The following is a 67,005-nucleotide window of genomic DNA, read 5'->3' on the forward strand; positions in this document are numbered from 1 at the left end:
ATTATTTATATTATGGTCACTTACTTTTTAATTATTTTTCTGTATCATGGTCACTACTGTTGCAATATTACTTATAATATTTTTGTTTTCATTACAATAACACTTACATCATTCCACTTTATCCCCAGCACCTGCTTTTGCACAGTGTCTGTTTTGCAGGTTGTTTGTTATCTGTTTGTTATCTGTACTCTTATTATGTGTAGTCTGAGTTGTGTACATATTGTGATCTTTTTTATTTGTGCTTCGGCACTGTTACTTTAATTCTGTTTTCCTTTATTGCTGTAACAAGTGAATTTCCCCATTGTGTGGATAAATAAAGAAATCTAATCTAATCTAATCTAATCTAAAACCACATACTGTGTGTTAATGAAAATAAGAGGAAACAGATTATCTGAAAAGAGTAATAAATGTCAATATTAACTGTCACTGCTTCCTCAACGGTGTGCATCACCTCTCGGTTCTCTTACTTGTTGAGCGAACTGATGAATGCGCTGGCCTCCTCTGCTGAATCGAACCTCCTCTCCGCACCGTTGTGAGTGACCCGGAGGCGCGCCGGGTATAGCAGACCATAGCGGATCCCCGGTATTTCGCGGAGCCGGCGACGGACATCATTGAATGCGGCTCGGGCACGAGCCGTCTTCGGGGTATGGTCGGGAAAGACAGAGAAACTCAGCTCTCCGATCTTGATCCGTTGCTGGGTCCTGGCTCGGCGCAATATGTCCACACACTCTGTATGATAGTGTAGACGAGCGATTATGGGGCGAGGGCGCTCTCCGGGCTTCGGCTTCGGCTGGAGAGTACGATGTGCGCGGCCCACGAGAGGCTCCTTCTCCAGGTTAAACGCCTCTTTGAGCAGAGAGGAAACATCTACAGCAGCAGAAAAGGTGGAAAAATCTTCAGGAATTCCCACTAATCGTATGTTATTGCGCCGTGATCTCGCCTCCAAATCCTCGCATTTATTGTCCAGTTTTATCAGCTCAGTTGACAGATGCTCCACTTTAGCCTGTATGGTAGTAATGTCATCGGTGCAGGAGGAGAGCGATGTTTCCATTTCACCTACGGTGTTCTTCAGAGTACGCACCTCAGACTGGATGTTTGTAATGCTGCTGGATAACTCCGACTTCACTGCCTGTAGCTCAGTCTTGATGCTTGACAAGGTCTCGGTCAAAGCAGCTTGAAGCTCAGTTTTGAAAATAGCCGCCATCTCAACACGGAGTGACGAGAGGAGTTCGGCCTTGAAATCGTGTGGCGGAGCGTCACCGGCAACTTCGACCAGGCAGGTGGAGGAGTCACTACGAGGCGGGGATGCAGTGTGTGCAGCAGGCCGCGGCAGTTGTACAGGTGGCTTGGCTTTTGGAGGCATTTTGGTCGGCAAAAAGACGGCTGAAATTCAGAATATGAAGGTGGGAAAAATACACACCGAAGAAAGATGCAGCAGGTGTACCTAAAATAGGATTTTTTAAAAGTTGTTGCAGGAGCTCAGAGAAACACGTGCTACTCCATTAGTCGCAACACCGGAAGTCTCCTCTCCAGCAATTTCTTCCGTGTGTTTGACTACCTGCTTTTGGACTCTGCCTGGATTTACGACTTTGGATTTTGCCTTACCCCTGAATGGACTGTTTGGTAATGGACTTACTTTATTTGCTGTCTCCCGTGATTCTTTTCTGCAACTGAGTCCCAGACTTGTAAAGGACTGTCACACCAAGTCTTCAACCTCAAAGTCTTCATCCTCCGAGTCGTCATCTGACACTTCAAACAATTCCTGGTTTTTAACAGCAGAGTTGATATTGATTGGCTACAGCTGTGCTGACCACACCCCTGCTCTTGAGTCAGTCAGGCTCCAGGTGGTAATGGTGTCCTTTCTGCTCACTGCCAGAGACCCTAGAACACCTATTAGTGTCCTGTCCCCGATTAGCTAGCACTTTTAAACAACTGCATGAGTGGGTGGGGGGTTTAGGAGAGGTGTCTCTATGCCACTCTTTGTTTTGGACCCAAATACATAGCATGGAAAAAACACACTATGGTTTTAATGAATTTCTCTTTTCAAATGCGAAGATAGCGACCTGGATTAGTCGAAAGAACAAAATGGCTGGGGGAGGCTGGGCTGATCCACTGCGCTGTCTGAGGGGTGGACTGATCCACTGTGTGTCTGAGGGGTTTGGTGGCAGCTCGGCTGAGGATTGAACGTGCTTATTTTACACTGACGGACAAGTTGGAGGGTTTCAGGGCTGTGTGGGGGGTGGGACAGGTCCTGTCCTCACTGGGGGACAACCAGTCTCTGGTTTTAACATTTCAACAGAACATCCTGTAACTTTAGGGTTGGTGTGTGATGTGTGTGTGCACGGAATAATTTATCCTTTCTTTTCACATAGTTGAATAATTAAGATTTACTTTGACAATGTGTCATGAATAAAGTTATTCAAAAGTCAAAAGTCTTCTTCTTCTTCTTCTGTTTAATTCTGTCTCTACTTCCTGTGATTGGTCCAAAAGTCCAAACTATCCAACAAAGTGTTTTCACTGCAAAGCAACAGAACCAGGATCAGTTTGATCCAGACCCAGAACTCCTCTTCTGCTCTGAGAGTTGGACCAAGAACCAAATTATGAACGAGTCCTCTCTTTGTAACTGGAGAAAAATCCAATGAATCTAATTTACAGTCAAAGGATAATTCAAATACACAAATATCATAAGAGAATGATAGAAATATGTTTATCAAAAGATCAGCTCATTAGAGTGAACATGTATAATATGTTTCTAAGGTTAAATATGATGTCAACCCATCAGCAAATGTTAGAAATGCATTAGGTCCTATATTGTGTTGTGGATGAGGTCACTCTGTGGACGGCCCCTCAGCCAGAGCAGTTAAAAGAAGAGGTTCCAGAGCTTCAGCTCAGTTTGGACGAGCAGCAGCTGAACGTCACCGTTCACTTCACGTCTGTGGTTTGAAATCAGATCCTCTGTTTTCTAGATGATGTTTTTCTTTACTGAGCCGAGCCTGAATATCATGAATGTGTTGGATTCTGCACACGAGTGTGCGTTTTCTTTTGTTTCCACTTCTTCATGAAGCAAAAGAATCGTGATGAACTCCTCACTGGTTTCTTATTTCACTCTGGCTGCTTATGTGGACTCTGGACTGTTGAGATACTTGTTCTTCACGATGGTCCTGTCCTTGTACTTGTTGATCCTTTGTGCCAACGTGCTGCTGATTGTAGTTATCTGTATGAACAGAAGTCTCCATGAACCTATGTACGTGTTCCTGTGCAGCCTGTTTGTAAATGAACTGTATGGTAGCACAGGGCTGTTTCCTCTGCTCCTGCTCCAGATCCTCTCAGACGTTCACACTATTTCTCGTCCTCTTTGCTTCCTGCAGATCTTCTGTGTTTATTCTTATGCTTGTGTGGAATTCTTTAATTTAGCCGTGATGTCTTATGACCGATACCTGGCCATCTGTTGTCCTCTGCAGTACAACACACGTATGACAACTCAAACAGTTACGATGCTAATTGCTGTCACGTGGTTGTTCCCTTTTCTTGCGATTGTTGTTTTGATATCGTTGACTTCCCCTTTACAGCTGTGTGGAAACATCATTCACAAAGTTTACTGTGGAAACTTCTCTGTGGTCAAACTGTCGTGTTCTGACACCACAGTCAACAACGTCTATGGACTCATCTACACATTTATCTCCATCATCCTTCCTCTGGTTTTAATCCTCTACACGTACGTGAGGATTTTAAAGGTTTGTTTCTCTGGTTCCAAGCAGACGAGGCAAAAAGCCGTCAGCACCTGCACCCCCCACCTGGCCTCGCTGCTCAACTTCTCCTTCGGGGCTTGTTTTCAAATATTACAGAGCAGGTTTGATATGAGCAGTGTCCCACACATGTTGGGTATTCTATTGTCTTTATACTTTCTAACGTGTCAGCCGCTCTTTACTCCCGTACTGTACGGACTGAAAATGTCTAAGATCTGGATCATGTGTAAACGTATGTTGTGTGGAAACATGTAGGTCAGCGGGTAAAAACAATACATGAAGTTCTTTTCTCACGTCATCATTAATGTTGCAGTTTAATGTCTGTGTGGTCAATTGTGTTAATACTACAAAAATGTGTTATTTACAAATACTTTGTTTCATAAAGAGTGAGAATGTTTTTTCTTCTTCACTTGATGTTTGTGTCTAAAGTCAACGACAGAACGTTCGACTGGAACCACGTGAAAAACAAGAAGCAAAATCCACCTTGTAGCCGGGGACACGTTTACTTATCAATAACTCATCTGCTAATTATAAAATAAATGCATGAATAAATTATATGTTAATAAACATTTTATAATAACTTATCATAATAAATCAAAATAGTGAAAATTCAAAAGACGTTCAGCTTCAGAATCAGAAGTTTATTGCAACAGTAAACATTTAAACTTTCATGCATATTTTTTAAATATCTTATTTTGTCCAAGAGTCCAGAAAAGGAATGTTATTTAATAAGATAACAGTATACTTCTGAATAAAACAAATCATCACCTTTGAACCTTTTATTAAATTTTTGATTTGTTTTCTGTGTGTTATTTAAAACCTATTTCTAGGACCGTCTTCTCTCTGTAACATCTCAAACATCATGTCTCAAAAAGACGCAGACGAACGAGTTCTTTGTTCAATCCAGACGTGATTATTGTAACTCCTTATTATCCGGCTCCAGCAGGAAGTCGTTAAAGACTCTGCACTTTGTGCAAAATGCTGTAGCACGTGTCCTGAAGACAACCAGGGACAGAGACCACATGTCTCCTGTGTTAGCTTCACTCCACCAACTTCCTGTTTAGAATTTAAAATCCTCCTCCTCACCTACAAGGCCCTAGATCCTGCTGGTGGATCCTGATCCTGGTCAGCTGACACCATCAGGATCTGTGGAGATCTAATGTTGAAACTTGTAGTTTAAAGTGATTTATAGATTCAACCTTTAAGCTCTGGCCTGATATCTATTGGCTCAGAAAACAACTGGCTTATGACGTCACCTTTGACCCCTTCACTTAGGGTTAGGGTCAAATAACTGGCAACAGCAACGAGCCAGTATCCACCTGGATCACATGAAGGGTGGAAGCCAAGTTGTGGACGACAGCGTTTCCAGCAGCTGTTTGTAAAAAGTGTGACAAAGTGTGAGGGTTTGAAAGCTGAGGAAACAGCTGCAGGAACATGTGGAGGAAGAAGAGGCCAGAATCCATCATGGCTGACAGGTCACAGATTACTGGCTCTGTGCTGCTCCTGATGACACTTGGAGATAAGTGTGGGTAACGGCTCAGCTCCAGTGCGAAGCTGTACTGGTGCAGGTTTACAGAAGCGGACCAGTGCCAGACTGGGGTTTGTGCACTCACACATAAAACTAGTGGCAGAAAAACTAGACTATGGGCAGAAAATTGGGAAGAGATCAGACTGGAAGGTCTCTGGTTCGACTCCACGGAGTGACAACAAAACATACCTGGATGGACAACACCTGGATCTGTTCAAAAGTCCAAGTACATAAGAGATAGAATGAAAAACAGGAGCGCTCTCTCGGTCAGTCCTCTCACAGCGACGTCACTCTGCTGCTGTGGGCGTCACTGACTTAAAGAGTTCAGGTCACAGCCTCGTCTCCGTTCACACTCTCGTGCACTGAAGGTTCTTCACCTCTTTAGCATGAGCTTCTTTTACATCATATCAATCTGCTGATTGTGTGATTGATGGTTTTATAATTTTCTGAACAGTGTAGTTGTTTTACAAACTGAAATGTGGAGGAAAATAAACTCCTCACTGGTTTCTTATTTCACTCTGGCTGCTTATGTGGACTCTGGACTGTTGAGATACTTGTTCTTCACGATGGTCCTGTCCTTGTACTTGTTGATCCTTTGTGCCAACGTGCTGCTGATTGTAGTTATCTGTATGAACAGAAGTCTCCATGAACCTATGTACGTGTTCCTGTGCAGCCTGTTTGTAAATGAACTGTATGGTAGCACAGGGCTGTTTCCTCTGCTCCTGCTCCAGATCCTCTCAGACGTTCACACTGTTTCTCGTCCTCTTTGTTTCCTGCAGATCTTCTGTGTTCACTCTTATGTTTGTATTGGATATTTAAATTTAGCCGTGATGTCTTATGACCGATACCTGGCCATCTGTTATCCTCTGCAGTACAACACACGTATGACAACTCAAACAGTTACGATGCTAATTGCTGTCACGTGGTTGTTCCCTTTTCTTGCGATTGTTGTTTTGATATCGTTGACTTCCCCTTTACAGCTGTGTGGAAACATCATTCACAAAGTTTACTGTGACAATTACTCTGTGGTGAAACTGTCGTGTTCTGACACCACAGTCAACAACGTCTATGGACTCATCTACACATTTATCTCCATCATCCTTCCTCTGGTTTTAATCCTCTACACGTACGTGAGGATTTTAAAGGTTTGTTTCTCTGGTTCCAAGCAGACGAGGCAAAAAGCCGTCAGCACCTGCACCCCCCACCTGGCCTCGCTGCTCAACTTCTCCTTCGGGGTTTGTTTTGAAGTATTACAGAGCAGGTTTAATATGAGCAGTGTTCCTATTATGTTGAGAATATTTTTATCTTTATATTTTCTGACATGTCAGCCGCTGTTCAACCCTGTGATGTACGGACTGAAGATGTCTAAAATCCGTAACCTATATGTCCATCGGGTCTCAGGACAGACACCTTGACATCCAGGACATGCAGCAGCTGTGTAGTGTCCCCCTCCTGCAATTCAAACAACACAGATGTTTATTGTTAACAGTTTGAAAAGATATAAGGACTTGAGAGATTTGCACATTATCAAATATAAAAGGATAATGTATATTATTATCTTGTGGTTCTTGTGGTTTTGGGTTTGTATGTGTGTGTGTGTGTGTGTGTCATTTCCAGCCCTTCATGTGATCCAGGTGGATACTGGCTCGTTGCTGTTGCCAGTTATTTGACCCTAACCCTAAGTGAAGGGATCAAAGGTGACGTCATAGACCAGTTGTTTTCTGAGCCAATAGATATCAGGCCAGAGCTTAAAGGTTCAATCTATACAATGAATGCACTCTGCATTTTCTGTGTATATGTTTCTGCAAACTTTTTCCAGATTCATGTAAGGTCACTGTGACCTTGACCTTTGACCTCTGGTTGCCTTCATCTTTTCCTCTTAATGTTTAATGACATCAATGCCTCCTTGTGCTGCTGTTTTTGTCACGACTTCTCTTACTTGGTCTTTTGTCGTGTATGTTCGTTAGAGTAAAACATGTTGGTATGTGTTTAAAACATAATGACAGGCTTACATTTATCAAGCCTGCCCTCTGGACTCTCAGACATTCTCAGAGAGTCCTCTCTACCTTTTTGGGATGACCTTTGACCTAGGGAGTTGTCTCTGACCAGCTGGTGGATGGATGCAGAGGGAATGTTTTTGACCAAAGTGTCTTCATGTTCAGACACAAAAACGTGCCCTTATTTAGTAAGTCATGGGAGGAGCCAACGTCCCTATATAAATGTGTGTAAAAGCCTCGCACGTCCGATTTTCACCATTTGGCTGTGTGACGTCCCGGCCTGTAATTTCTAGTAATAAACTTTGTTATACTGAAAGTACTAGGTCCTCAGAGTCCTTCCTTCATCATCAACAACTTCTACAACATCATCGACCTCTCGGCTGCATAGAATATACAATACTTTACAGCCGTGTGGAAACATCATTAACAAAGTGTGTTGTGATAACCACTACTATGACATCAGAGTCAATAACATCTATGAACTTGTTGCTGTTTTTGCCGCAGTCTGTGTTCCTGTGTCTGCGAGTCTTTATTTCTACGTGAGGATTTTAAAGGCTTGTCTCTCTGGTTGTAAACAGACGAAACAAAAGGCCGTCAGCTCCTGCACCCCCCACCTGGCCTGGCTCCTCCACTACTTCTTCGGGGTTTGTTTTGAAGTATTACAGAGCAGGTTCAATATGAGCACTTTACCTCATGTGTTGAGAATATTTGTAACTTTGTATTTTCTCACATGTCCGCCGCTCTTTAACTCCATCATGTGCGGTGGGAGTACGCCTGCTGTGTAAGAGTCGGCTCTTCAGTCCCTCCAGCAAAGTGTTTGAATAACAGACAGTAAATGACACTTCACCTGTGTCAGTAATATTATTTGAGTTGATGTTGTATCAAAATGTAGGAAAATAAGTTTGAATGTGTTTGACTGTGACAAACAATGATTTTTTTTTTATTTTTCTTTGTTTTGATTCTTTTTCATTTCTAGAGACTTTACTCAGATACTCTACTCAGATACTCTACTCAGATACTTCACTCAGATACTCTACTCAGATACTTTACTCAGATACTCTACTCAGATACTTTACTCAGATACTCTACTCAGATACTCTACTCAGATACTTTACTCAGATACTCTACTCAGATACTTTACTCAGATACTCTACTCAGATACTCTACTCAGATACTTCACTCAGATACTCTACTCAGATACTTTACTCAGATACTCTACTCAGATACTTGAATCAGATACTCTACTCAGACACTTTACTCAGATACTCTACTCAGATACTCTACTCAGATACTTCACTCAAATACTCTACTCAGACACTTTACTCAGATACTCTACTCAGATACTTGAATCAGATACTCTACTCAGATACTCTACTCAGATACTCTACTCAGATACTCTACTCAGATACTTCACTCAGATACTCTACTCAGACACTTTACTCAGATACTCTACTCAGATACTTGAATCAGATACTCTACTCAGATACTTCACTCAGATACTCTACTCAGACACTTCACTCAGATACTTGAATCAGATACTCTACTCAGATACTTTAATCAGCTCCAGGCCCTGCTCCAGTCCCTGTCCCGAGCCGGAGGGTCCCGATAGACGCAACTCTGGTTCCGGCTATGGAGGTCTTCGCGGTGCCAGATCCAGATCCAGTCCCTGCTCCAGTCCCCACTCTAGTCCCTGTCCCGCACCGGAGGGTCCCGGCAGACGCCACTCTGGTTCCGGCTTTGGAGGTCTTTGCAGTGCCAGATCCAGTCTCTGCTCCAGTCCCCGCTCCAGTCCCTGTCCCGCGCAGGAGGGTCCCGGCAGACGCCACTTTGGTTCCGGCTTCGGAGGTCTTCGCGGTGCCAGCTCCAGTCTCTGCTCCAGTCCCTGTCCTGAGCTGGAGGGTCCCGATAGACGCAACTCTGGTTCCGGCTATGGAGGTCTTCGCGGTGCCAGCTCCAGTCCCTGCTCCAGTCCCTGTCCCGAGCCGGAGGGTCCCGATAGACGCAACTCTGGTTCCGGCGTCGGAGGACCTTGCGGTGCCCGCTCCAGTCCGTGTCCCGTGCCAGAGGGTCCCGGCAGACGCCACTTTGGTTGCGGCTTCAGAGGTCCTCGCGGTGCCAGCTCCAGTCCCTGCTCCAGTCCCTGCTCCAGTCCCTGCCCCGCACCGGAGGGTCCCGGCAGACGCCACCCTGGCTCCGGCATCAGAGGTCCTCACGGCGCCAGCTGCAGTCCCTGCCCCGCACCGGAGGGTCCCGGCAGACGCCACCCTGGTTCCGGCGTCGGAGGTCTTCGCGGTGCCAGCTCCAGTCCCTGCTCCTGTCCACGCTCCAGTCCCTGTCCCACGCCGGAGGGTCCCGGCAGACGCCACTCTGGTTCCGGCGTCTCCCCCACGTCCGGGGCTGAGGTCCGAGCTCTTGCCCTCTGCCCCTGACCGGTCTTCGGGCCGCCCTTCTGAGGAGCTCCCTTGCTTGGCTCCTGACCGGCTTCTGGGCCGTCCACCAGAGCCCTTGTTCTCTGCCCTTGAGCGGCCAGGGTGCCATCTTCCTGAGCCTCAGAACATAATAATCAAAAGATACAGATACTTTAATTACAAAAGGATTTATTAAAAAGGGAAATAAAGTTAATGTTATTCAATGATTCTTCATTTAACAAACTCCAATATTTCAAAGATGACAACAGCAGCAGCACTTATCACAATTTAGAACACAGGTCTGTAAAATATTTATTTTTCTTTGTTTTGTTTCTTTTTCATTTCTAGAGACTTTGAGACTTTACTCAGATACTCTACTCACATACTCTACTCAGATATTTTACTCAGATACTTTACTCAGATACTTTACTCCGAGACTTTACTCAGATACTTTAGATGTAAAGATTATTATTAGTGATATTTATTACTAAAATCTGTTGCATATTTCACAGCTACACAGTCAGTGACATTAGAACATTCAGTAGCATCCACTTGTTTTCTGTTGTTGGTCGAACTGATCCAATCATTTGAAGGAACTTTTCCACTGAACAGACTTTGACACAAGGTGCAAATCTTATTCATGTTCAGTCCGTACAGTACGGGAGTAAAGAGCAGCAGACATGTTAGAAAGTACAAGGATAAACAAATTATGAAGGAAATTATGTTGTGTAAGCTGTTCATATTAAATCTGCTCTGCACAATTTCAAATGAACAACCAAAGGAGAAGTTGAGCAGCGAGGCCAGGTGGGGGGTGCAGGTGCTGACGGCTTTTTGCCTCGTCTGCTTGGAACCAGAGAAACAAACCTTTAAAATCCTCACGTACGTGTAGAGGATTAAAACCAGAGGAAGGATGATGGAGATAAATGTGTAGATGAGTCCATAGACGTTGTTGACTGTGGTGTCAGAACACGACAGTTTGACCACAGAGAAGTTTCCACAGTAAACTTTGTGAATGATGTTTCCACACAGCTGTAAAGGGGAAGTCAACGATATCAAAACAACAATCGCAAGAAAAGGGAACAACCACGTGACAGCAATTAGCATCGTAACTGTTTGAGTTGTCATACGTGTGTTGTACTGCAGAGGACAACAGATGGCCAGGTATTGGTCATAAGACATCACGGCTAAATTCAATTGATGCCTTTATTTCTATCGAACTGGATTAATGCACTTTTCACAGGTGCCCATAGAAAACAAGAGAGACTCATTCAGAACTCTGCAGCTCGTTTACCAAAGAGGACCAAACCAAACAGGACAGACTTCCAGGTTCTCCTCCTCACACTCTGAATGGACCCGGTTGCACAGCTGCCTCTCTCAGGACACTGAGAACATCTGCAGCAAATCTATCAGAGATTCCAGCCCAAAGAAAATCTGAGACGCAAACTGTGGATCAGACTCGATATCAGAGAAGTTGGTTCAGTAAACGTCTTTAAAGCATTTATCTTTACTTCACACTTCAACTAGATCTAACACTCCTGTGCTCTTATATTGATATCATTTTCTTCCTTTCCTGTTTATGCATTTTTTTAATCAGATTGACTTTTATTTTAAATATATTTCCTTTAAATGTAATTTTACATGTTCCTATGTTTCTTAATATCTCTTCTCTTGTCATTTGAATTACGTTTTAACATGTTTTGATTTCTTATCTCTACTGTATATAATGCATTTCTTGTATGGAAGGTTCTGTATTAATAAAGTTTATTTATTCACGTGATCTGGTTAGTTTTGGTTTCACATTGTAATTTAGGAACTAAAGAATTGGTATTGTGGTTTTAGCAAATCAAACAATCTGTCACCACAGGTCGATCAAAGAGTGACCAGAAGTATCTTCTTACTTTCAATCCCCCCCCTGGCACATAGTCAGTGTCAATTATCAATTCAATGCATCAGTGAAGGAAACATTTGGACCTTTATTGTGAAGTTAAGAGGTCAGCATGAGGCCCTGAGCCGGGTCACAACGAGCAGCTGATCCACTGTGTGCAGGGACGCTGGTCACTCCCAGGACAAGGGTCCCAAACATAAACTTTAGAAATTATATTTAGGTTCACTGGAAATAACTCCTCTCAAGGTGTAGCTGCTTCCGAGGAAACAACTGTGTGACGTGGTGACACAAAGTGTAACTGTGGCTGGAGCTTGTGATGGATGAGAGCTTCTACACAGAGACTCTGTGACCTTTAAACAGACATTTACACGGGATCCGCAGTTTTGACATTTGCATTCTAAACATGACGGGATTCAACAGAAACTGCAGCACCGAGAAATACAAGGACCAGATGAGCCTGAGCACTTTGGGAAGATGGCTCATATCAAACCTGCTCTGCATTATTTCAAACAAACAGCCGAAAGAGAAGTTGAGCAGCGACACCAGGTGGGGGGTGCAGGTACTGACGGCTTTCTGCCTCGTCTGTTTGGAACCAGAGAAACAAACTTTGAGAATCTTCGTGTAGGAGAACAGGATCGGAAGCAGAGGAACTAAGACGGTCAGAACAACTCCAAACAGTCCGTAGATGTTGTTCACTGTGGTGTCGGAACACGCTAACTTCACCACAAGGAAGTTATGACAATACAAATTATTTAAGATGTTTCCACATAGAGGCAAACGGATGGTTAACGATAAAGTAACTAAGCATTTCACAGATGAATACACCCAGAGCACAGTAATGAAGGTGACTGCTTTGTTCACCGTCATACGTGTGTTGTACTGCAGAGGACAACAGATGGCCAGATATCTGTCGTACGACATCACGGCTAAATTACAAAACTCCAGATTCGCATACGTGAACAAACAGAAGATCTGCAGGAAGCAAAGAGGACGAGAAACAGTGTGAACGTCTGAGAGGATCTGGAGCAGGAGGAGAGGAAACAGCCCTGTGCTACCATACAGTTCATTTACAAACAGGCTGCACAGGAACACGTACATAGGTTCATGGAGACTTCTGTTCATACAGATAACTACAATCAGAGACGTGTTGGAAATCAGGATGAACACGTAAATCACTGCAGTCAACATGAAGAACAAGTATCTCAAAGTTCCCACAGGTAAATAAGCTTCAAGAACAAAGTAAGATGAAGTTGAATTCATCGTGAGGAAATGATGAAACTTTTCATTCTCATCGTTTTGTCCAAAACAAAAACTTGCTCAGAAACATTATGAAGTTACTTTTTTTGTTGTAAATATTCAGACAGAAACTTGTCGTCCTAAGATATAAGATAACAAGTCCTCTGTTCGTCCAGAAGAAGAAGACATCACATGAGTAGCCTGCAGTACTTGTGTGTCTGTGTCTCTTTTCTGAAGACGTCCAACACATTTGTCCATTTTATTACCACACGACTATTGACCGCTGATTGGCACATACATGAACTGAGTCTCCGCCTCCTCCTCCAGCGCCTCCCTGTGGCGAGACTTTTCATATCAAACCATTTTACTGTTGAGTGACAGCTTGAGTTTTTAAATCTGATCTGTTCAAACCTGTGAACTCTCAGGTTCAGTGTACGAGCTGATGGGTTCAGGGGCCCCCCTGAAGTCGGGCCCCTCTGTTAGTGATGGGGCCCATGAAGTCAGGCCCCTCTGTCAGTGATGGAGCCCCTGAAGTCGGGCCCCTCTGTCAGAGACGGGGCCCCTGAAGTCGGGCCCCTCTGTCAGTGATGGAGCCTCTGAAGTCGGGCCCCTCTGTCAGTGACGGATCCCTGAAGTCGGGCCCCTCTGTCAGTGATGGAGCCTCTGAAGTCGGGCCCCTCTGTCAGTGATTGGTCCCTGAAGTCGGGCCCCTCTGTTAGAGAAGGGTCTCTGAAGTCGGCCCTCTCTGTCAGTGACAGGGCCGCCCCTGAAGTCGGGCCCCTCTGTCAGTGATGGGGCCGCCCCTGAAGTCGTGCCCCTCTGTCAGTAACGGGGCCGCCCCTGAAGTCTGGCCTCTCTGTCAGAAAAAGGTCCCTGAAGTCGGGCCCCTCTGTCAGCGAGGGGGCCCCTGAAGTCGGACCCCTCTGTCAGCGAGGGGGCCCCTGAAGTCGGACCCCTCTGTCAGTGACGGGTTCCCTAAAGTCGAGCCCCTCTGTCAGAGAAAGGTCACTGCAGTTTGGCCCCTCTGTCAGTGACGGGTCCCTGAAGTCGGACCCCTCTGTCAGTGAGGGGGCCCCTGAAGTCGGGCCCCTCTGTTAGAGAAGGGTCTCTGAAGTCGGCCCTCTCTGTCAGTGACAGGGCCGCCCCTGAAGTCGGGCCCCTCTGTCAGTGATGGTGCCGCCCCTGAAGTCGTGCCCCTCTGTCAGTAACGGGGCCGCCCCTGAAGTCTGGCCTCTCTGTCAGAAAAAGGTCCCTGAAGTCGGGCCCCTCTGTCAGCGAGGGGGCCCCTGAAGTCGGACCCCTCTGTCAGTGACGGGTTCCCTAAAGTCGAGCCCCTCTGTCAGAGAAAGGTCACTGCAGTCGGGCCCCTCTCTTACTGATGGGGCCCATGATGTCTGGCCCCTCTGTCAGTGACGGGTCCCTGAAGTCGGACCCCTCTGTCAGTGAGGGGGCCCCTGAAGTCGGGCCCCTCTGTCAGTGATTGGTCCCTGAAGTCGGGCCCCTCTGTTAGAGACAGTAACTTTGTGTCTTTGAAGTTGAACAGTTGGTTTCACTTGTTGTCTTTGATCCTAATAAGGATAGTTGTTAGTAAACAGCTTGGTGAAGGACACAGGTCATTATCCGTCCTGTGAGGACTCTGGTTGGTCTCTGTGGGCTCTGTGTCTCGTGTGAAGACACCTCAGGGACAAACATGTTGATGAGCTGCAGTGACCTTTGATCTGAGGGACATTCGCAGCCTCTGTGGGATCAACTTCAGCAGAGTTCACTTTAATAACAATAATCAACAAGTTCCATGAACAGGAGAAGAAGAAGAAGAAGAAGAAGATTCCGACTGTCGACCCCAGGTCTACCTGCTACTGCCATCCGACCTTTGCAGCTCATCCAACATGCTGCAGCTCGACTGGTTTTTAACCAACCGAAATTCACTCATACTACTCCGCTCCTCCGCCCCCTTCACTGGTTACCAGTGGCCGCTCGCATCCGGTTCAAAACACTAGTACTTGCGTACCATGCTGTGAACAGATCAGGTCCAGTCTACATTCAGGACCTGGTCAAACGTTACACCCCAGCTCGTTCACTCCGCTCTGCCTCGGCTAATCGGCTCGTTGCTCCCTCACTGCTAAACACTCATCCAAATCACGACTGTTTGCTGTCCCGGCTCCTAAATGGTGGAATGAGCTCCCCATCGACATCCGGACATATGAAAGATTACACATCTTCCGCCGAAAACTAAAAACACACGTCTTCCGACTCTACCTTGAATGAAGGAAAAAAAAAACAAAAAAAAAACAAAAAACACACTAACAACTCTTTGAAACTAACACTTTTAGTAGCACTTAAATGGCACTTACTTATAGCACTTTGTAGTTTCGTTTTATTTTGAAGAAATTGTACTTTCTTGATTCTTGTTGTCCTGGGTCTGTACCTCCGGGGTTGATGCACTTATTGTAAGTCGCTTTGGATAAAAGCGTCAGCTAAATTAAATGTAATGTAATGTAAATGTAATTTCACAATAAAAGTTTAGTCCAATTATGTTTAGAAGGAGTTATTAACAGTAAATTCCATTTATATTCCTGGTGACATATGATACTTATACATACGACTTCAAAACTTATACATAATGATAAAAGCGTCGGCTAAATGGAAAGTAATGTAATTATAACACCAGGACATGAACTAAGAAAACATTCTGGAGTCCAGAGTCCAGATCCATGACTCGGTCCACAAAAGCAATTCTTTATTATTGATATTATTATCAATTATTTCTTAACCAAAACAGTCCATCTCATCTGAACGTGTTGGGTTCACTTAATGAGCAGCTTCATTATTGATCCAGATTTGATCAGATGAAGATTCATTAGGAACTGAAGCAGTTTAACACAAACAACGTTTAATCAAAGCTGGACTTTGATTTTAAAACTTTTTCTGACACAAGATATAATTTGATTGGTTTCTTTTTTCAGAAAAGTAAAGGAACAGTTTCATTCATGTTTTTTTAACATCTAACTACCTTTAGAGAACATATTTAAGAATTGTTTGAGTATCATAATGTAATATTACAATAATTAAAACTGATAAAATATGTTTTGACACCAGCCGGCTGATCTAAAAACTAAAACTTGTCATTTATCAACTTCCACATTGAGAAACTGCAGGAAAACAAACATTAGGTTTCAACGTCATTTTCCTTCACCTCAAAACACATTTGTTCTTTTCTTTGGACTCTGCTGAGTTTCCATCATACTCTCTGCCGAGTTCCCATCATGCTCTTTGCCTAGTTCCCATCATGCTCTCTGCTGAATTCCCATCATGCTCTCTGCCGAGTTCCCATCATGCTCTCTGCTGAGTTCCCATCATGCGCTCTGCCGAGTTCCCATCATGCTCTCTGCCTAGTTCCCATCATGCTCTTTGCCTAGTTCCCATCGTGCTCTCTGCCTAGTTCCCATCGTGCTATCTGCCGAGATCCCATCATGCTCTCTGCCAAGTTCCCATCATGCTGGTGACTGGTGGCCCGTTATTGAATTATGGCTAAAAGATCGCCCTTGAGTGAGTCATTTTGTCCCGTACCTCGTGGAGGTGCAGCACAGAGTAAATAGATTCGGCAAGCCTCAAGCCCCATCCATGGACCTGTATATGGGGAGCCGTTTGGCTCTGGGTGGACCCCGGAGCCTGCAAAAGATGTCTGCTATGGGGGGCAGATGCAGAAAAACCCTCACCTCTACAGCCTGCTCAGAGGAGCCAGCCTCATCCGCTTACCTGTACCTGCGGGGCTGTTGGGCTCTTGGGGGACCCTGCAGCATCCAAAAGGCTTCTGGTGTGGGTGGTGGACGTTGGAGAGGGGGCATCCACAGCAGAAGCCTCTCTCTTCAGCAGTCTGCTCAGAGGCACCAGGATCCTCCAGTCCCCACTCCAGTCCCTATCCCACGCAGGAGGATCCCGGCAGACGCCACTCTGGTTCCGGCGTCGAAGGTCCTCACGGTGCCAGCTCCAGTCCCTGATCCAGTCCCCGCTCCAGTCCCTGTCCCGCGCCGGAGGGTGCCGGCAGACACCACTCTGGTTCCGGCTTCGGAGGTCTTTGCGGTGCCAGCTCCAATTCCTGCTCCAGTCCCCGCTCCAGTCCCTGTTCCCCGCCGGAGTTTCCCGGCAGACGCCACTCTGGTTCCGGCGTCGGAGGTCCTCATGGTGCCAGCTCCAGTCCCCGCTCCAGTCCCCGCTCCAGTCCCCGCTCCAGTCCCTGTCCCGCGCCGGAGGGTCCCGGCAGACGCCACTCTGGTTCCAGCTTCGGAGGTCCTCGCGGTGCCAGCTCCAGTCCCTGTCCCGCGCCGGAGGGTCCCGGCAGATGCCACCCTGGTTCCGGCGTCGGAGGTCCTCATGGTGCCAGCTCCAGTCCCCGCTCCAGTCCCCGCTCCAGTCCCCGCTCCAGTCCCTGTCCCGCGCCGGAGGGTCCCGGCAGACGCCACTCTGGTTCCAGCTTCGGAGGTCCTCGCGGTGCCAGCTCCAGTCCCTGTCCCGCGCTGGAGGGTCCCGGCAGATGCCACCCTGGTTCCGGCGTCGGAGGTCCTCATGGTGCCAGCTCCAGTCCCCGCTCCAGTCCCCGCTCCAGTCCCCGCTCCAGTCCCTGTCCCGCGCCGGAGGGTCCCGGCAGACGCCACTCTGGTTCCAGCTTCGGAGGTCCTCGCGGTGCCAGCTCTAGTCCCTGTCCCGCGCCGGAGGGTCCCGGCAGACGCCACTCTGGTTCCGGCGTCGGATGTCCTCGCGGTGCCAGCTCCAGTCCCTGTCCCACGCCGGAGGGTCCCGGCAGACGCCACCCTGGTTCCGGCGTCGGAGGTCCTCATGGTCCCCGCTCCAGTCCCCGCTCCAGTCCCCGCTCCAGTCCCCGCTCCAGTCCCCGCTCCAGTCCCTGTCCCGCGCCGGAGGGTCCCGGCAGACGGCACATTGGTTCCGGCTTCGGAGGTCCTCGCGGTGCCAGTTCCTGTTCCTGCCCCACGTCCGGGGCTGAGGTCCGAGCTCTTGCCCTCTGCCCCTGACCGGCCTCCGGGCCGTCCACCGGAGCCCTTGTTCCCTGCCCTTGAGCGGCCACGATGCGGCCCTCCCGAGCCTGGGAACTCTGTTTTTTTTTGGGGCCGTCTAGTATCCGGCCCTTTAGAGGGGGGGTTCTGTAACGATCTGGCACTTTACTCTATGTTTAAGCTTAATTGTAAAAGTGTTTTCTGTTTTAGTAAATCTCTGTTGTGGGTGTTCTAGTTGTTTTCATTTTGCACACTCTGTTTCTGTTTCCTGTTTTATTTTGTAGTCTCTGTTCCTTGTGTGTTGTTTCTGTCTTCACTTCCTGTGTCTGATTGTCAGCCCAGTCAACCCGGGGTGACCAGATTGTGGACAATTGCTACTCCCAATCACTGAACAGCTACAAACCCCTCCCCCGCTCCGCTTTTGGGAAGTCGGATCAGACTTTACTCAGATACTCTACTCAGATACTTTACTCAGATACTTTACTCAGATACTTTACTCAGATACTTTACTCAGATACTCTACTCAGCTACTTTACCCAGATACTTTACTCAGATACTTTACTCAGATACTCTACTCAGATACTTTACTCAGATACTCTACTCAGATACTTTACTCAGATACTTTACTCAGATACTTTACTCAGAGACTTTACTCAGATACTCTACTCAGATACTTTACTTAGATACTTTACTCAGATACTCTACTCAGATACTCTACTAAGAGACTTTACTCAGATACTTTAGATGTAAAGATTATTATTAGTGATATTTTATTACTAAAATCTGTTGCATATTTCACAGCTACACAGTCAGTGACATTAGAACATTCAGTAGCATCCACTTGTTTTCTGTTGTTGGTCAAACTGATCCAATCATTTGAAGGAACTTTTCCACTGAACAGACTTTGACACAAGGTGCAAATCTTAGTCATGTTCAGTCCGTACAGTACGGGAGTAAAGAGCAGCAGACATGTTAGAAAGTACAAGGATAAACAAATTATGAAGGAAATTATGTTGTGTAAGCTGTTCATATTAAATCTGCTCTGCACAATTTCAAATGAACAACCAAAGGAGAAGTTGAGCAGCGAGGCCAGGTGGGGGGTGCAGGTGCTGACGGCTTTTTGCCTCGTCTGCTTGGAACCAGAGAAACAAACCTTTAAAATCCTCACGTACGTGTAGAGGATTAAAACCAGAGGAAGGATGATGGAGATAAATGTGTAGATGAGTCCATAGACGTTGTTGACTGTGGTGTCAGAACACGACAGTTTGACCACAGAGAAGTTTCCACAGTAAACTTTGTGAATGATGTTTCCACACAGCTGTAAAGGGGAAGTCAACGATATCAAAACAACAATCGCAAGAAAAGGGAACAACCACGTGACAGCAATTAGCATCGTAACTGTTTGAGTTGTCATACGTGTGTTTTACTGCAGAGGATAACAGATGGCCAGGTATCGGTCATAAGACATCACGGCTAAATTCAATTGATGCCTTTATTTCTATCGAACTGGATTAATGCACTTTTCACAGGTGCCCATAGAAAACAAGAGAGACTCATCAGAATTGGTATTGTGGTTTTAGCAAATCAAACAATCTGTCACCACAGGTCGATCAAAGAGTGACCAGAAGTATCTTCTTACTTTCAATCCCCCCCCGGCACAAAGTCAGTGTCAATTATCAATTCAATGCATCAGTGAAGGAAACATTTGGACCTTTATTGTGAAGTTAAGAGGTCAGCATGAGGCCCTGAGCCGGGTCACAACGAGCAGCTGATCCACTGTGTGCAGGGACGCTGGTCACTCCCAGGACAAGGGTCCCAAACATAAACTTTAGAAATTATATTTAGGTTCACTGGAAATAACTCCTCTCAAGGTGTAGCTGCTTCCGAGGAAACAACTGTGTGACGTGGTGACACAAAGTGTAACTGTGGCTGGAGCTTGTGATGGATGAGAGCTTCTACACAGAGACTCTGTGACCTTTAAACAGACATTTACACGGGATCCGCAGTTTTGACATTTGCATTCTAAACATGACGGGATTCAACAGAAACTGCAGCACCGAGAAATACAAGGACCAGATGAGCCTGAGCACTTTGGGAAGATGGCTCATATCAAACCTGCTCTGCATTATTTCAAACAAACAGCCGAAAGAGAAGTTGAGCAGCGACACCAGGTGGGGGGTGCAGGTACTGACGGCTTTCTGTCTCGTCTGTTTGGAACCAGAGAAACAAACTTTGAGAATCTTCGTGTAGGAGAACAGGATCGGAAGCAGAGGAACTAGGACGGTTATAAAAACAATGAACAGTCCGTAGATGTTGTTCACTGTGGTGTCGGAACACGCTAACTTCACCACAAGGAAGTTTTGACAATACAAACTGTCCAAGACGTTTCCACATAGAGGCAAACGGATGGTTAACGATAAAGTAACTAAGCATTTCACAGATGAATACACCCAGAGCACAGTAATGAAGGTGACTGCTTTGTTCACCGTCATACGTGTGTTGTACTGCAGAGGACAACAGATGGCCAGATATCTGTCGTACGACATCACGGCTAAATTACAAAACTCCAGATTCGCATACGTGAACAAACAGAAGATCTGCAGGAAGCAAAGAGGACGAGAAACAGTGTGAACGTCTGAGAGGATCTGGAGCAGGAGGAGAGGAAACAGCCCTGTGCTACCATACAGTTCATTTACAAACAGGCTGCACAGGAACACGTACATAGGTTCATGGAGACTTCTGTTCATACAGATAACTACAATCAGAGACGTGTTGGAAATCAGGATGAACACGTAAATCACTGCAGTCAACATGAAGAACAAGTATCTCAAAGTTCCCACAGGTAAATAAGCTTCAAGAACAAAGTAAGATGAAGTTGAATTCATCGTGAGGAAATGATGAAACTTTTCATTCTCATCGTTTTGTCCAAAACAAAAACTTGCTCAGAAACATTATGAAGTTACTTTTTTTGTTGTAAATATTCAGACAGAAACTTGTCGTCCTAAGATATAAGATAACAAGTCCTCTGTTCGTCCAGAAGAAGAAGACATCACATGAGTAGCCTGCAGTACTTGTGTGTCTGTGTCTCTTTTCTGAAGACGTCCAACACATTTGTCCATTTTATTACCACACGACTATTGACCGCTGATTGGCACATACATGAACTGAGTCTCCGCCTCCTCCTCCAGCGCCTCCCTGTGGCGAGACTTTTCATATCAAACCATTTTACTGTTGAGTGACAGCTTGAGTTTTTAAATCTGATCTGTTCAAACCTGTGAACTCTCTCCCTCTGTTAGAGAAGGGTCTCTGAAGTCGGCCCTCTCTGTCAGTGACAGGGCCGCCCCTGAAGTCGGGCCCCTTTGTCAGTGATGGGGCCGCCCCTGAAGTCGTGCCCCTCTGTCAGTAACGGGGCCGCCCCTGAAGTCTGGCCTCTCTGTCAGAAAAAGGTCCCTGAAGTCGGGCCCCTCTGTCAGCGAGGGGGCCCCTGAAGTCGGGCCCCTCTGTTAGTGATGGGGCCCCTGAAGTCGGGCCCCTCTGTTAGAGAAGGGTCTCTGAAGTCGGCCCTCTCTGTCAGTGACGGGTTCCTGAAGTCGGGCACAGCTGTCAGTGACGGGTTCCTGAAGTCGGGCCCCTCTGTTAGAAAATGGTCTCTGAAGTCGGCCCTCTCTGTCAGTGATGGAGCCGCCCCTGAAGTCGGGCCCCTCTGTCAGTGATGGGACCGCCCCTGAAGTCGGGCCCCTCTGTCAGTGAGGGGTTCCTGAAGTCGGGGCCCTCTGTCAGTGACGGAGCCCCTGAAGTCGGGCCCATCTGTCAGTGACGGATCCCTGAAGTCGGGCCCCTCTGTCAGTGATGGAGCCTCTGAAGTCGGGCCCCTCTGTCAGTGATTGGTCCCTGAAGTCGGGCCCCTCTGTTAGAGAAGGGTCTCTGAAGTCGGCCCTCTCTGTCAGTGACAGGGCCGCCCCTGAAGTCGGGCCCCTTTGTCAGTGATGGGGCCGCCCCTGAAGTCTGGCCTCTCTGTCAGAAAAAGGTCCCTGAAGTCGGGCCCCTCTGTCAGCGAGGGGGCCCCTGAATTCGGACCCTTCTGTCAGCGAGGGGGCCCCTGAAGGCAGGCCCCTCTGTCAGTGAGGGGTTCCTGAAGTCGGGCCCCGCTGTCAGTGACGGGGCCGCCCCTGAAGTCGGGCCCCTCTGTTAGTGACGGGGCCCCTGAAGTCGGGCCCCTCTGTTAGTGATGGGGCCCCTGAAGTCGGGCCCCTCTGTCAGTGATGGAGCCTCTGAAGTCGGGCCCCTCTGTCAGTGACCGATCCCTGAAGTCGGGCCCCTCTGTTAGAGAAGGGTCTCTGAAGTCGGCCCTCTCTGTCAGTGACGGGTTCCTGAAGTCGGGCACCGCTGTCAGTGACGGGTTCCTGAAGTCGGCCCTCTTTGTCAGTGACGGATCCCTGAAGTCGGGCCCCTCTGTCAGTGATGGAGCCTCTGAAGTCGGCCCTCTCTGTCAGTGACGGATCCCTGAAGTCGGCCCTCTTTGTCAGTGACGGATCCCTGAAGTCGGGCCCCTCTGTCAGTGATGGAGCCTCTGAAGTCGGGCCCCTCTGTCAGTGACGGAGCCCCTGAAGTCGGGCCCCTCTGTTAGAGAAGGGTCTCTGAAGTCGGCCCTCTCTGTCAGTGATGGGGCCGCCCCTGAAGTCGGGCCCCTCTGTCAGTGATGGGTCCCTGAAGTCGGGCCCCTCTGTTAGAGACAGTAACTTTGTGTCTTTGAAGTTGAACAGTTGGTTTCACTTTGATGTGTCTTTGATCCTAATAAGGATAGTTGTTAGTAAACAGCTTGGTGAAGGACACAGGTCATTATCCGTCCTGTGAGGACTCTGGTTGGTCTCTGTGGGCTCTGTGTCTCGTGTGAAGACACCTCAGGGACAAACATGTTGATGAGCTGCAGTGACCTTTGACCTGAGGGACAGTCGCAGCCTCTGTGGGATCAACTTCAGCAGAGTTCACTTTAATAACAATAATCAACAAGTTCCATGAACAGGAGAAGAAGAAGAAGAAGAAGAAGATTCCGACTGTCGACCTCATTCACAATAAAACTTTAGTCCAATTATGTTTAGAAGGAGTTGTTAACAGTAAATTCCATTTATATTCCTTGTGACATATGATACTTATACTTACAACTTCAAAACTTATACATAACGATAAAAGCGTCGGCTAAATGGAAAGTAATGTAATTATAACACCAGGACATGAACTAAGAAAACATTCTGGAGTCCAGAGTCCAGATCCATGACTCGGTCCACAAAAGCAGTTCTTTATTATTGATATTATTATCAATCATTTCTTAATCTTCAGTTAGATCTGCAGAATAAAACCCAACACTTTGAATAACTGAAAAATACACTTTATTACTTTAATTCATATTTCTAAAGTAAAGTAGTAACGTTGATGACATCATCAGTTTGACAGATGGAATAAAAAAAGTGATGAATCAAACTGTGAAGTTTGATTCATCACTTTGATTCATTCAAAATAAAGATTTTCTCTGTTCATAAATAAAATAACAACACGGAGCTGAACAAGCCTCTATCGTCATGACAACACTGTTCACCTGTCGAGTACAAAAATAAATCAAATCCACAGAAACGTCTTTTAGTTCAAAGAGGTCTTTACCTCCGTGGATCCATCTCCTCTGAACGTGTTGGGTTCACTTAATGAGCAGCTTCATTATTGATCCAGATGAAGATCAGATGAAGATTCATTAGGAACTGAAGCAGTTTAACACAAACAACGTTTAATCAAAGCTGGACTTTGATTTTAAAACTTTTTCTGACACAAGATATAATTTGATTGGTTTCTTTTTTCAGAAAAGTAAAGGAACAGTTTCATTCATGTTTTTTTAACATCTAACTACCTTTAGAGAATGTATTTAAGAATTGTTGGAGTTTCATAATGTAATATTAGAATAATGAAAACTGATGAAATGTGTTTTGACACCAGCCGGCTGATCTAAAAACTAAAACTTGTCATTTATCAACTTCCACATTGAGAAACTGCAGGAAAACAAACATTAGGTTTCAACGTCATTTTCCTTCACCTCAAAACACATTTGTTCTTTTCTTTGGACTCTGCTGAGTTCCCATCATGCTCTCTGCCGAGTTCCCATCATGCTCTCTGCCTAGTTCCCATCGTGCTCTCTGCCGTGTTCCCATCGTGCTCTCTGCCTAGTTCCCATTGTGCTCTCTGCCGAGTTCCCATCGTGCTCTCTGCCGAGTTCCCATCGTGCTCTCTGCCTAGTTCCCATCGTGCTCTCTGCCGTGTTCCCATCGTGCTCTCTGCCTAGTTCCCATCGTGCTCTCTGCCGAGTTCCCATCGTGCTCTCTGCCTAGTTCCCATCCTGCTCTCTGCCGTGTTCCCATCGTGCTCTCTGCCGAGTTCCCATCATGCTCTCTGCCTAGTTCCCATCATGCTCTCTGCCGAGTTCCCATCGTGCTCTCTGCCGAGTTCCCATCGTGCTCTCTGCCGAGTTCCCATCATGCTCTCTGCCGAGTTCCCATCATGCTCTCTGCCGAGTTCCCATCATGCTCTCTGCCTAGTTCCCATCATGCTCTCTGCCGTGTTCCCATCATGCTCTCTGCCGAGTTCCCATCATGCTTTCTGCTTAGTTCCCATCGTGCTCTCTTCCAAGTTCCCATCATGCTCTCTTGCATGATGTTCTCAATCTTCGGTCACATTCTTCTTCCTCAGTCCGACATGAACTTCATTGACACCACAGAGAAGATCTAACACAACAGGAAGTGACACCACAGAGAAGATCTAACACAACAGGAAGTGACACCACAGAGCCGGACCAGGTACGTGGAGGTGGGGTTAGACAAAACGACGAATCAGGTTGTTCCTCTCTGGTTCCAGGAACTCGTCGAGCAGAGCGTCCGTCACCTTTGTAAGCTCCTCCTCCAGACTGGACCGGTCACTGCAACAGACACACACACAACAACACACCTCACACACTGATTTATCATTGATCTGTTTGTCAGGTCAAATACTAAAACAACATGTTCTCTTGATGAATGCGAGATGTGGGATGAAACAGGCTGTGATGTCACAGTCAGCTGACCTTTTCCCTGGCGGGGCACAGAACTCGGTGTAGTATTTGATCTTGGGTTCTGTGCCGCTGCTTCTCAGCGTGGCCACCACGCCGTTCTGAAGCGTGAAGGTGATCATCTGACTGCTCCTGGACACAGGAAGAACCTCCACAGGAAACACAGAGTCACAGGAAGTCACAAAAAACAGCATCAGCTTGCACAGCTGCTTCCTGTTCATGTCTTACAGATCTGAGGTCTGCCTGGCTGCTGTCGTATCCCGTGGTCACGTCTCTGACGTGGACGATACTGACGCCACCGCACGACTTCGGGTACGATCCCTCGCCGTCAAAGTTTCTGATCCGGCCAAAGATCTTCTGGATGGTGGGCGGGTGGTGACAGACGACGTAGGAGGTCTTAGACACATGAAATCCATACCTGCAGACAGGAAGCAGCAACAGAGACCACTGTCAAAATAAAAGAGAGGTAACTCTGCTATACGTGTTTATCCCCTTAACAAACATCTCCACTGAACATTAACTACCTCTTCACTCTGAAGCATCTGCTCCACCTGGTGGTGGAAGCTGGGTTATAATCTCTCTTCATAAACTGAGGTTCAATTCTATATTAAATCTTTAAATCAGATTAAACATAATTATTATTAATTCTAATCAAAATCATCGAGAAGATTTCAAACAGTTTACAGACAGAGTTTCACTCCAGTGTTAAATGAATCATAAGAAGAGTATATATTCAGATTTAAATGACAACCGAACTATGAGTGTACGTATGAACACACGTACGTCAGGTAGATGTTGTGGAGCTGCTGGTTCAGACTCAGGCTCTTGTTGTGTAGGTAAGAAGCCATTTCTGCCACGACGGCGGCCGAGCTCACGCCATCTTTCTCGGGGACCATACTGCCGCACAGGAAACCTGATGTCACAGGAAGAAGCGTTCCTGACGTCAGCACACAAAAATGACAGCCAATCAGCTGCGGTTAAAATCTCCAAGCTGAGGAAAGGTCAAGGGATTTAAAAAAAAAAAAGAGTTACCAATCGACTCCTCGAAGGCGAATATGACCGTGTTCCCTGTTTTGGAGAGTTCGTGTATCCTGTTCCCGATCCATTTAAACCCTGGAAGAGTTTCCTGTTCAACACAAAGACACCAGAGACCATCATCCTCTTGTATCAGTCTCAGATTCTCCAGGTGGAAGCGTTCTGGTCTCACCTCGAAGTGGAACCCCTCCGTGTGAGCGATGGTGCCCAGGATCTTGGACGACACTGTGGTGGCCAACATGTAAACGCTCCCAGTGTCTGCGGGGTCTGGATGATTCTCCTTCCAGTTGAAGAACATCCACCAACCCAGCAGAGCTGCCAGCTCATTACCTGTGAACACCTTCCAGCCACACCTGCAACAGTACAGCAGGAATGTGTTAGAGCTTTTATCTCTGACAATATGGACTGAAGTGCCTTTGAGCAAACATCCCAGTTACCCATCAGACTTCTCTGCTACAGCCAGACGATCGGCATCAGGATCCGTTGCCAAGACGATCCGAGCGTTTTCCCGCTCTGCCAGGAGAAGAGAAAGCTCCTGCACCACAGAAGAAAACCATTACTACCAAAACACTGAACCAGGAGAACAAAGCAGTGGACTGGGATCTGAGTCTCACCAGAACAGACTCCCCCTCCTCTGGGTTTGGACATCGGAGGGAGGGGAAGTTGGGATCGGGGTCTTTCTGCTCCGGTACAGGGACTGGTGGATGGAAGCCAAAGGTCTGGAAGGCCTGCTGGACAAAGACGTGTCCCACACCGTGGAAGGATGAATGGACAAACTTCAAAGGACAGCTGCGATTCAGATCCCTGAGAAACGGAGAGAAAATAGTTTCCAGCAGAGGGTGTTCAGTCACTCGTTCCACCAGGGGGCGACAGAGAGGATCAGTGGGCCTCAACAACAACTGTTTTATGAAGATTCTGCCATTCACCAATGTTTTCTTATCTGGGATTTGTTCTTATGTCAGAACAGAATCTACACGGACTCTGAGAAAACCTCAAGATCAAAGGGAAAGGAAGGAGCAGACACTGAACTGAGGAGTTAGTCAGTGAGGCTAGAGGAGACCTGCTGTGATCATAGTTCACCATCAGGATCAGGATCCACCATCATGGACTAGGTCTACAGGTGAAGCGCTACACATGTTACCTGTGGAAGCAGAGGGAGGCCAGTTCCTCCATGTAGCAGCTGTTGATTTGGGTCAGGGGCTCAGTCCTCAGGGAGCAGCTCTCCACCAGCTCCTCGTCCCAGCAGGAGGCGCTCCAGGGCTCCAACTGCTCCTCGATGCTCCGCAGGATCTCCTTGTCATGAGGTGCGGAGATCTGAGCGCCGTTACACCAGTACACCTGCAGGGGGGGGGGGTACAGCAGCAATATTCAGATTCAGCTCATTTTCATTGTCATCTTATTTACAGTTTAACGTGTGTCTCTGACCTTGTACCCGTTGTCTTCTTTAGGATTATGTGAAGCGGTGATCATGACTCCAGCGGCTGCTCCTAGTTTCTTCACAGCATATGGCTACAAAGACACAAACAGAACAGGTGTAGCAGCTGATTGTGTTTATTTGCGTGTCGTCCCGTGAGACAGATGATGTCATCACTGGCGTTTCCTCACCACGAATGGCGTGGGGACAAACGTAGAGAACAGATGTACGGGGACGTCTCTGCTGAGCATCACAGCCGCCGTTAACTTTGCCAACCTGAAACACACACATCATTCTGTCAGGGGTCATGTGGATCCGGGTCGGTCACATGATCATTGGACGTCTGCTGGACTCACCTCTGACTGCTGCAACCGCTCTCCACCTGTCCCCTGGTGTCAAACCCAACCACCACACCTCTGCTCAGGTCAGCAAAGTACCTGGACAGGTAGGACCACAGACCCTGGAGCCAAGAAAACAACACGTCAACGTTATGAAAAACACTGAATCCATAACTAACTCATTCATTTAGTCCGACTTTATGATACACTAGGTATTGAAGCATCTTTTTTATCATAAAAGTCTGCACTGGTCTATGAACTGGTCTGGCCTCAGCGGTCCAGTCTATGAACTGGTCTGACCTGTGTGGACTGGATGACAGTGAGGTCGTTGATTCGGTTGAATCCGGCTCCCATTGGAGCTCTGAGTCCGGCCGTCCCGAAGCTCAATCTGCTGCCGAGCCTTGTCCTCAGATCGTCCCACTGAGCCTCGGCCACAAGAGACTCCACCTGAGCCCGGGTCCATTGGTTCTACAGAACATGAGACAGGAGACATCAGTGTAAATGATGTGTGTGTGTGTGTGTGTGTGTGTGTGTGTGTGTCCAGGCTGTTGACATTTACAGTGAAGGTCAGTGACACTCTCGGCAGCTGTGACCTTTACAAGCACCCAGGTGGTGTGTGTGTGTGTGTGTGTGTGTGTGTGTGTGTGTGTGTGTGTGTGTGTGTGTGTGATCTGATGAATCAGAGCCACCATGTGGAATCAGACGTCCACTTCTGTTGGGCTCTATCTCTACTTGAAATTGACCTGTGATATGTCACTGATAATGATCTATGATTGGTCGGAGACAAACAGACCACCTGAGAGGTCTGGCCCAATCAGAGGGAACAGATCTAAAATAACCTTTATAACCGAAACGCAGTGATTAAATATCCACTGTGACCAACAGGAAGTGAAGGAGAGAGGTGGACTGACGTAGTGACCTGAGGACAAAGTGTCACTGAAACATCAACTGATGTCGACCGGAAGTTTCTCATCTGGTTTCTGCTCGTTCATCTTGGTTCATTCAGGCTTTGATCATCTGCTCACTGATAAGATCTACAGCTGGTGCATTTTATATATGTATGTATAAATACACATAATTAAGTCACACCTCAGGTTTGAGTCCTGACATCAGTGTTCAGGTGTTTCCTCCTCGTGCTGCTGAGCTCCATCAGGTCCGCACTGCGGCCTCCTCACACCGCTTGACCCTCAGGTCTCAGGTCTTCACCTCAGGTCTCAGGTCTTGACCTCAGGTCTCAGGTCTTCACCTCAGGTCTCAGGTCTTGACCTCAGGTCTCAGGTCTTAAGTCTTGACCTCAGGTCTCAGGTCTTCACCCTCAGGTCTCAGGTCTCAGGTCTTGACCCTCAGGTCTCAGGTCTTAAGTCTTGACCTCAGGTCTCAGGTCTTGACCTCAGGTCTTGACTCTCAGGTCTCAGGTCTTAACCCTCAGATCTCAGGTCTCAGGTCTTGACCCTCAGGTCTCAGGTCTTAAGTCTTGACCTCAGGTCTCAGGTCTTGACCCTCAGGTCTCAGGTCTTGACCTCAGGACTCAGGTCTTCACCTCAGGTCTTGACCTCAGGTCTCAGGTCTTAAGTCTTGACCTCAGGTCTCAGGTCTTCACCCTCAGGTCTCAGATCTTAAGTCTTGACCTCAGGTCTCAGGTCTTGACCTCAGGTCTTGACTCTCAGGTCTCAGGTCTTAACCCTCAGATCTCAGGTCTTGACCCTCAGGTCTCAGGTCTTGACCCTCAGGTCTTAAGTCTTGACCTCAGGTCTCAGATCTTGACTCTCAGGTCTTGACCTCAGGTCTTAAGTCTTGACCTCAGGTCTTGACCCTCAGGTCTTAAGTCTTGACCTCAGGTCTCAGGTCTTGACCTCAGGTCTCAGGTCTTGACTCTCAGGTCTCAGGTCTTAACCCTCAGATCTCAGGTCTCAGGTCTTGACCCTCAGGTCTCAGGTCTTGACCTCAGGTCTCAGGTCTTGACCTCAGGTGGACCCACATCAGTACATGAACTTCATTATTTTACAGCTGCAGCTTCACTTTCTCACACAGCTTCAGTTTCATCAGTTATTTATCCTCTTATATTATGTGCGGACTTTAGCAGATCATCATCATGGTCTGTTTCCCTCGAGTCTGAAACCAGTTTAAGCACAAAGGAGGTCAGCCCCCCCCCGCAGGCCCTGCAGCACACAGCGGTGTGAAGCTGTCCTCCAGGCGGACACACACCCACCTTGTCCCAGGTTAACCACCGGTGCACCGCCTTGTCCAGCTGCGGGTCCCCGGTGCTCCGACACCGCAGGTTGGCGGTCAGGTCCCCGTTACCTCCGCAGTCTTCTCCCATGCTGGCTCCCCGGTTAGCGAGCACTCATCTGACCGACACCGGCTCACAGGCAGCGGACACACGGCAGGGAGGCCGCCGGGGCAGGTGGTCCGCTCCCGGCTCCTCTTTGTTCTGCGTGTCCGTCTCCAGATCACCCTCAGCGGCTAATGTTAGCTACAGCAGCCGCTAACTGCTAACTACACTCCGGTCACTGCTGAGACTCCAACTCCCGACAGGCAACACTTCTTCTTCAGAGACACCGGGTGGCCAGAGGGGGGCAACACAAGCCTCCACACTCAGCAGCCCACACTTTATCATCCTGTGAAGAAGAGGGTTTTTAAATAACACTTCTTCATTTCAGATCCACAAGATCTACAGGATCCAGAGGATCCACAGGTCAGGACCCAAACCAGGAGCCAAACCAGGAGCCAGAAGAAGGCCTGTCAGACGGTTTGTTTCTGTTCTGCTGCTGATTTCTTCAATCTGATGTGAATCAGATCCATCTCTCAGGTGTGGGAATCGAACATGAGGATTTGCAGTCAGTTCTAATCCCTCACATGTAGAACTGATCTTTCAGTTGATCCATATTTAAGTTCCTGGATCAACGGAACAATGAAGTTAAAACTCTGTGTTGCTTCATAATCTGCAGGAAGAACTTCTGTCCTGTCTGTGGCTTTTAAGGACATTTTTTTCTCTATCATCCTCTTTATTAAAGTCAAAATTTATACTATTTGATAAATCATAACAGGCTATTTACCTTATTTTTATTCATGAAAAAAGTCATTCAAAAACCTTTATTAGAATCCAACAATGAATCATCAATTAACAGTGAATCATGACCTGTGATTCACAGTGAGGCCGTTCGAGCCTGGAGCTGCGTCACGTCGGGTCAGTTCTGCTCCAGTGATCTTCTGCTGTTTGTGCGTCTGTCAGCTGACAGTTGAACTGGTCTCTGAAGGCTTCCAGCAGGTGAGGGGTGGTTTCCTCCACGCTGACGTCTCTGTGCAACTCAGCGCTCAGCGACGTCACTCCTTTACCTTCAATGCCACACGGTACGATGTGGCTGAACCACGACATGTCGGTGTCACAGTTGAGAGCTAAACCGTGAGATGTGATGTATCGACCACAGTGGATTCCTGACAATGACAAGAAAACAAAGTTCACAAGCTTGATAAGGAAGCTCTGACACTCAGGTCGTCACTTAACCCAAGCTTCTAAACACCTGAATGTTTTTGTCATTACAAATATAACTGAACTTTTTAATAATGTATAATAATATAATGTGAAGTAAACTCAGTTTCAGATCAAATGTTTCAAACATATTAACCTTTGTAGAACTACAACATGAATGTGTTAAATGAGAGTTCAGAGTTGTCTTACCGACGGCACACACTTTGTTGTCACCAACCCAAACGCCAGTGTGAGGCGACGTGGACGCTTCAACACCGAACCGGCTGCAGACGGAGATGATGGTTTTCTCCAGCTGGCAAACGTACCAGCGAACACTCTGAGAAAACACAGCAGGGATTCAAACTGTGTCCAGTCACCTTTACCAATGCTAGAGGGCAGACTCAATCAGCTCAGACCTTCTTGAAGCTGCCCAGGTTCAGGACGGGGTAGCAGACCAGCTGTCCCGGGCCGTGAAATGTGATGAGACCCCCTCTGTTGGTCCGGTGGACATCTGCCCCCAGTAGGCGGAGTTGGTCCAGCAGGGGGGCAGGATAGGGTTTATGGCGGATCCCAGTGGTGTAAACTGGTGGGTGCTGACAGAGCAACAGTGCGTGAGCTGGACCGGACCGATGCCGGTTCACATAGACCTGCTGCAACCGCAAAGCCTCCTGATAGGTGACCAGGCCCAGACGGACCACCTCCACCACCGGCCTGATGCCCTGCATCCAGGAACCAGACTAGATCCAAAACTAACACATCAGGTGAGTAAACATGCTGATCTCATACAAGACAAGACCCCAGCTGGTTTCTATGGAGGTTGTATAAGCAGTGCTGATATATCATCATAACTTTACTTGTTAAAACGTGCAGATAATCAATTACATCATATTTATTCAATTATATTGTTGATAAACTGATATTTTACAAATCAATAATTCCGACAAATGATCCCATTAACAAATAATGAATAAAATCGATAATACATTTTAATTAAAACGTTTCATAGTGTTGGAATATAACCGGAACGAAAATGAATGTGTATAAAGTAAAAAATATTAAAAAAGACATGAAACTGCACCAGTTGAACCGGTTTAAATCTGTATAGACTGAAGTTTTTACCTGAATCCTCACTGACCCTGCGCCGCCATCTTTCTTCTTGTTCTTCTGTCAGATCAGTATGTACTTCCGGTATGTACCTCTAGAAAAAACCCTTTCACAATAAAACTTGTCAGGGTTCATTTGTTTTATTCTTCTCACACTGTTGCCCGATACTCTCTTTCGTATGTTTTTTAATAACATTAATCATTCATAATTAGAAATGTATAACGGTTATAATGCACTGAGAAGTAGCTCATGCTGTGAAATCTCTGAACAGGAAACAAGTGACGCATTTATTTTGATGTTACTTTGAACAATACAATATTAATGTTTGTTTCCGCCGGATGTTCGTCACTTGTTTAACAGACCTTTCATTATGTCCTATTATCATATCGTTTTCATACAATGAATCAAATTAATCATATACAGTGGTTTTATTTTGAAGCTCCACCAGAGCGGGCTCGCGCCATGTTCTGCCGGAGTTGGCGGGCTGCTCACTTCCGGTTGCGACCGGGCGGGGTTTGTTGTGAGCGGACCTGATAGAGGACACTCAGCAGGAACATGGCGGCCGCTCGGTCCGCCGAACGGTCCGGGACCGCGGCCAGCGCCGCCGCCGGCAGGTCCCGGTCCGGAGCTGCGAGCGGCCCCGGGTCGAGTCCTCGCGAGGACGAGGGTACGAAGTGCGCGGCGTGTCCGGAGGGTCCGTCCGGGGGCAGGCCGCCCTGCGGACACCCGGCCTGTCCGCCCTGCCGGGCCCGGAGACAGCCAGCCGCCGAGGAGCGGCTCCGGAGGAGGAGTGACCCCGAGAAGAGCAGCAGCAGGGCGGGCAGGAGAGGTCGGTGTTCACCGGGGAGAGGGAGGCGGACATCCCGCTGAGTCAGCTCCGTGTTTGAATCTGAGCCGCAGAACAACAACATGGAGGAGTTTCACTAGGAAACTTTGTTTACACTAGACCGAGGCCGCGACCGTCCCGACCCAAGGTCCCGACCCAAGGTTCCGACCCAAGGTCCCGACCCAAGGTTCCGACGAGTCTGTTTACACTGGATTTAATCTGGAGATTTGATCCGATTATTTAATTTGATTTAAAGTGTTGATCTGCTCTAATGAGAAGATTTGATCTGATTGAAGGATTTGATCTGATTGGTTGATTTGATCTGATTGAAGGATTTGATTGGATCTGATTGGATCTGATTGAAGAATTGGATCTGATTGGTTGATTGGATCAGTTGGTGATGAGTCAGTCACACTGATGAGAACTTGTGCAGCTGAAGCAGGAGCTGATGGTTCTAATGTGTTTCTCTGTGTTCTTCATTGTAAGAAGGACCCTGAGTTATTTAGATCAGTTTGAATGAAGTATTCACTTTTACATTTTTTATTCTTTAATGATCTTGAGTCTTTTTGATGAGCTTAAGTTTCTGTAGAGAGAGTCTCTGCTTCCTAAGCCTTCCACAAATATTCACCCTGAAAGGATCTTAGCATGTAGCTAACAAATTAAATAATATTACAGCTGATTTCTCAAATGAAGATTTAGTTTTATGAGAATTAGAAATCACAATTACATTATGTTAAGAAATGAAATCCTGCTTTAGTTTACTAAATAATCATAGATGCTCGCATCCGTTTCAAAACAATAGTACTGGGACGGCTCGGGTCCAGTCCACATCCAGGACCTGGTCCAACCTTACAGCCCGTCCACTCCGCTCTGCACCAACCAATCAGCTGCTCCCTCACTGCGAGGGACAGCTGTCACTCAACAACATCCCCCCTGTTTGTTGTCCCGGCTTCTAAACTGTGAAACCAGCTCCACATGGACATCAGGACAGGAAGTCCTCACATCGTCCTCCAGACTGAAGACACATCCCTTCAGACCGCACCTGGGTCAAGAAGACGATGTTTAATAACCATCGTCAACTCCGGTGTTTATATTCAAAAATAAATCATAAAATGAAGTTAAGAGTTACTTATATGCAGCACTTTGTAGTTTGGCTTCATGAAGTTAATCGACCTCCTTGATTCTTGTTGTTCTGGGTTTGATCCTCGTGGTTGATGCAACGATACAAGATCAATGTTTCCGTTTGATAAAAGCATCAGCTAAGAGTAATGTAATGTGTCATTCTTACAGATGTATGTGTGCGTGTTCTTATAACAGATTATTTGTGTGTTTGTGTTATACTTATAGATGTATGTGTGTGTGTCTTTGCAGAGTTCTTTGTGTGTCCTGCTCTCTTCACTAAGTCAGCTGACGTTTCATCAGGAGCCAGCGGGAAACACAAGGTGAGCGAGGACGAACGGTGTCAGGGTTCATGACCTCTGACCTGACGTACTTCTGATTGGTTCGTGTGCTTTGTGTTGTGTTTCCTGATAAATTCCTGATCCCATTGATCGAAGAAGAACAGCAGAGCTCGTGGTCAGCTGTGTGTTGAACTCTAACCTTGACGTTGATTAGCTGCAGCAGATTCTCTGTGAGACTGTAACTGTCGTCGCATGTTGTGTTTCAGTTGCTGTTGTGTGACGACAGAGAAGAGTTTAGGAGACGTAAAGACGACTCAGTGCGACGGCATTGTGTGTCTGACTCTTGTATTTAACATGTTCAGTTCAGGAGAGTGACGGTTAAACATGAAGGGTTTGTCTTCTTAGGGAGTTCTTTCGGATTCCGAGAACGAGGAGCCCATCAGGAAGATCAGGAACGTCTCTGCCTTCGTCCGGAGAACCAAAGCCTCGTTAGTTGTTGCTGGGTGAGCAGAACCACAGAATCATGAGGAGTCGTGCAGCTTAAACACCCGACTGTAACCAACTGTGGTTTTGATGCCCTGACCTGTATTTGTTCCTCAGTGGTGCTCAGAGAAGTCGAAGCTGCACCGACCCGGTGGAGGTAGGAGGAGGGAAACTGAAGGTCACCGCTCAGCCGGCCATGATGGACCAGGTACAACCCCTGATCTGAGAGCAGCTGTTTAGGAGCCGTGTTCTCAGCCCACGGTCATCTTCTTATGTCCCTCAGGTGTTTTACAGCGACCGTGATCAAATCTCCAGATATTTACACTTGGAGCTGCACAGATTAGTTGATTAGCTGAAGTTCCATCAGACACGAAAACATGATAATGCTTTTAATGAGTGAGGGTAAAGGTCACAGTTCAGGTGTCGGATTGTTTGAGTGAGTCCTGTGTCATATTAACTCTCCTGTAACCAGTGGTGTATAAAGTACTTGAAAGCCATACTTGAGTCAAAGTCAGCCGTAAGAAAATGACTTGAGTCAAAGTCGCTCATATAAAATGTACTTAAGTATCAAAAGTACAAGTACCCAAAAGGCCGTACAGACACAACACAACCCAACATTTTTCTCGTCAGGATTTATTTCAACAAATGGAAAAATTATAACAACAATACAGATACTCGGTTTTATTTTACAAATTTGGAACCCCAGATGCTGAGGTTCAAATAGTAATGGACCAGTGCATCTGAACTTCTAGGGACAACAAAGAATCAACACAACGGAATAGTGCCTCTTGTTTCTGAAACACTAATAGACCACAGTACAACCACTGAAACATTAAACACTTTCTAATCAGAAGCAGGAATGATACACAAAGACCCTTATGATAACTCAGCAAAAGGGAAACAAGATCTAGGAACACAAAATAGGATAGTGTTCCTCTTTTGTTAACAACCTGCACAGTGCTAGTAGAAGAAACAATCACTGGACACTCTCTCGTTTTGCTGCCAAATTTCAGACCGAATATTAAAGACTGAACTGAACTGAGCTCCTGCAGGAGAACCTGGATCCTTCTAAAGAGGAGAAATGGATGAGGAATGTGCTCGCGTTGATTAAGTCCCTGACCTTTGTACACACATGGCTGCTCTCCATTGGATGGTGTAGTGAGGTCCTCGGATCGGCCCTGCCAGAGTCTACTTAAGTACAGTAGCAAGGTATTTGTACTTCGTTACTTCCCACCGCTGCCTGTAACTGTCTCTTCTTGTTGTCAGGTCGGGATCAGTCACAGCTACACGGCAGGAATCCTTCTCTCCTCTGAGAACAGTCGCTCCGTCTCGGCTCCGATCGCTGCTCCTGACCGGAGGCTGACCTGGCGAGCTGTGATCACATCCTCCTCCACTCCTCTGGTCCTCCCTCTGCCTCAGCCCGAGCGCTCCATCAGCCCTGAGAGCAACGACAGCATCTCAGAAGAGCTCAACCACTTCAAGCCCATCGTCTGCTCGCCGTGCACGCCGCCCAAACGTCTCCCAGACGGCCGTCTGTTGGAACCCACCATTGTTAAGTCCACGCCTCGGAATCTGACCCGCGGCCTTCAGAAATCCACCAGCTACGAGGCCAGTCCTGCTGTGCTTCAGAAGTGGAGACAGATCGAGCTTGATCGGCAGAATCTCAAAGTGAACTCCAAGGCCACGCTGACCAGCCCCATCACAGAGGGCCACAGCAAGACCAACGGCGGCGAGGAGGCCGCAAAGACTCGTGTGTCTTCTGCAGGAGACGGGCTGACATCCACCAACAAGAGGAGGCTGCTCTTCGATCCTCCAGCCGGGGACACGGACACTTTCCAGAAACAGTCTGTGATGATCCGGGTCCCTGCCCTCCGCTACAGCAGCGATGCAACTTTCAGAGGAAGTTCAGACCATGAATCGACAGTCGCGGTTCCTGAATCCTGCAGCGGGGGGGTGGTGTTTAGTCGAAAACAATCATTCTCCCCGTATTCTAAGAACTCTGGTTTCCAGTCGTGTAAATTAGTGCCAAAGGACACGCAGAGTCCCAGGAAAGAGTCTGACAGCACCATCCACAACCAGTCTACCTCACGGAGGGGCAAGAAGAGGAAGCAGAAGACGAAGCACCTGGACTCAGAGCGCGACGCTGACCTGAAGAGGAGCCGGCCCGGCAGCCAGGACGCCTTCGACGAGCGGTACATCTGTCAGATCCAGCAGGAGCGGCAAGACCGGGTCCTCGCCCTAAAGCTGCAGAGACAGTTTGACCTGGAGAACCAGACCGTCAACCGCAGGAGGAGCCCCGACACGTACTTCCTACGATCCTGGATGTCCAATCAGAACCGCAGGAGGCGTGGTCTGAGGAGGTCCCGACGAATCAACAAAAAGTACTAAAAAGGATTTGTCTGCTGACTCAGCACAACGTCAGACAGGAAGTGGTTCAAATATGCAAAGTGGTGAGAGGTTTGAAGAGTATGAATGTTTTTCAAATGCGTCTCAGCAGCGACAAGTTTAATGTCCTGAACATGTTTTATTTTCTTTCACCAGCAAATCACCAAAAAGCGACTCGGAGAAAATGATCCACTGCGATAGAAACACACGGATCACTGATTCATTTTACATTAAACTGATGCTGCAGCAATAATTGATGGTAACTGATCAATAAACAGTTTATCATTTGTCTTCACTGTTCCATCAAACAGACGCCGCTTAAAGACAGAACCGTTTTCACTGTTGATTCACCTGCACGTTGTATTTCATCAACTTCATGGAAACATCACGGATGGTTTGAAACGATCACAACCTGTGGGTCGGCTGCTGAGCCGGTGTGTAACAGCAACACAACTTTGGCATCCTGTGTCCAGGATCTGCTATAGACACATGGAACTGTAGTTTACGATCCGATTATAGTGTTGCGCCCTCTATAATCATGTAACATGTAAGACACAGTGTGCAAACATGCTGTGTCTTACATGTTACGAGGCTCATCATTATTCATACTCTGCTCCTCCGATGTTTTCTAATCATCACACTTTGAACTGATCTTCATAAAAACCAGCTGAATTCATATTTATGTTCCTGGAGAGACGGGGCGTCGCTTCTTGCCACAAAGAAGTTAAAGCATTGTGTTACGTTGTTATCTGGGGGAAGAACTTCCATCTGCAGGAGTGTGTGTGTATTTGTCTCTGTCGCTCTTCAAACAAACTGACAATCACATTTATTAAGTTATTAATCGATAGTGCACGATCATGAATCTGGATCATTCCGGTCACTCACCCTGATGTCCTGACTGTGCGTCTTTTCAAAGCGTTAACACGTCTCATACACTCGACGTGTCGAACAAAGACAAACTAAACTTCAGTGTCGTTCTGGTCCTAATGACCTCTGATCAGTGCTGGTGTTGATTGTTGATGTGTGAAGTGCGGCAGGCCAGCAGGGACGGCTCGGAACAAAGTGGAAACCCGACAGTTCGTGAATGCATCTATTGTTTGAACCAAATTCACCGACATGAGCAACAGTCAGTCAACCAGAGTTCGTAAATGTCGGTTTTGATCATTTTCCGTGGATGCCAAATGGTTCCTGTAGTCCAGACCGAACCTTTCCACCTGAAGACCTGAACGAACTGGATCAGATGAGGAGGCGGAGTTTCACCTCATTGCTCTGCAGGAGAGAAAGTCATGTGACAGGACGAGCGAGCCTCATTGGTAGATGTGATGAAATAATTCAGCTAGTGGAGCTATAAGTAAAAAGCTGAGTTTGTGATGAGTTCATCAGTAAAGTGCAGCCGAGGGAACGACTTTATAAAGAAACGCTGTAAAACCAAACCAAGTGTAAAAAGTTGTTTTACTGTGTAATGTGATCACATGACTTCTGTTTCTGACTGACATGAATCTCTGATGATTGACAGTCTGTGTGTCTGATGGAGCTGAAGGGCTTTTCTCCCCTGATGATACTAATATGCACATTTTCTAAAGTGGGTGTGAAGCTTTGATGGTTGAGTTGATGCAGTGTTTTCATGCTGAGTGCCAAATCCCCACAGACGGAGGGACCATGTTTCTATCGGATTCACAAGTTTTATATGATGGCGAGGAGGAGACCAAGAAAAACTAAATGACCTGAGACCAACATGTGTCCTGTCCTTCTTTCATCTCAATCTACATGTACACATGTTTATCATCTACACTCACACTGAGTCTGACAGTGCTGCAGACACGTGGGTAGAAATTAATAAGTAATAATAAATAATGTGTCCACTTCCTCCAGAAATTAAGCCAATATTGTATCTGATACAAACGCTGCCATCTTGTGCTGTTAAAGGTCCCTCCCATACACTAGCTTAACCAATCCTGAGTCAGTGTCAGCTGTCAATCAGGACGTCTCAGCCTGTTTTGATATCATCAGATAACTGATTCAATCCAAACTGATCAGAAACTTGAACAAACAGAGAGAAGAACTGAAACCACAGAAACATCTTTACAAACATTTAACGTCTACTTTTATTTTTTTATTTGGTCCATGTCCATCTATGGAAACCCATTTCCACCACTGTGATGAAGAAAATAATAATCCTGTATCTCATTATTATGACTTAGTATCTATAGATTCTCTACTACTGAGAAACTAAGTCACGCTAATGAGGACTTTTATTGTCTTCATCAGCTCACACGGAGGAGGAGGTTTCATTTGTATTCATACATCAGACTGATTTACTCGGTTTCTGTGATGACGGTTTGTTTTGATCAGTGATTGTTGATGTTTGGCTTCTTTCATTCACTTCCTGTTTCAAACGTTTCTTACGCACGCGCACGCTGCTCGGCCACGCGGAAGCTGGAAACGTCAGTCGTAGCTGAAGCGCCGCGGAGCCAATCAGAAGCGTCCAGGTCAGAGGAGGAGAAGATGGCGACTGCAGCATCGAGGAGCGGGAGGAACGGGTTGCTGGAGAAGGTACAGAACACACGCGGGCTCCTCCGGTTGTTTCAGGTCAAAGGTTCGAATCCGTGTCTGAGGTCAAAGGTCACAGTGTCTCCGCTAAGACGCCAGCTTTGAGCAGCTCTGCAGAGAGCCTGCCGTTAGCATGCTAATGCTAACAGGCTGCAGTATGCAGAAGTGAGGATGATGTTTAAACTGTTAAAAGATCATTTCATTTTTTATTTAACTCAAATATGACGTATTGGAGCCGCAGAGTCTCAATTGGACGTCACTGTGAAACAAGCAGGAACATCACACACGTTTGTTTGAACCAAATAGCTGTTATACGTGACGGCACTTCCGGTGTCTGACGAGCCCCATCCGTCAGTGAACGGGAAGTAACGGACACGCCAGCTGTACGTCACGCCGCCTTCCGCTACACGTCGGAGCTCGGAATGACGTCACACCCAAATAATCCGAGTTGAGAAGCACAGGAACAATGTTCACGTTAGCTAGCTAGCCACCGTTAGTAAAACCAGTTCATAATAATGCATAACTTGGTCACATGTACACAGACAGTTCTATGTGCAACACATTTATTAACAGAGGTGCTCATCAGCGCAGCCATCTTGGATCTGAAGTCCTTTGCTCTGCAGATCCCAGGATTCAGAGACTCAATCAAACTGTTACAAACTGTTGATCAATATTCAGTTTAATATTCAAAACTGTTGAATGATTTTCTTTCCAATTCTTCTGTTTATTTTTTCTCTCTCTAAGTGAACAGGTTCAGAGTGATTGTAACTTGTTTAAGAGTCGTTCAAGTTTCACAGAGTTTATAATATACAATAATTATAGTTATTGACAGAATGAAAACTCTTTTTTCCCTCGGTTAAATTATATGTTTGTCTTTATTTGAGTCAATTTCATAAGAGACAGGGTTCCCACGGTACCTGGAAACCATGGAAAACATGGAATTTATTTTTTCATTTTCCAGGTTTGGAAAAGTCATGGAAACTGAGCAAAAGTGAACACTTCCATGGAAATTGAAACTGTTATCCTGGAAAATTGTATTGGATGATGTGTAAAATAGTAATAAAATGAAACTATTGAGCACAGAATTAAGATAAGTTTATAAAAACCCTTTACATGTGAACAGCTCTTACTGTAGATAGAAATGGATGATCCCATGTTGTAGAACATGCTCTTGGCATCCTATCTGGTGTATTGGATGTTGGAATTTGATCAGGCAACCTGGTGATATGGACTTTAAAAGTATAGTTTCGGATTGGTGGACTTCGGGAATAATAACCGAGAAACATTACTCGCGATCTCAATAGAAGGGTCAAATACATGCATTTACCGGCCAACACGGGAGCCTTGGCATCTACAGTGAAACTTCTTATGCAAGTTTATCCTCAAATGTAAGAAGCTGTGTTTCAACTGTGTGATAAACCTGGGTTTATCAACGTTAGTTAGTAACCTGTGCAATCTTGCTGGCTAGAAAGCTGCGCCTTGCTAGCTTCAGCTTACACTAGAATTGTTGACGTAATTTTTACCTTGCTTTTAAAATACTAGAACTATGTTCGATCCCCATATGTATTTCACTCACTGACTTTTCCTAAAACCGTGTTATTCACCACATTTAGGGGAGTTTGTTTTGAATTTGGATTCATTAATGATGGTTAGCAAGAACATGCAGTGCAATACTGCTAGCCAACATTCAGCTTGCTAACTAACTAGCTAGTGTTGGCTAGCTTGCGTTGCTAGCTAACTACCAATACATTTTCACATTAGGCTGTGACATTACTTCTATACTAGTTGACATGACCAGTCTAGTCTTGATCAATTTTGTAACATTCATTCTTATATCTACTTTTAGCTATTTTGTGATTTTTCGTTTTTTCTTTAAAAAAATGATACTACTAAATAGGAACATTTGGGGTGAGACATTTTTGAGGTTGCTGTACTGAGGAGCCACAGGGGAACCAGCCTTATGTTTTTCCTTTTAGGTTCATTAGTTTGATTTACAAAAGCTTTTACAGAGTAAGGGTAGGCATATTACCTCTTCTACGTAAAACTCATAATCTCAAATGTGTGATGCATTACAGGAGTGAGTGACAATGACACGCTGTAGATTCAGGATGAGGAAGAGAAGAGGGGAGAAGATGAAAGAGGAGGATACAAGAGTAGAGGATGACAGAGGAAAAGGGAGAAGAGTGGAGAGGAGTTGAGAAGAGTAGGAAGAGAAGACAGGAGCGGATACGAGAGGGGAGGTGTGGAGAGAAGAGGACAGGATGAGATAGGAGAGGAGTGGAAGAGAGAACAAATATCAATCCCAGTGCTCATGTGTCTCAAAGTTCCCGTTCAATAAATTGTTGTTCATCTACAGATTGTTGCATTATTTCATGCAATGATATATCAATAAGACATAATCTCTAAGCATTTACAATGTAACTTGACTGGCACATCTTTTAAATCAAGTTAGTAGTCAGGTGTCCTAGGGGGTTGTGTGTGTGAGGGGAGGGGGGCGCGGAAAGCTTCAGGGGCCTATAATCATTACTTAATATGGTACCTGGAAAATCAGGAGGTAGCATGGAATTTTTTTTCAAGGCAAGCGTGGGAACCCTGAGAGATTCTGATAAAGTTTATACTAATTGGTTGATTTTTTTTCCAGTGGAGGATTGATGAGAAACCAGTAAAGATCGATAAATGGGACGGAGCAGCTGTGAAGAATTCTCTGGACGACGCTGCCAAGAAGGTTTGAATTCCGTTCAGTAAAGTTCATCATCCTGCTCAGTGTCAGCAGGATGATGTCACATCCTGTGAACAGGAAGTGATGAAAAGAAGATGTAGATTGAAGATGACACATTAAATTAGTGAAAGGTTGATGACATCATCTTGTGATATGACCTTTGTCTTTCTTGTGTCCTCCTGCTGCTGCGCCCCCTGCAGGTGTTGTTGGAGAAGTTCGGTTACGTGGAGAACTTCCAGCTGGTGGATGGGCGTCTGATGATCTGCACCGTTTCCTGTTTGTTTGCCATGTTGGCGCTGGTGTGGGATTATTTGCACCCGTTCCCTCAGTCCAGACCCGTGTTAGCCTGCTGCGTCATCTCATATCCTTTAACCATAGAATGTGTGTGTGTGTGTGGGGGGGGGGGGGGGGGGGCGGCTGAGGTTGTGTTGTTTCGTTCTTTAACTCGTCTTCATCACGTACTTCATCATGATGGCCGTCCTTACTGTCTACACGTCGTATAAAGAGAAGAACATTTTCCTGGTGGCTCTGAACAGAGATCCAACTGGAATGGATCCAGATCACATGTGGCAGCTCTCCTCCTCCCTCAAACGGTCAGTGATCAATGAGCAGCTCCACTGAGCAGGCCTGAGATCAGCTTTTTCCTCAACAAAAACTCTTTGATCAAGTTGGAGTAAAAAGATTTTTTACACATGAAATGAAGTAATCGGATTACTCTGACTGACAGTAACAATACTCTGTGTGAAGAGACGTGAACTCTGACCTCATGTGTTTCAGGTTTGATGACCAGTACACGCTCAGAGTTTCCTTCACAGACGGGAAGTCGAAGAACTCGAGGGAGACGGAGTTCACCAGGTCGGTGTCTGCGTTCTTCGACATCAATGGAACGCTGGTGATGGACCAGTTTGAAAAGTCTGTTTCCCAACTGCACGACACGCTCGCCATGGACAAGAAAACAAAATGAACCCGCACAACGTGGTCGTCGGAAGCTGTGAGAGGCTCCTCAGTTAATTGGTTCTCATCTCATTAAATCTGCTCAAAGAGTCTGTGATGCCACATGTGGTTGTTCGTAACCCTAGTAACCGTTTGTGTCATCGGGTAAAAACATTTTAAATTTTTTTCTTCAGAAATCACGTCTCATTGTTTTGTGGCTAAAGCTTAAAGTTCAGCTTCTTGTTCTGATTCGTCTGAATTGATACTTTTGTTTTGAAAGTTTGATGCAGCTTCCTGTGTCTGTGCAGGTTAATTAGTTTAGTTTTTTCAGATATTTTGTGAAAACAAATAAAGTTCCTGAAACATTGTCGAGTCGCAGGTTTTTCTCATCGTCACTGAAGAAAAGCTCCGGTTTACCATCCTGTCAAATTTATTACATCTTTGATTGAGTCTGAACTCATTGCTGATGACATCACCCCGTCAGGTCGTCACGTGACATCAGCAGCAGCAGCTCATTGGATAAAATGTGTAGAAGCTGTCGTCGGTGTTATTAAAATAACCTGTTCCCTCGGCAGTGGTGGGCGGAGCCGATCAGTGACCAACGAGCCGCCATCAGCTGTCACCGCGTTCTTGAGAAGAAGAGTTTGATGATGATGTTAAAGACAGACTGAATATTGAGTTGATGGTTTCCTGCTCCTCCTCCCTCCCCTCCTTCTCCTCTTCCTCCTCCCTCCCCTCCTTCTCCTCTTCCTCCTCCCTCCCCTCCTTCTCCTCTTCCTCCTCCCTCCCCTCCTTCTCCTCTTCCTCCTCTCTCCCCTCCTCCTCTTCCTCCTCCTTCCCCTCCTTCTCCTCTTCCTCCTCCTTCCCCTCCTTCTCCTCTTCCTCCTCCCTCCCCTCCTTCTCCTCCTACTTCTCTTCCTCCTCCCTCCCCTCCTTCTTCTTCTCCTCCCTCCCCGCCTTCTCCTCTTCCTCCGCCCTCCCCTCCTTCTTCTCCTCCTACTACTTCTCTTCCTCCTCCTCCTTCCCCTCCTTCTTCTCCTCCACCCTCACTGCCTTCTCCTCCTCCTCCTTCTCTTCCTCCTCCTCCCTCCCCTCCTCCATCCCCTCCTTCTTCCTCCTCCCCTCCTTCTCGGACGTGTTGATGCCTTACAACAGGAAGTGACTGACTGACCAAACTTTTATTCAGAATGTTTTGTGTTTGTTTCAGTGGAAACTTTTTGTCACGACAGTAAAGATGATGTTACTAAAGAGAATCCAGTGTTTTGTGGTTGTTCTGCAGCTCAGCCACAAGGTGGAGCTGTTGAGAGAGTGAAGTGAAGGTTCAGTCTGAAATGAAAGAGAAGAAGAAACCATAACAATATGTTGAATAATCATTGAAACAGAAAAGTTAATGAAAAATCTAACCGACTGACGGGAACGAGAAGAAGACGTTTGAACCTGACTCCACTCTGTTCTGTTCAAATCAACTTTATTAACAAGATTCAAACACAGTAAACATGTTTTATACAGAAGAAGCTTCAGGCTTCACAAAGTAACATCAAAACTTACAACTGTGTTTTCTTATTGCATAAAGGACAGTTTCTCTCTGCTGAAGTTAGGACGCTTCACTTCAGGTTCTAAAGGACAGAGTCCAGGTCTTCACTTCAGGTTCTAAGGACTGAGTCCAGGTCTTCACTTCAGGTTCTAAGGACTGAGTCCAGGTCTTCACTTCAGGTTCTAAAGGACAGAGTCCAGGTCTTCACTTCAGGTTCAAAGGACTGAGTCCAGGTCTTCACTTCAGGTTCTGAGGACTGAGTCCATGTCTTCACTTCAGGTTCTAAGGACTGAGTCCAGGTCTTCACTTCAGGTTCTAAAGGACAGAGTCCAGGTCTTCACTTCAGGTTCTGAGGACTGAGTCCATGTCTTCACTTCAGGTTCTGAGGACAGAGTCCAGGTCTTCACCTCAGGTTCTAAAGGACAGAGTCCAGTTCCTCACTTCAGGTTCTAAAGGACAGAGTCCATGTCTTCACTTCAGGTTCTAAAGGACAGAGTCCAGGTCTTCACTTCAGGTTCTAAGGACTGAGTCCATGTCTTCACTTCAGGTTCTAAAGGACAGAGTCCAGGTCTTCACTTCAGGTTCTGAGGACAGAGTCCAGGTCTTCACCTCAGGTTCTAAAGGACAGAGTCCAGTTCCTCACTTCAGGTTCTAAAGGACAGAGTCCATGTCTTCACTTCAGGTTCATGCTGCAGGTTCGGAGTAGACACCTTCTGAAGCTGTAGAGGTCAGAGGTCAGAGGTGTGAACCACAGAAGAACCTGACCAACCCTTTGGTCACTTTACTTCCGCTGAGTCATGCTTTACAGTGTAAACACACCTGAGTCACTGCTCAGACTCTGGGTAGGCGGGGTCACTGCCATGTGGGCGGGGTCAGCAGTCAGGGCTGGGGCGTGTCTCCAGGACAGATCAGAGAGAGAGAGAGAGAGAGAGTGTGGATGTCTCTCGACCATGGCCTGTGCGATGACTGCCTGGTCTGTTCACAACCCCAGTGAGACCAACTCCATCATCATGGTGAGTACACACACACACAGATACACACTGACTCACACACACAGACTGGCACACACTGACACACACTGACACTGACAAACACACAGACTGGCACACAGTGAGACAAAAACACACACACAGTGACTTGATGATGATGTTGATGAAGATGAATGTCAGCAGTTTGTGTGTGTGTGTGTGTGTGTGTGTGTGTGTGTGTGCGTGTGTGTTTGTGTTTGTCCGACAGTTACCTCCTGCAGCAGATTATCAGCACACACACATGCACGTCTCTCTGTAGTTGTGAGGACACTCATTGGCATTATACATTGTGTAACTTGAACCTGAACCATCTGGAGCACAGAACCTGATCTGGGGTCCTCAGTATCACAGTTTTCTGTTCATCACTGAGTTCCCTGCAAACAGGTTCTGATCAGATCCTTCAGCTGCTTTGAGTTTGAAAGAGCAGGAGCTGAGTGTGTGTGATGAGGTTCCTCTGTGGCCCTCAGAACACTAACGGGCCCCCGGACCTGATGCTGGACCCCAGGACCGTGTGCGTCTGTCTGGACGAGGTGGTCCCTAAGCGACCGCTGCTGCAGCGACACCTGAAGAAAGTGGACAACGACCTGATGGAGGCCCAGAGGTTCTCCGCTCTACCACGGAGACCGGCCGTCAACATCGAATTCAGAGACATCTCCTACTCTGTCACAGAGGGACCCTGGTGGAGGAAGAAAGGTACTGCACAAGAATCTGAACACGTAGTTCTTAGAGGACCAGGGGTTTCAACAGTGCGTGAGATTCATACTAAAACTGTACGTGCGCACTAAAGCCCCAAAGGGCGCACGCACAAAGAACATTCAGATTTATAATCCGCTCCCACGCCTGAACGCTGAGTTCCCTTCACGAATCACAGTCCACCTGGAAACGTTCCAACGTGGATCTGCCTCCAGATCCGCCCTCAACACGCCCACTTTCAACCATTAATGGTCAATGCAAAGCACCTCATAAATATTAAATGATGCTGCTGACCAATGGGCTTCCACCGTGAGTCCTGACCAGTGATGCCGGTAACGCGTTACTCTAATCTGACCACTTTTTTCAGTAACGAGTAATCTAACGCGTTACTATTTCCAAACCAGTAATCAGATTAAAGTTACTTGTCCAAGTCACTTTGCGTTACTATTTCGGTATTTGTGGTTAACCCGCTGGGCACGTCCTGCGGCTGGGGGAGCAGTCGGCCCGTCGCCCTCCTCTCCACGCCGCCGGAGGCTCGGTGTGCGGCACTCCTCGACGTTTTTTGGGGGGGAGGTGCTCGTCCGCGGTGCGGGGGCTTTCCTTCTAGTATGCCGCGGAGCGGTGTCCGTCGGCGCTGCGGAAGGCGGGGACCGGTTGGAGGGGACCGGGTACGGCGGTCGGCGGCAGTGACTCTGGACGCGTGTCGGTCCCGTCAGATCACCTCAGCTTGGGGGAACCCTCCGTTCACGCGGGGGGCGGGGGGGGGGGGGGGGGGGGGGAAGGACTTCGGGGGTTTCTAATAAAGTGAGTGTTGGCTAAACCGGTTGTCATTTTTATGCTTAGGGTGTTGTCGGCAGCTGCTGAATGTAACTAATAAAGTAACTTGTAATCTAATTTAGTTACTTTTAAAATCAAGTAACTTTTAATCTAACTTAGTTACTTTTAAAAGCAAGTAACTTGTAAAGTAACTAAGTTACTTTTTCAAAGTAACTATGGCAACACTGGTCCTGACGGAGTCACGTCATCAAGCGATGAGAACAGGAAGTGAGACTTTCTGACATCGAGGTGTTCGTTAGTGAGGTGGAGGTGAAGAGCGACGTCATGGGACAGCAGTGATGTCACTGATAAAGAAAACACTGATACATATTTATTTATTTAATCAAACTGATTAACTCACATCAGTGGCTCCTCACCTCCACTCTGGGATATTATTAGGAAAGTGAATAGTTTCTCTATATTTTGAGTGAGCGCCTGACGGCTCCGTCACATTCATTTTAATGACTCCGCTGTTTAATGGAATCTGAACCTAATTGGCTGTTGTTTTATATATTTTGCAATTAGAAGGTTTAAAGGTAAAAAACTTAAGCTGTTGATTTTAATGTAAATTAAAATCTGCTTCAGGTCACCACCTCACGTTTGTTAAACGAGACCCTTGGTCTTAAAGAAACAGGTCTCAAAGGGATAGTTCACCCAAAAAGGATCATTCACTCGTTATCTACTCACCACTATGCCGATGGATGGGGATGCCAGTGGACGTGGCCAAATGAACACGCGCCCTTGGGAGGGAGTTTTCGGTTTATCAGAGACATTCAGGCTTAAAACTCGGTGTAAATGAGGTCGGTTCAGGTTGAATATGAACGTCTGTGCTTGTGGACACTTGATGACACCACAGGAGCAGAATGGAGGTATTTGATTTGGAGAGGAGAGAGAGTAAGATGTGAAGGGGGGCAGACAGCTCAGGGCAGCGGTTCGGACTCAAACCTGGACCACTAGTGGTGAGGCCTCCAGGGGGCAGCAGCTCCACCAGGTGAGCTGTACGCAGCCCCAGTGTCGTCCCCCCCCCCCCCCCCCCCATCGTTAACAAGGAGCAACTTCCTCTGTTCTTAACTCAACAAGAGTCAAACAGAAACTTAGTGACCAGTGATGAAGCTCAGTCCCATGTGAGGCTCCTCTCCCAGGACACAAACAGGTGCTGATGGACCTGAACACATCAACACAACAACACAACAACACAACAACAGGATTCACTACATGAGAAGAACCAGTTTGTAACTTCATGTTTAAAGTGTTTATACATCATGTCAGATGGAGATGAAGGAGCTGATGAACTTTAACAAAACACATGGATGAGTTCACTCATACACATCGTGACCATTTCATATTTTATGTGTGTGTGTTTGTGTGTGTGTGTGTGTGTGTGTGTGTGTCTGTGTGTGTGTGTGTGTGTGTGTTATCTGGTGTAATCTGTTAATCTCTCATGCTGTTAATAGCTGCAGGTCAGATTGACAGAATTAAATCCAACAGAAGCAAACTGCTCTTCAGCATTTACACATTCACATGATTGGTTATTTATACAGTGCAGCCGGCTGCTGGATATATGAAGAGACAAATAAACCAAAAGGTTGTGAAACAGATTGATGTGATGTCATGTAAACCGCCTCAAACAGGGATTTGTCTTCAGATGAAGTCAAACACTGATGTGAACAGAAAACCTCGTATCCTGTTTCAGCTTTTCACAACAAAAGAAACAAAGAAAAGACCATGAACAAAAAGTTCACTCAATGAAATCTGATCGGACCAATCATCACAGCCTTCAGAGCAACGCTCTCACAGAGGTGACGTGATGATGTCATCTGTGACATCACAGCAAACAACAATCAAAATAATTGAAACACGAAGAATTAAAATAATGAATACTATGAAAAATAACAAGAATAATAAAATATTCCAAATAATAACAAATATTAAAACAGAAACGCTGTCTATGATCTGAAACATTTGCAACAATAAAAAAAAAAAACATAAAGACAATACAGTCAAATGTTAAAAAGAAGGGATAATGTAAAATGTAGAAAATGAAAACAAACACAAATCCCTGACAATAAAGGTCAACAATGGTCCGATGAACCCGTTGATCCGTGGTGAACCAGCACACTGTGCACTACGTGCACGTCACGGTTAGTGAGTTAAGGCCAGCGCATGCGTCTGCGGCTGTGTCGAAGGACTCGTCATTCATGCTTCTCAAAGCGTTGCGTGTGTTACAAAGCAGTTCCCCGCTAGAACACTAGGGGGAGTAACGTGTTTAGTTGAAGACGGCCTTAGAGACGCCTTCTTTGTTTGTGGCAGTCGTCGTCGACTGGTTATTTACATCACCACTCCGGCTCCTCAGAGCCTTTTTCTGGCGGACAGATCCTCCAGTCAGTGACGGGTTATACAAGTGGTCATACTTTCAGATCTCTTCTGCCAACCGTTCTTCTGTTTGGTCCATATTCGTTCTTCTAAATCTTCCGTTGTTTCTGCCGGTGTTATGTGGCATGAAACCGGAAACACGACTCTGGAAAGAATGTAGTAAGCCGACCAATCACAGCCTTGCGGCTGCGTGAGGCTCGCGGAGCTTTTTTCCGTATAGTTAGAAAAATTGGACGACGCACGTAAGAAGAGATACATAAGCACTAAGGGGCCCGGAAGGGCTCTTGCGCTGGCGGCCCGTGAAAACGCAGAAGCATGCTCCGGCCGTTAATGAGACGCTGGGAACAGATCAGGTTCCTCTGAGGCTGAAACTCTTTGTTCCTCCTCAGATTAAACAGTTTCACTAAGAACACTTCACACCTGCTAACCCATCGAGTTCTCTCTCCTGACGCCGTGGCCTAGGGGGTAGAGTGGGCGCTCTCCAACATGAAGGTTGCCGGTTCAATCCCCACTCTTCCCCATCTGCATGCCAAAGTGTCCTTGGCAATATACTGAACCTGAAAATGGCCCCCCATAAATGTTGAGTGTACATGTGGCTCAAGGTTGAAGAGGTCGCTGCAGGTCACTGTCTCTAATCTCTGATTGGTTACAGAATAGGTCACCTGACAGTCAATACTGAGGGTTGAGATTACCACAGAAAAACACCTTATGTAGATGTGCTGCCATCTTGTGGTGATGACGTCATTCACAGTCAGAGCAGCAGTGATAGAGGAGTGGAGGTGTGGTATCAAGGTCCCGCCCACATGCTCTCAGCCAATCCTGAGTCAGTGTCAGCTGTCAATCATGTCGTCTCAGCCTGTTTTTATATCATCAAATAACTGATTCAAATCAAACGGATCAGAAACTTGAACAAACATCAGAAAGAAGAAGTGAAACGACAGAAACATTTATTAACTTCTACTAGTTAACTTCTAGTCTGGCTCCTGTCCCATTTGCTCACGTGGAGGAGGTTCATGACCTGTAGGAGGCGACAGTTTTCAGATCTGTATTTAAACTCAGTGTGACAGTGGAGGTTACTGTCGGTCGCTGGGCTTATTCTGATAATCTCATTAAACAGCAGGTTATTTTCATCCTCCTCTTTGGTTTCCATGGTAACCCTATTCATACAACTAATGCGAATGATGAATGATATTCTTTCAGTGTGTGTGTGAAGTGAAACCTGATTGGTGGATGTGTGGACAAAGGCTTGTCCTCTCAGTCTGGGAACTTTCTCTCTCTTTGTTTCTTTCCTGGCTCAGGTTACAAGACTCTGCTCAAAGGGATTTCTGGGAAATTCACCAGCGGGGACCTGGTGGCCATCATGGGGCCCTCAGGAGCCGGAAAGTCCACGCTCATGAATATCCTGGCCGGCTACAGGTGAGGTCATGTGACTCCAAGTCTCACCTGAAACCTAAAAGGAAGAGAAATAAATAAGATGGAAGGAAAACTTGATAAGATCACTGGTAGGAATCAGTGATCACATGATCCGGTCCAGTATCAGTGATCTGGTGTGTTTTGAATAGGGAGACGGGGATGAAGGGGACGATCCTGATCAACGGTCAGAGCAGAGACCTGCGCTCCTTCAGGAAGGTTTCCTGTTACATCATGCAGGACGACATGCTGCTGCCTCACCTCACCGTGCAGGAGGCCATGATGGTACCACCAGACACTCTGTAGACACCTCATGAACTAGTTCAACGTTCAGTTCCTACAAGTAAACATGAATAGTTCACGTTCATAGTCCACCATTTAAAACCTGAACTAGTTCATAGCTAAGTTCATTTCATAGTTTTAAGGTGGAAAGTGACCGAAAGCATCGGCGCGCCGCATCGCAACCGAAGTCCTCCGCACAAAGGTTTAACGGGGGGGGGGGGGGGGGGGGGGTGTTGATAGGAGGCCCTTGGCTTTCCTTGGCCCGGCTCGGCGTCCGGTGTAAACCCGGCGTTCTCCTCAGGAGCAGGAAACATTCCGTGACGTTTTAGCTAGACCTCAGATAATATGAACGTGTTCACCGTTCAAATTCATTATTTGTCATTGAGTTGCGTTCAGTTCAACGTTCTCATAAAAATGAACGTGTTCTTTTGAACTCGTTTATTCACAACACTGTTAGTCCTGAACCCGAGTGACGTCCTCTTGTTTTCCAGGTTTCAGCGAACCTGAAGCTGCAGGAGAAGGTGGAGGCTCGCAGAGGGATGGTACGTTTTAGACCACTGGCTAATTCCTGGTGTGAATGATGATCTCCGAGGTGAAACAGAAGTTCTGGATCCTCATTTATAACGTACACATCTTTCTATTTAGTGCGTAGACCAAACCAAACTGTCATCGACGAATATGTTGAACATAACTTTAACCTGAGCAGAAGTGAGGAGTTGATCTGAAGCAGATTATTGATCCACATCAACATGAACATAACAGTTCTAACTTTCAACTGTAGAATGTGGTGTTTGTGATTGTGTTGTGTAGTTTGTGGCTGTGTTCTTCCCCTTCCCTTCTGTGTTCCCCTGTGTGTTGTGTGTGGCAGGGGGTGTGGCTGGCTGGTGGCTGCAGCAGGACGAGGCACACCTGCGTCCAATCCTCATCATCCTCCTCCATTTAAGCCTGGGCATCTCAGCACTTCGATGCCAGATTATTCCGTCCAATACGGTAGCAAGTGATGAGCAGGAAACTCGACTTCGTTGTCTTTTGGATTTAAGCTAACCTTGTTACTTTCTTCACCCAGGACTCTCGTGTGCCTCGTCGCTCGGCTCTTCATCCTCCACGTTGCCAGGATCCACAGCCAGCCAGCACCCTGCTACTCCTGCCTTCCTTTTCCTCGCCAGCTAAATAAACTCTGTTCCTTATCCATCTACAAACCACTCCTTGTCTGCTTTGGGGTCCGAACCTTCACTTAGACGTAACATAGAAAATACAACATAAAATAAGTAAATAAGTTACAGAAGCAAGTGATTAATAGTTTTTAACTATATATTTTATTGCACTTTACAAAAATAGATAAACTGTGTTCACCTTCAAACTTCTATTTTCACATAATGTCCCAGAGTGGAGGTTACGATCCAGTGATGTGTGAAGTAATCTGATTACTGTGAATACATGAGTAGTGTGTGATAGAAGCACTGACACCGATGGAGGAGAACGGGAAAGAAGGCTGAGGAGGAAGCAAGTGTTTAGTGACTGTGGCGTTTCCTGTCCCATGATGATGACTCAAATAGATTCTATAGATCTGTGATCTTGGATCTTTGTGTTGAACTGAATCTAATATTCATGAAGTGATTTGAATGTGGGCGTGTAGAGGGCGGACTTTGATCCATGCACACGCCTTTCCAGGTTGGCTTTGATCTTTAAAGGGAACTTGGCTTTCAGGTGTGCGTGATCATCGCGAATCGTTTTTTGCATACGCTACTTTCGGCATTTGTTCACTTTATTATAAATCCAAGTTTGATAAATGAATCCATTGGTTTCTGTGTTAAGGTCCAGGAGATCCTGATGGCTCTGGGCTTACTGGACTGTGCTCAAACCAGGACGTCTCACCTTTCGGGGGGGCAGAGGAAGAGACTGGCCATCGCTCTGGAGCTCGTCAATAACCCTCCGGTCATGTTCTTTGACGAACCCACCAGGTCCGAGCTGCTGAGGGCCCTCGTGGTGGACTTTATTCTGGGCCCTAATTCTGCTCCTAGTCTTAAGTTTTAGCTTTTAATTCTGGTCTTGTCGGGTAATTGGTTTCGCCTCACACAGGACACCAATCCTGGTTTGGCTGTGGTCAGTCTGTGTGGAGTTCACATGTTCTCCCAGTGTGCCTGGGATTTCTCCACAGTCCAAACCCATTAAAGTGGGTTTAACTGAACTGGAGACTATAAATGAACCACAGGTGTTAATGGTTTAGATGATAGGTGGTCTGGTCTGGTCTGATCAGCGATGTTTCTCTAGCTCTTTGTTAAACTGTTGAGCGTTTCATAATTTTTTTTTCTTTTCAATGTTTTTGATCATCTGGACGTGATCCAGGTGCATTCTTCAGAATCATGTTGTCTACAACAGCCAGTCCCAAACTTAAGAATCCCACGGCCGACAAATTTGTGCGGCCCACCCACACTTTTATTCAAAACTATATGATCCACACACAGAACTAAATATGCATGTGCAGATCCAATAACGGGACATACCAAAAGTCCCCAAATCCATTTTTTTTTTTACGAATGTGAAACAATAAGTGCAATTGTTAAGACACTAGCATATCTAATGGGCTGAGCATTGAAGGCTAACTGGCATTGTGTGAGAAACTGTCGACAGGTGTTGGGATCACCGGAGTACTTAGCTGGTGGGGGAATCCGGGGTTCGAGGGCAGCAGCGCCTGTAGCAGCAGCAGGTTGAGCGGCTGTGGGGGCTTGTGGAACAGGAGCAGGGGCCTGAGCGGCGACGGTAGGAGCCGCGTCCAGCCGGGCGATGAGAGCAGACAGGGCGGTGGTGATCCGATCCACCTTGTCCTTGATGTTATGCAGAGCCTCGTCGTGGTGGCCCAGCTGTGCTCCTTGGAGAGCCATTGCCTGTTTGAGGGCCTCAGCTTGCTCTGCCAAGTCCATTGTGGCCGGACTATACTGTTAAGGCCAGGTTTTGGACTTAGAGGCAGAGACAGAGGCTGAGGCAGAAGTAAAGTTAAATGATGCTTTATTGGTAATCCAATAGTCAAATGACAGGCAGGCAGGTAAGTAGACAGGCAGGCAGGCAGACAGGCAGGCAGGCTGGGGCTGGAGTCGGGGCAAATAGTCCAGCTGCTGGTCCTGGGCAGGGAGACAGAGGAGGTCAGACAGGGAACAAACAGGCTTCAGAGTCTAAACTTGATCCTTTGGCTGTGACAACTAACTAGAGTTTAGTCTATAGTCCGGCACCGACTGAGAGCAGGAGTGGAGCTTATAAAGGTAGCTGGTCAATCAAGGCCCCAACTCCAGCACACCAGGACCTCATCAGTAATTAGTGACGCCACCTGCAACAAGCGAGAGAGAGAGAAAGAAAGAGAGAAACTAGAAGGCAGGTGAGGCAGGGGCCATGACAGCAATAAGTGGATTAGTAAACATAAGTTGTTGCTGCTCGTATAACAGAGAACTTACAAATTACATTTCGCTACAATCTACGGCTAAACCTAATATACTTCGCGCGTTAAAGGTTTCGTCGTAATTTAATGCTCACTTACAAATCTGAAACTTTTTTATGATCTCTCCCGGCCCACCTGCAGTGGCTTCACGGCCCACCGGGGGGCCGCGGCCCACACTTTGGCCAGATTTAAACGTCCTGTCTGCCTCTGTCTCAGTGGTTTGGACAGCTCGTCCTGTTTCCAGGTGGTGTCTCTGCTCAAAGCTCTGGCTCAGGGAGGACGAACCATCATCTGCACCATCCACCAACCCAGCGCCAAACTGTTCGAGCTCTTCGACAAGGTAACTGAACCAAGACGCAGCAACTTGTTACACAGCAGAACACAAAGACTCTGACAGGTCAGAAGAACGTCCTGATGAACAGGTCGAGTCCGGTTTTAGTTATAAAACTGTATTTATTCACAAGTGATAAAAACTGATAAATCAGCTTATTAGGTTATTAATTCATGTGTGTGTGTGTGTGTGTGTGATTTCAGTTGTACGTCCTCAGTCAGGGTCAGTGTATCTACAGAGGAAACGTTTCCAGTCTGGTTCCGTACCTCAGAGACCTCGGACTCAACTGTCCCACCTACCACAACCCTGCTGACTTCGGTAAGAAACCCCTCAAATTAACGTGCACACACACACACACACACACACACACACACACACACACACACACACACACACACACATACATTTACAAACACACAAACCCTCACCCTGGCTCCTTGGTCTCTCAGTGATGGAGGTGGCGTCTGGGGAGTACGGGGATCAGATGGTGCGGCTGGTAAAGGCGGCTCATGACAGGAAGTGTGAGAAGAATTATCAGATGGAGCTGAACGTAGAAACAAACCTCCACCCATTCCTGTGGCAGCGCACAGAGGAGGTACGAAACAAACGCACCCCAACAACAACCTCTCCACTTCATCAACAACATTGAAGACTTTTATTTTGAAAAGATTCCTGAAATATTTGTTCAGATCTGTAAATGAGGCATTATATAATAATAATACTCTGTTCTGCAGAAATCTGACCACCATTAAATGTTGACCACGTTTTCAGATTCAATTATTTCTATAAATCAAACTTTAAGCAAACCCTCAGTTAAAACCTTCAGAATAAAGCTGTTTTCAGACATGAACTAAAGTCGGACATGATCTGCACATGTTCCTCACATGTTCCTGACGTGTTCATTACATGTTCCTCACATGTTCCTCACGTGTTCCTCACGTGTTCCTCACGTGTTCCTCACATGTTCCTGACGTGTTCCTCGCATGTTCCTGACGTGTTCCTCACATGCTCTGCAGGTTCTCCATGTGAGAACAAATGTCTGAGTCAGTGTCTCTGGACATGTTCTGGATCTTCTCCTGCAGCCTCCTGGTAACATGTGTGTAACATGTCAGAGTCCATGACAAGGAACCAACAGGACAATGTGTGGAAGCTTCCCAGTGAGCGAGTGGACGTGTTGATGAGGTTTCTAACACGTGACGTGAAACCTGAAGAACACAAACATCTCAGGATGAAGAAGAGGAGCCGGACACGTAGAAGACGAAGACGTCCACTTGGAAACACGAGGAGATTCCAGATCTTCTGGTGATGAGGGCCGACCCCGGTGTGGATGAGCTGTAAACAACAACACTGATCTTTCCACAGCAGAGTTCATACATCATGTCCCGCCTCCTGCTGCTCTACAGGCTCCGCCCCTACTGCTCTACAGGCTCCGCCCCTGCTGCTGTACAGGCTCCGCCCCTCACCTGGATGTTGCCACATTTTCCTGTTTGAAAGAGTCGGACCCAACAACCTGCTCCTGCTTCACAAACACCATCTACACAACATGTCCAGAGGATATTTTACAGAGCTCACATCTGAAAATATTTTTAGTCCTCATGTCCTCATGTCCTCATGTCCTCTGGCTTCAGTTGCTTGTTATATGTCACTAGATGACTTTGTAAGTGGATTTGCAAAAGCAAGTTGTCGACTCAACATTCTTAAAAAACTTGTTTCTCAGGAGAATTCTTCGTCTGAAGGTTGTCACAGTTTCTCAGCCAGCTGCATGACCCAGTTCTCCATCCTGTTCAGGAGAACTTTCCTCAGCATCCTCAGAGACTCAGTGAGTGTGAACAGCAGCACCTGCTGGTCAGGTAAGATGACTGCAGCCACACCTGTTAGTAAGAGTGTTCTCATTGGTGGAGCAGGTGCTGACTCACCTGAGGATCTCGTCTCACATTGGGATCGGTGTTCTGATTGGTCTTTTGTATCTGGGAATCGGTAACGAGGCCAAGAAGGTTCTGAGTAACTCTGGGTTCCTGTTCTTCTCCATGTTGTTCCTGATGTTTGCAGCTCTAATGCCAACAGTTCTCACATGTGAGTCACCTACCTCTCGTTCTCACCCTCTGCTCAACAACCTCTTTCTGTTGTGAGATGATGTCGTCACCTTCTCTGTTCAGTTCCTCTGGAGATGGGAGTTTTTCTGAGGGAACACCTGAACTACTGGTACAGTCTCAAGGCTTATTACCTGGCTAAAACCATGGCAGACGTCCCCTTCCAGGTAAATAAGACAAAGGTTGGTTGGTTGGTATGTAGATATATAGATCTAAGTATGGGGACAGACCTCTTCAACATTGAACTCAGGTGTATAAAATCATCACCTATCATACAGTCTGCCTTTACAAACATTTGTTTGTAAAGGCAGACTGTATTTGTTTATATATATATATATATATATATATATTGTTGTGTTTGCAATGATAAGGATTTCCCCTTCCTGTAGAATTTCTCCCCTGGGATCTTTAAAGGGGACATATTATGCCCATTTTACCACAGTTGTCTGTGTCTTTGTCTTTCTCGCTCGTCCAAGGCCATGTAGCGAGACTCCCTACATGGGCATGGTGTGACTATGACGTTTATTTCGGTCTAATCCCATTCGACGCACACTAACGTATCTTTTCTGAAATAGAGGAACTACAACAAATCGCGCGAGTTGTTTCTTTCCAGAGTTTTTGGGACGGTAGACATGCCAGACACCAAATCAACCTGTAGAAGCACTACAAAAGTGGAATTTTCATAATATGTCCCCTTGAACTCGATCGAGAGCTAACATCCAGGTCTCGGTGTCCTCTGCGCTACAGGTGGTCTTCCCGCTGGTGTACTGCAGCATCGTGTACTGGATGACGGCTCAGCCTCCGGATGCCGGACGCTTCTTCCTCTTCCTGTCTCTTGGGGTCCTGACCTCACTGGTGGCTCAGAGTCTGGGTCTGCTGATCGGAGCCGCCTCCACCTCCCTGCAGGTCACTTCACCAGAGTTCACTGTGTGACTTCACACTCTTCACCCGCTGACTTCACTCAGTTCTGTTTGTGTCCTGCAGGTGGCGACATTTGTGGGTCCAGTCACGGCGATCCCGGTGCTGCTGTTCTCTGGGTTCTTTGTCAGTTTCGACACCATCCCCTGGTACCTGCAGTGGATGTCCTACATTTCCTATGTCAGGTGGGGGCGCTGTCTAATCAAAAAACATTCGGGTCATTCTTAAAAAGGAAGGGGATGGATCCTGGGCAGATTTATAACTGGTGTTGTGTTTCATCCCAGTGTTTCTGGGTCAAGTCCTGGTGCCCCGGGTCCAGGGCAACGGGTCCAGGGCCTCTTTGCTGGTTCAATGAGTCTAAAAGAGACTTATGGTGATCATCTCAATGCTTTGACTGAATCTCCTGATCCTGCCTTGTTTTTCAGATATGGTTTTGAGGGCGTCATCTTATCCATCTATGGTCTGAATCGAGAAGATCTTCACTGCGAGAAAAATGAAACATGCCACTTCCAGAAGTCCGAGGCCATCCTGAAGGAGCTGGACATGCTGGACGCCAAACTCTACCTGGACTTCATCGTGCTCGCCATCTTCTTCTTTTCCTTGAGGCTCATGGCTTACTTCGTCCTGCGGTACAAGATCAGTGCTGAGAGGTAGACAAGGAACACGATGAAGAGTCACAGTGGAAGATCTGAGTTTGGGGCCACAGTTAGCATTTAGCCGTACAAACACAGAACCTGCTTTGGCTTTAAAAACGAGTTCAGGTCCTGATCGGGAGCTGGTCTAAATAAAGAGAAAAACAATTGATGATTTGTTATATTATTGTGATTTTATCATCAGTGACTGTTTATAAAGATGACCAGTAGGTGGAGTCGCACACTCACCTTCTTCAGTTTTCACTTCCTCCTCAGTCTGTTTTTGTTTTTACATATTTTACATCAACCTCTCATTTCTACAAATGATTTTTTATTTGTTTCTTTGTGTTTGGATGTGAAGGTTTAGAGTAAAAACTGAAAACTTTACAGAATCATTCAAAAATATTTGTTTATCTAGAATCAGAGACAGTCTCTGATAAACTTTTTAAAGCAGGACTCAGTTAAACTGACCAAACCCATATCTTTTCAAAATAAAATCTCTGTAATGTTTCATAACACTAGTACTTGGTACCACACTGTGAGAGGTTGGGTCCGTTCTCCATCCAGGACCTGGTCACACCTCACAGCCCGTCCACTCCGTTCTGCATCGACCAATCAGCTGCTCCCTCACTGTGAGGGACAGCTGTCACTCAACAACATCTGGACAGTTTCCTGTCCCGGCTCCTAAACGGTGGAACCAGCTCCACATGGACATCAGGACAGGACATCTTTCTCAGAACAAAGATACTTCTCTTCAGACTAAACCTCGGATAAAAAAAAAATAAAAATAAAAATAATATTAAGTATAGATATATTTAGTAGCGCTTACATGTTGCACTTCGTAGTTTGGCCTCTTGAAGCAAATGTTGCCTTCTTGATTCTTGTTGTTCTGGTTTGTTCCTCATGGTTGATGCACTTATTGTGAGTCTCTCTGGATAAAAGCATCAGCTAAATGAAAGGTGATGTAAAGTGTGTTTGTGAACGTGGCTCCTGAGGATATCAGAGACATTTGTTTCCTGTGGAATTTGAATGACAGGGCTTCTGGTCACTTGATAACACCACAGGAGCAGGATGGAGGCATTTATATTTTATTCTGTTGTTTTAATACATTTACAGAAGTGTCTACAGTTACTTCAGGCTGCAACACTGATTACCCCTGAAACTCTAGAAGTGTTTTGTGGAGTCAAACACTTTAAGCTGCTTGAGACCTGAACTCCTCAGTTCTCTGGATCTTCTCTGGAGGATCAGACTCAGTTTCTGTTTGTATCCGGGTGTTTGGCTCTCGGGGTGAACGAGCTTCTACTCCAGGTCTTGGTTTAAAATGTTCAGGTCAGAGGCAAAGATTCTCTACGATTCATATGTGACCTCAACGACCCACTAGGGGGAAGGTTTCATCCAGCGACATGAAAACAAAATCCATAGTTGTGTTCTAACCTGCCTTAAGTGGCGGGATCTCACCCAGTTCTCCTGATGTTCAGGCCGACTGACACAGAGACGTCTGTTATGGTCAGTGACACTGTAATGTTGCTACGGTTACCTTATCAACATAATGTCAGTCAATCACGTTGAATTCACATGGACGATCAGGAACATTTGGACCATCAGGACTCTCAGGACCATCAGAACCATCAGGACCATCAGAACCATCAGGACCATCAGGACTCTCAAGACCATTGGGACCATCAGGACCCTCTGGACTCTCAGGACCATCAGGAACATTTGGACCATCAGGACCATCAGGACCATCAGGACTCTCAGGACCATCGGGACCATCAGGAACATTGGGACCATCAGGACTCTCAGGAACATTGGGACCATCTGGACCATCAGGACTCTCAGGACCATCAGGACTCTCAGGACCAACAGGACCATCTGAACCATCTGAACCATCAGGACCAGCAGGACCATCAGCCGGTCGTCCCTCCTTCCATTCAGTCACTGTCCACGCCTGTATGTCCCTCGTCTGCCGTCCATCTCAAAACTCCACAGGACCTGGAGGTGATGGAGGCGCAGACTTATTCTTCTGCTGATCTTTAAGAGAACTCAGTCTGTGAGTCTCGTCTCATTAATGATTATTTATTATTTATTAATTAATCATTTATTATTTTTCACAAATCTGATCGATACATATAAAACACAGTAAATGTGTTAACTTATATATAAACTGTATATATATAAGTTGGCCTCTTTCAGCTCCTGTGTGAGTTATATATAATATATTAATAATATTTACACGCATATATATATACATATATATATATATATATATATACATATGTAACACCCGTCTCATGTACCTATGGGGCGGGGCCAGAGTTAAACTTATGATATTCCCTTTTTTGTTTTGCTTAATAAATAAAATAAGAATTTAGTAAATGAAAAACACACACAATAGCACTTTAAATGTAAATACCTTCTTTAGTTAGAGGATTTTTTTAGTTCAAAATAGAAAAATAAAAATAGGCAATAATCACTTGGGTTCAGTGACAATACAATTAACATTCAACAGAAATGATACCCGTTTTAAATCATAAAGCGAGCGAATAATGCAATGAACCCACACACACACACCACAGTCCACAACAGTCTGGGAAAAGCTATCCCAAAACCCCGTTGCAGGCCTGTTCCGTTGCTCGTGTGCGTTGAGGCCCAAAACACACTGGCCGCTTCGCTTTCTGAAAGCAAAATAAAAGGCACGTGCAAATCAAGTTACTCACGGCTCCCGACAACAGTCCCTGCGCTCCCGACAGTCCGTGGGGAAACAGGGGATGGCGGCTCGCCGGCAGGCGCAGCCGAAACTCACAGTCCACTCGTACGATTCCGTCCGACAGCTCTCGTCCACACCAGAGGGCGCAGATCCTCTTGACATGGCTATCAGACTGTTATCAGGTAACAGTCCGTTGACCTACAAACAAGAGCTTTCAGCCTCTAAAAAAAAACTTTGACGCGGTTGGGCTAACTCGTGTCTCCCTCTTTTCCTTCTTTTTTTCTTTTTCGCTTTCTTCCCGGAACCACCACAGAGTCTAAATCCCACCCCCTCACGTCAGACTGCTCCCGCGATTGGCCGGAGTCTCCAAGCTCTGCACAAGCCAAACACAGCAAAGACTTTTGTGATCGACAACTCTTAAAACAAATATTGTGTAAATAACGTAATTACACTTGAACACAGTCTCCGATGAACTTACTCTTTTTCCTTTTAGAACACGACATGAGATGACATGAACTTATATTTTTAACACATACTTCATGTAGATTTTAAACTTTTTAACCTTTGTATTTTAACCATATTTATGCATTTTTAAACACATGAATACACAATAAACTTCACATGAATTATGAATCTGTACATTATATTATTATCAAAAATGCAAATACACCCATTACTTTAGCAAGGGCTACATCCTCCCCCATCTAAGTGTCTGGATGTCCTCATCAGACCCAAATCAATAGTTCCACATTCTGCCTAATGTATCTGTATGGCGTCTGGGCAATAGCTAATCTGGATTATCATGCCTCGAAAACTAATAGTCACAGGTCTGTCAGTCGGTTGTCCAGGTTCATCATAACTGAGGCGTAGAACAGGTTTCACTTTCCTTTTTGCAGTAGGTTCACGGCGAGAGTCAGCATCCACAACCGAGGTGCTAGGGATAGGGACGTCTCCCTCGTCTAGCTCTGTGTCCACCACAGAGTCTCGGCGTGTCTGTGGACTTTCTTCCATTTGCTCCTCTGCTGCTGGAAGTTCATTCGCTGGTTCCTCCGCTTCAGGTAAGTCATTGACAACAAGATGATCTCTCACGGGTCTGTCGTGCAGGTCCGGAGCATCCCTTTTTTCAGCCTCATTGCTCTGAGAGTCTACACGGGCACGAAGTGTCAGTGGAGGTAAAAAGTAGACCTGTTCCTCATCAGACTCTGAGGTGTACTCATCTCGGCTTACATGTCTTGTGTTTTGTGTCTGATCTTCGTTTTCACACCTAGTTTGCTGTGCCCTGGTCACCGGTCTCTTGGGCTGTACTGTCCGATCTGATGGAGCAGACATTCTCACCAGGTAACCAATGGGTAGCAGGTGGTCTCTGTGTAATGTTTTCACTACACCAGTTCCCCTCTCCGGTTTTACACGATACACAGGGAGATTGGTTAACTTGGCGACCACTACATAGGGTAGGGAGTTCCAACGATCCTGTAGTTTGTGTTTTCCTGTGATGCCAAGATTGCGAACCAGTACCCGGTCTCCTTCCTCCAAGGTCTGATTCCGAACTCTTGTATCATACCGTTTTTTGTTCCGTTCATGGTTCTTGGAAGCTGCATCAACGGCTAGCTGGTAAGCATTCCGTAGCTCCTTTCTCATGTTGGCCACATACTGGTGGTGTTTCAAATCATCCTCTTCCTCGGATCCAATGCCAAAACACAAATCAACTGGTAGCCGTGCCTCTCTTCCAAACATAAGGAAGTAGGGCGAGTACCCAGTGGCATCATTTCTTGTGCTGTTGTAAGCATGCACTAGCTGACTGATATGCTGGCTCCATTTTGGCTTCTGAGCTGGATCAAGCGTGCCAAGCATTGCCAGAAGAGTGCGGTTAAACCGCTCAGGCTGAGGATCACCCTGAGGATGGTAAGGTGATGTTCTGGACTTGCGGACACCGAGTAGGGTCAAGAGTTCTTTTATTAGTTTGCTCTCAAAATCTCGGCCCTGGTCACTGTGGATGCGGGCAGGCAACCCATAATGCACAAAGAACTTTTCAAAGAGGACTTTGGCTACAGTAAGTGCTTTCTGATCTTTTGTGGGAAATGCTTGAGCATATCTGGTGTAATGATCAGTGACAACTAGCACGTTAGCTATGCCTTTTGAGTCTGGCTCAATGGAAAGAAAATCTATGCAGACCAGATCTAGAGGGCCACTACTTGTGATCTGCTGTAAAGGGGCAGCTTTCTGTGGGATAGTTTTCCTAGCTACGCACCTTCCACAGTTCTGGATGTATGTCGCGATTTCAGAGGCCATTTTGGGCCAGTAAAACCGGTCCTTAATGAGCTCTATGGTTCGGTCTGTACCGAGATGACCAGCATCATCGTGCACTGATTTCAACACCATCTGTCGATATTTGTCAGGTAAGACAAGCTGACTCACTTCTCTCCCAGAGGGTCGTTTGGTGACTCTGAACAGAAGGCCACGCTTTATCTTAAGTTTGGAATTTTCTCTCTGCAGCAAGGTCACGTCTGGGTTAGGATGCTTAGGAGCTGGAGCACCTTGTCCCCGCTCAACTTGAAGCTTCACTACACCTATGACCAGATCAGAGTCTTGAGCTTCTGAGAGCTCCTTTAAGCTCAACTGCTCCAGTGGGCTCATTTCAATCTGAGTAAGACCAGCATACACAGCAGGAATGGCGTCAGGCGAAACACCTAGCTGGTCAACGAATCTGGTGGTGTGTTGGTGGGAACCACCTGTAGTGATCCTACGACATAGAGCTTTGATGCCAGAGGGAGGTATATCCACCCACCCATCTCCTGTCTCCTGCAGACTCCTGGACAATAAGTCAGCATCAATATTTTCCCGGCCGGGCTTGTAGCTTGATGACATCCTTCCTGCTCCTCTGTGCAGGAGGATAACCTTTGGTCAGTTCGGTGAGTGGGCAGACGATGGAGGAATAGCTCTCAATGAACCGCCGATAGTACCCACAAAACCCTAGAAAGGATCTCAGGGACTTCAAGTCGTTGGGTTTCTTCCAGTGGGTCACAGCCCTCACTTTCTCGGGGTCAGTGGCGACTCCAGAGGCCGAAACAATGTGCCCTAGAAACTTCACCTGGGGCTGGCAAAATTGACACTTGTCAATGGAAAGTTTGAGGCCACATTCCTCTAGCCTATCCAGAACCTTTAATAGTCGCTCCTCGTGCTCCTCTAGGGTCCTACCAAAAACAATGAGATCATCAAGGTACACGAGAACTTGTAACAGGTTCATGTCTCCGACGGCTTTCTCCATTAACCTTTGGAAGGTTGCAGGAGCACCAGTGATACCTTGAGGCATTCTCTCAAACTGAAAGAAGCCAAGAGGACAGATAAAAGCTGTTTTTTCTTTATCTGCCTCTGACATCTCCACTTGGTAATATCCACTTCTCAAATCCAATACAGAGAACCATTTGCTCCCTGTCAAACAATCCAGTACATCATCTATGCGCGGCATAGTATACTGATCGGGAACAGTTCTGGAGTTCAGCAGCCGATAATCAATGCACATCCGCACTTTGCCACTCTTTTTTCTTACTATGACAATCGGAGATGCATACGGACTCCGCGACTCTTTGATTATTCCCGCTGCCAAAAGTTCCTGAAGATGGCGGCGAACATCTTCAATGTCAGCTGGGGCGATCCTGCGAGATCTCTCCCTGAACGGCCTAGCGTCTCGCAGCCTTATGTGGTGAGTCACACCTTTTGCTAGACCGATGTCCCACTCCTCCAATGAGAAGACATTGGCTCTCTCTGCTAGCTTTGTGGCTAACCTGGCTTTCCACGCCTCAGGTATGGGGGAATCCCCAAAGTCAAACAGCTCAGGGTCAATAGACCTCTCTTGGACTGAGGTCTTCTTTAACTCAGTGACCGTGTCTACCAGGTACACTTGGGCCAGCACTGTGCCAGTAGGGACAGCGGTCTCCTTTTGGGACTCATTTCTTAGCAGAAGTTTGAAACCATTGGTATCCATCGCAGACGCTGGCAGTACAACAGGTGGAACCAGTACACCAGCTGGGAGGTTTGCTGTTTCATCTACCTCGACCATCAGGATACTTTTACCCAAGGGCTGCTGCTGCTCCACTTTACAGACAGCATAACGCTCTCCCCCTGGGGGAATGGTGAGAGACCCGGGGCCTTGCCACTTCACCTGACCAACCACGCCCAGTGGTAAGACGCTAGGTGATGAGAGGTGTTCTGGTGTGAGAGTATCTATCCTCAGTGAATGAACCTCACTGTTACCTTTAAACTCTCCACAATGGGTGAGCAAAGAATGCAGTTTCTTTGAGATGGTGCCAATAATGGCGGGAACTGGGTCTGGACTCTTTGGGTCGGGGCATACTAGAGCCAAGATGGAGACTGCCTCTTCAGGTCCCTCTGTGTTAGGGGGAAACCCCAACTCAACGACCACATACCCCTTGTATGGGTAAGTAGATTCACTCAGGCCCCATATGGCAAGGTCTGTGAGTGGAAGGATGGGCACATCGGGGAGGTGACGGGAGTACCAGCTCTCAAAAATGATGGTGACTCGAGAACCACTGTCTAAAAGAGCTCTACATGGCTGCCCTTCGATGGTCACATTGGCCATCATGGATGGACCAACCAGCCCTTCTGGCAAACCACTAAGTGAAGGTGTGTGCACTGAGCTTTTCCTGACTGAACCAACCCCTTTAGACTCAGCAGAGCCTTTTGAAGCCCCCTTCTCCTCCTTACTCTTGCGCAGCGCTCCGAGCAGTCTTTGGATTACTTTAGCTGTGTTCTCTGGGGCTATGCAGTGAGTGGCGATATGGCCGTTCTCGCCACACCGGTAACAGAAAAAACTTTCAGGATCTTTTACAGTGTATGGTTTCGAAGCTTTGCCGTATCTAGCTCCCCCATTTATCCTTTTTGTGTCTGCTGAGGTTGCACCATGTGAAACAGACATGACAGTTAACTGGTGTCGTAACTGTTGCACTTGCTGCGTTAACTGCTGGACTTCACTTGCTGTTGCAGTATCTGTACTTTTCTTGGGTGGTTTTTGTGCTAACTCAGCTTGTGAGTCTTGTCGCTTGTTTGTTAGCTCATTAAGCTGAGAGCGTAGATCTTTAATCTCTGTTTTTAACTCTTGAACTTCTGCTGATTTGGTTTTTGTCTCCTCACCAACTTTAACTTGTCTCACTGTTGTGTTTAACTTACGTCGTGCAGTCTCATATTCTTCCTCCTC

At 46.5% G+C, this 67,005-nt stretch overlaps 11 protein-coding genes across 17 annotated transcripts; 5 read left to right on the forward strand and 6 right to left on the reverse strand.

Annotated features, from left to right (window-relative positions):
- The first annotated feature begins 3,071 nt into the window (after positions 1-3,071).
- LOC128440539 (olfactory receptor 11A1-like) lies at positions 3,072-4,001 on the forward strand. The gene has a single exon (XM_053423284.1). It carries the CDS (start codon positions 3,078-3,080, stop codon positions 3,999-4,001), a length of 924 nt encoding a protein of 307 aa, XP_053279259.1. The 5' UTR covers positions 3,072-3,077.
- A 1,749-nt stretch (positions 4,002-5,750) lies between these two features.
- On the forward strand, positions 5,751-8,096 carry LOC128440353 (olfactory receptor 11A1-like). Its single transcript, XM_053423041.1, has 2 exons — positions 5,751-6,648; positions 8,041-8,096. The coding sequence occupies exons 1-2, from the start codon at positions 5,751-5,753 to the stop codon at positions 8,094-8,096; spliced, it is 954 nt and encodes a 317-aa protein (XP_053279016.1).
- An 802-nt stretch (positions 8,097-8,898) lies between these two features.
- Positions 8,899-10,867, reverse strand: LOC128440354 (olfactory receptor 8J1-like; the record flags this gene model as incomplete). Its single annotated transcript, XM_053423042.1, has 3 exons — positions 8,899-9,163; positions 9,638-9,813; positions 10,277-10,867. Coding segments are annotated over 3 exons (1,032 nt in total), but the record flags the coding sequence as incomplete, so codon positions are not given.
- A 1,027-nt stretch (positions 10,868-11,894) lies between these two features.
- Positions 11,895-12,824, reverse strand: LOC128440355 (olfactory receptor 1509-like). Its single transcript, XM_053423043.1, has one exon. It carries the CDS (start codon positions 12,822-12,824, stop codon positions 11,895-11,897), a length of 930 nt encoding a protein of 309 aa, XP_053279018.1.
- A 4,807-nt stretch (positions 12,825-17,631) lies between these two features.
- On the reverse strand, positions 17,632-19,286 carry LOC128440356 (olfactory receptor 52N5-like; the record flags this gene model as incomplete). Its single annotated transcript, XM_053423044.1, is given in 2 exon segments — positions 17,632-17,940; positions 18,696-19,286. Coding segments are annotated over 2 exon segments (900 nt in total), but the record flags the coding sequence as incomplete, so codon positions are not given.
- Positions 19,287-19,764: 478 nt separating this feature from the next.
- LOC128440357 (olfactory receptor 1509-like) lies at positions 19,765-20,694 on the reverse strand. Its single transcript, XM_053423045.1, has one exon. It carries the CDS (start codon positions 20,692-20,694, stop codon positions 19,765-19,767), a length of 930 nt encoding a protein of 309 aa, XP_053279020.1.
- A 2,485-nt stretch (positions 20,695-23,179) lies between these two features.
- On the reverse strand, positions 23,180-30,208 carry pgm2l1 (phosphoglucomutase 2-like 1). Of its 3 annotated transcripts, none has more exons than XM_053423246.1 (14): positions 29,890-30,208; positions 27,981-28,148; positions 27,699-27,802; positions 27,534-27,618; positions 27,354-27,437; positions 27,070-27,266; positions 26,543-26,732; positions 26,366-26,463; positions 26,101-26,281; positions 25,926-26,019; positions 25,677-25,830; positions 25,122-25,311; positions 24,909-25,042; positions 23,180-24,764 (listed from the first exon to the last, which is right to left on the reverse strand). In XM_053423246.1, exons 1-14 carry the CDS (start codon positions 29,998-30,000, stop codon positions 24,662-24,664), a joined length of 1,893 nt encoding a protein of 630 aa, XP_053279221.1. In that variant the 5' UTR covers positions 30,001-30,208; the 3' UTR covers positions 23,180-24,661. The 3 variants fall into 3 exon arrangements, with proteins under 3 accessions (XP_053279221.1, XP_053279222.1, XP_053279224.1); XM_053423247.1 differs by having other exon boundaries at positions 25,677-25,806; positions 29,890-30,206; XM_053423249.1 differs by lacking the exon at positions 29,890-30,208 and adding an exon at positions 28,770-28,805.
- Positions 30,209-30,758: 550 nt separating this feature from the next.
- lipt2 (lipoyl(octanoyl) transferase 2) lies at positions 30,759-32,326 on the reverse strand. 2 transcript variants are annotated; one of them, XM_053423273.1, is made up of 4 exons: positions 32,269-32,326; positions 31,566-31,898; positions 31,360-31,486; positions 30,759-31,115 (listed from the first exon to the last, which is right to left on the reverse strand). In XM_053423273.1, the coding sequence occupies exons 2-4, from the start codon at positions 31,872-31,874 to the stop codon at positions 30,859-30,861; spliced, it is 693 nt and encodes a 230-aa protein (XP_053279248.1). In that variant the 5' UTR covers positions 31,875-31,898; positions 32,269-32,326; the 3' UTR covers positions 30,759-30,858. The 2 variants fall into 2 exon arrangements, with proteins under 2 accessions (XP_053279248.1, XP_053279250.1); XM_053423275.1 differs by having other exon boundaries at positions 31,566-31,886; positions 32,269-32,302.
- Positions 32,327-32,808: 482 nt separating this feature from the next.
- Positions 32,809-39,081, forward strand: rnf169 (ring finger protein 169). 2 transcript variants are annotated; one of them, XM_053423253.1, is made up of 5 exons: positions 32,809-33,082; positions 34,451-34,521; positions 34,885-34,982; positions 35,080-35,170; positions 36,229-39,081. In XM_053423253.1, the coding sequence occupies exons 1-5, from the start codon at positions 32,809-32,811 to the stop codon at positions 37,348-37,350; spliced, it is 1,656 nt and encodes a 551-aa protein (XP_053279228.1). In that variant the 3' UTR covers positions 37,351-39,081. The 2 variants fall into 2 exon arrangements, with proteins under 2 accessions (XP_053279228.1, XP_053279229.1); XM_053423254.1 differs by lacking the exon at positions 32,809-33,082 and adding an exon at positions 33,104-34,163.
- Positions 39,082-39,765: 684 nt separating this feature from the next.
- spcs2 (signal peptidase complex subunit 2) lies at positions 39,766-43,916 on the forward strand. The gene is made up of 5 exons (XM_053423287.1): positions 39,766-39,900; positions 42,539-42,622; positions 42,817-42,976; positions 43,074-43,209; positions 43,394-43,916. Exons 1-5 carry the CDS (start codon positions 39,853-39,855, stop codon positions 43,578-43,580), a joined length of 615 nt encoding a protein of 204 aa, XP_053279262.1. The 5' UTR covers positions 39,766-39,852; the 3' UTR covers positions 43,581-43,916.
- A 2,117-nt stretch (positions 43,917-46,033) lies between these two features.
- On the forward strand, positions 46,034-59,108 carry abcg1 (ATP-binding cassette, sub-family G (WHITE), member 1). Of its 3 annotated transcripts, none has more exons than XM_053423288.1 (15): positions 46,034-46,096; positions 46,579-46,804; positions 51,292-51,409; positions 51,556-51,688; positions 52,177-52,227; positions 53,501-53,646; positions 55,332-55,455; positions 55,650-55,764; positions 55,896-56,081; positions 57,135-57,265; positions 57,351-57,519; positions 57,603-57,703; positions 58,284-58,442; positions 58,521-58,639; positions 58,880-59,108. In XM_053423288.1, the coding sequence occupies exons 1-15, from the start codon at positions 46,034-46,036 to the stop codon at positions 59,106-59,108; spliced, it is 2,070 nt and encodes a 689-aa protein (XP_053279263.1). The 3 variants fall into 3 exon arrangements, with proteins under 3 accessions (XP_053279263.1, XP_053279264.1, XP_053279265.1); XM_053423289.1 differs by having other exon boundaries at positions 55,896-56,041; positions 57,164-57,265; XM_053423290.1 differs by having other exon boundaries at positions 55,896-56,041; positions 57,167-57,265.
- The last annotated feature ends 7,897 nt before the right edge of the window (positions 59,109-67,005 follow it).

The sequence above is a fragment of the Pleuronectes platessa genome, chromosome 5 (genome assembly GCF_947347685.1).
Source record: "Pleuronectes platessa chromosome 5, fPlePla1.1, whole genome shotgun sequence".
NCBI classification, from domain to species: Eukaryota; Metazoa; Chordata; class Actinopteri; order Pleuronectiformes; family Pleuronectidae; genus Pleuronectes; species Pleuronectes platessa.

What these genes read in the sequence shown, in the direction of transcription:
- spcs2 (XM_053423287.1), top strand. Translation starts at nt 39,853, where the DNA reads ATGGCGACTGCAGCATCGAGGAGCGGGAGGAACGGGTTGCTGGAGAAG. An exon ending in GGAACGGGTTGCTGGAGAAG is followed by an intron (nt 39,901 to 42,538) that starts GTACAGAACACA and finishes TTTTTTTTCCAG; the next exon opens with TGGAGGATTGATGAGAAACC. An exon ending in TGGACGACGCTGCCAAGAAG is followed by an intron (nt 42,623 to 42,816) that starts GTTTGAATTCCG and finishes CGCCCCCTGCAG; the next exon opens with GTGTTGTTGGAGAAGTTCGG.
- abcg1 (XM_053423288.1), top strand. Translation starts at nt 46,034, where the DNA reads ATGGCCTGTGCGATGACTGCCTGGTCTGTTCACAACCCCAGTGAGACC. An exon ending in CCACAACCCTGCTGACTTCG is followed by an intron (nt 55,765 to 55,895) that starts GTAAGAAACCCC and finishes TTGGTCTCTCAG; the next exon opens with TGATGGAGGTGGCGTCTGGG. An exon ending in TCCTACATTTCCTATGTCAG is followed by an intron (nt 58,640 to 58,879) that starts GTGGGGGCGCTG and finishes CTTGTTTTTCAG; the next exon opens with ATATGGTTTTGAGGGCGTCA.
- lipt2 (XM_053423273.1), bottom strand. Translation starts at nt 31,874, where the DNA reads ATGCAGGGCATCAGGCCGGTGGTGGAGGTGGTCCGTCTGGGCCTGGTC. An exon ending in ACCTGGGCAGCTTCAAGAAG is followed by an intron (nt 31,487 to 31,565) that starts GTCTGAGCTGAT and finishes GTGTTTTCTCAG; the next exon opens with AGTGTTCGCTGGTACGTTTG. An exon ending in CAACAAAGTGTGTGCCGTCG is followed by an intron (nt 31,116 to 31,359) that starts GTAAGACAACTC and finishes TGTCATTGTCAG; the next exon opens with GAATCCACTGTGGTCGATAC.
- rnf169 (XM_053423253.1), top strand. Translation starts at nt 32,809, where the DNA reads ATGGCGGCCGCTCGGTCCGCCGAACGGTCCGGGACCGCGGCCAGCGCC. An exon ending in GAGCCAGCGGGAAACACAAG is followed by an intron (nt 34,522 to 34,884) that starts GTGAGCGAGGAC and finishes TTGTCTTCTTAG; the next exon opens with GGAGTTCTTTCGGATTCCGA. An exon ending in GCCTCGTTAGTTGTTGCTGG is followed by an intron (nt 34,983 to 35,079) that starts GTGAGCAGAACC and finishes TTTGTTCCTCAG; the next exon opens with TGGTGCTCAGAGAAGTCGAA.
- LOC128440539 (XM_053423284.1), top strand. Translation starts at nt 3,078, where the DNA reads ATGAACTCCTCACTGGTTTCTTATTTCACTCTGGCTGCTTATGTGGAC.
- LOC128440357 (XM_053423045.1), bottom strand. Translation starts at nt 20,694, where the DNA reads ATGAATTCAACTTCATCTTACTTTGTTCTTGAAGCTTATTTACCTGTG.
- LOC128440353 (XM_053423041.1), top strand. Translation starts at nt 5,751, where the DNA reads ATGTGGAGGAAAATAAACTCCTCACTGGTTTCTTATTTCACTCTGGCT. An exon ending in ACTGAAGATGTCTAAAATCC is followed by an intron (nt 6,649 to 8,040) that starts GTAACCTATATG and finishes GTGCGGTGGGAG; the next exon opens with TACGCCTGCTGTGTAAGAGT.
- pgm2l1 (XM_053423246.1), bottom strand. Translation starts at nt 30,000, where the DNA reads ATGGGAGAAGACTGCGGAGGTAACGGGGACCTGACCGCCAACCTGCGG. An exon ending in GCCTCCCTCTGCTTCCACAG is followed by an intron (nt 26,733 to 27,069) that starts GTAACATGTGTA and finishes TCCGTTTCTCAG; the next exon opens with GGATCTGAATCGCAGCTGTC. An exon ending in GCCAGGCAGACCTCAGATCT is followed by an intron (nt 25,043 to 25,121) that starts GTAAGACATGAA and finishes TTTCCTGTGGAG; the next exon opens with GTTCTTCCTGTGTCCAGGAG.
- LOC128440355 (XM_053423043.1), bottom strand. Translation starts at nt 12,824, where the DNA reads ATGAATTCAACTTCATCTTACTTTGTTCTTGAAGCTTATTTACCTGTG.